Source organism: Medicago sativa, chromosome 2 (assembly GCF_051527215.1).
Source record: "Medicago sativa cultivar Bolivia chromosome 2, Bolivia_mono, whole genome shotgun sequence".
Taxonomy (NCBI): domain Eukaryota; kingdom Viridiplantae; phylum Streptophyta; class Magnoliopsida; order Fabales; family Fabaceae; genus Medicago; species Medicago sativa.
Window position 1 is genome coordinate 36,559,582 of NC_140750.1, and position 72,089 is coordinate 36,631,670.

The window sequence follows — 72,089 nt, forward strand, 5'->3', positions numbered from 1 at the left end:
ACCAAAATAAACAACTTCAAGAACTTAAAAACAAAATCGGATTTCTGAACGATTCTCTTTCCAAGCTCAATACCAAAGTTGATTCTATCTCTACTCATTCTAAAATGCTTGAAACAAAAATCTCCCAAATAGCCCAACAAGTGTCCACTCTTTCTCAAGCACCGGGAGTCTTTCCTGGTCAACCCGAAGCCAACCCTAAAGCTCATGTTAATGCCATATCTTTTGGGGGTAGTAAGTTAGGAGATACTATTGCTAAGGTTCAAAACATTGAGAAAGAAAGTGTCAAGCTTTTAGGTGAGAAAACAGTGGCAGAAAGTGAGAAACCACTTGATGAGAACAAAACTCCATCCCCTTTAAAATTGGAGGGTAGGTTTGAAAAATTTGTTAACATACTTAGGAAGATTTGCATTAAACTTCCTTTTGCTGAAGCTTTGTCTAGGATGCCTCTATATGCCAAGTTTTTAAAGGAAATTTTTTCAAAGAAAAGGGCTATAGAGCATAGTGAGACAATAGCTTTGGCTAAGGATGCTAGTGCAATCATTCAGAAGACACCCCCTAAGCTTAGAGATCCAGGTAGCTTTGCCATACCTTGTGAAATTGGGAATGAAACCATAAACAAAGCCTTATGTGACTTAGGAGCTAGTGTTAGTTTGCTGCCTTTGTCTCTCTTTAAAAGGATAGGGATAGGAGAATTGAAACCTACCGAGTTAGAGTAGAAACTAGCAGATCGTTCTACCATGAAACTAGTAGGATTTGTTGAAGACATACCTGTTAAAATAGAAGGGATATACATCCCAACTGATTTTGTTGTCATTGACATTGAAGAGGATGATGACGTCCCTATAATCCTAGGTAGACCTTTCCTCGCAACTGCGGGAGCTCTTATTGATGTTAAACTTGGTAGGATAGTCCTTCAAGTGAGTGACAAAATGTTAGGATTTGAGTTGGAAGGTGTTATGAAAGGTCCCGCTCTTTACTGTTGTTGCATGCTCAAAGATCATGATGTGGAAGAACGTTTTATAGCGTCATCTACACAACATGATCTCTTTGATCCATTTTAAGGACTTTTTCTAACCGTCAAGCTAATGACTCTAAAATAGCGCTTCGTGGGAGGCAACCCACGCATTTAATTGCTTTCGTTTTGTTTGTTTTTCTTTGTTTTAGGTTGTTTTGTAGGTAATTGTCCGAGTACGATTCAAGAAAATGAAAATTTTTGAAGCCCCCAGGACCAGAGAGGTGGCACGGCCCGTGCTAAGGCTGGCACGGCTGTGCCAGGTATTTCAAGCAAAAAAGGGCCAAAGTTCCAGAATGTTGGCACGGCCCGTGCCAAAGGTGGCACGGCCGTGCCCGATCTCTATAACCCTATATCATCAAATTTTCTCTTCTTCTCCATTCATTCTCAAACACATACCTCTCTCTACCTTCAAACTTCTCTCTAAAACCTCCATAACCATCCATCTTCAAACCTTCATATCTTCATCAAATATCCACCCAATCAATTCTAAACTTCATCCTAATCAAAACCCTCCCATCAAAAACATCTTTCATCCACTCAAACCCATAATTCACCAAACCCCTCTCTCATAAACCCTAACCCAAAAATCACAACATCTTCACCAATCTTCACATCTAAACTCATAAACCTTACTAAAACATCAACCCCAACCCTAAACCACCCTTTTTCCACAAAATTCTTCCCAAACCCTAAACCTTCACCCAAACCTCACAAAGTCAAACCTAAGGTCTAAATGGCTTCAAGAAGAAGTGGCAAGGAACCAGCAACCTCTTTCGTAGGACCTCCACAAAAGAAAAGAGCACCGGCAAAGTATTATGGCATAGTCTTCAAAGATGACTCCCAAAAGGCTAGGTATAAAGCACTTATCTCTAAACCTTTGCATCCTTGCAGGTATCCCGACTCTCATTCTATGCATGTATTAAGGATTAGGGACAATGTTTTTGATTTGCTGAGTAGGTTAGGATGGGGTGAGATACTTAAACTTATGAGGGGGTACGAGAACTTCACTTACGAGTTTTTAAGTTCTATCCATTTTAAGAAAGATAAGTTGAATTTCGATGACCACGATCATAGAGTTTCCTTCCGGCTTTTGAATATTGATTACGAGATGTCACTTGAAAATTTTTGCAATGAAATGGGCTTCGCAAATGCGGGGTTCATCCATGACTCTTGGAATCAAGCTCTAAAGCCGGAAGATTATAACCCTGCTAGCTTTTGGAAACACATCACTAGTTTAAATCAATTTGTTTCATGTTCCAACAAGGCTAGTAACATTCACAACCCAGTGCTTAGGTACCTTCAAAGAGTAATGGCTTGTACCATTTGGGGTAGGAAGGAAGTAGGAACATGTAGGACGGATGAACTCTTTATGCTTTGGGCTATGCTTAATAATAATCCCGTGAATACTTGTTTTTACATGCTTGACTACCTTGCCTCAATAGGAACTAAGCCTAATCTTGTAGCTGATATAGTGGTAGGTGGTGTTATTACATTCATTGCTGGGAAATTTGGAGTAAGTGAGGAGGAGGGGATAAATCGAATTGAGGGCAACAATAGGCTTAACATAGAGACACTAATCTCCATGAAATTCATTAAGCATCATCCACCTTTGCAATATGCCCTTGCACTCAATGTACCCATTGAATTTTTGCTTCCTAACCCATCTCGGACTAACACCGAGGTGGAAGAAAATTTGCTATATGTTGATAATGAACAGGTACATGAGCATCATGATGAAGGAGAAGGTGCAAACTTGCACTATGAGGGAGAGCACCATGACCATGAAGTCGGAGAGCTAAATGACGATCAAAGATGGGCATGGATGAGAACCAAAGTCGAGAGGAAAAGCACCGAGCAACAAAGGCAAGGTGTAGAACTTTTGGGGCTACGAAGTGAAGTCCAAAGGGGCAACCGCTTGTCGGAAAAAAACAATGAAATGCTCCGAAGGATGATGCACCAATTCAATCTCCAAGGTCCTCCCTATGGACCTCAATAAATTGTGAGCTTTCCTCTTCCTCTCTTCTCTTCTCTCCTTTCTCTTTCTCCTACTCTTCTTCTACTCATTCTTCTTGTCCTACTTCTTCTTATTTTATCTTTTAATTTCTTTTCTTTTGAATCATTGAGGACAATGCTTCCCCTAAGTGTGGGGGGGCTAATAAAGTGTCTAGAGTCGTAGTGTTCCCAAACTCCCTTGAACTTTATTCTTTTGTTTTGTTTCTATAGCGAAAGGCATGATTAGTAGCTTGTTTTTAATGTAAAATATGGCATGAAAATTTTTGTTTTGTCTCTTCTTTAAAGGTTGTTTCTTGTACATGAAAGTGGTTTCTTGTGTTTTTTGTGTTCTTGCTATACCCACATCTTGTTTTATTGTGAAAAATCTCCAATAAGAAAAGCACCCCGTTGCAATCTTTGAGTAAGTGTATGAGTAGGTATTTTAAGGAGCACGTTCTATCTTTAGTGTTAACTTAGACCCTTTAAAGTCTTTAGAGTAAAAGTAGTATAAGTTTGTGTGGGAAATTAATCAATTGTGCTTTATCGTTATATTCTCTTAATTGTTAAAGTTAAATGGGGCGGGAGAATGGCACCAACATGTGGGGGGAAGGACAATCCCTAACTTCCTAATTGTGGTGGTGACTCCCTAATTTGAACTTAAGTTCCAAATCCCTCAAATGAGGAAAATAAATTCATCAATGCTAGGGGGAAAGGACAATTACATCCAAAAAGACTTCCTACACGGAGATGAAATAAAAATTTTGCAGCACTTCTTAGGGTGATTTTGAATCTAGGGGGGAAAGGACAACTCATCCATAAAGACTTCCTACGAGGATAGATAGCCCCTAAGCATCTGCAGCCCCTTGTGCTTAATTTGTTTATCTAATTTAATTTTTAAAATTCCCATCACTCTTATATGAAATGAAGAAAGGACTTTTCTCGGTTACTTTAGCATTAGGGATAGAACCTGTTCCTCATAATATCTGTCTTATACAGGAGCAAGAAAAGGGTTGGACTGTGTTTTATCTTGGTTTTCGGGTGTCAAACATTGATTACGTCTGAACCTTTTTAACCTTTGATATCTCATTTTTTCTTGGGAAGGGAAAAAATAAGCAAAACCCTTGAGAATCGAGGTCCGGGAGTTGTTTTCGCTACGGGAAGGTGTTAGGCACCCATAACGACTATAGTATCCTATAGGAACCGTCTTTACTTTCTACGCGCGCGCTTTATTTTTAAATGCTATTTGAAAAATGATATTTACACCTAAGAGTTTTACTAAGTGAAGAATTGGAGGGAGAAGAAGATGTTTGAATTTTGTTTTATTTGAATTGAAGGAATATTGTTTCCTTGCCTACGTACCCTTTTAAGGGATCAAATCCACCGTAGTTCTCTTCCAAAAAAGGTTTTTGTTTTTGTTGATTGACTTTAAGTTTGAAAATGGGATTTTGAAGAATGAGAGAGAGAGGCCTCAAGGGCATAAGATTGTGAAATTGTGAGGTTGAATTAGTTATTTTGCAAAAGAAAGTCAAAGTATGATTAAAATTCATTAAAGTTTTTGTTTAAGGAAATAAAAGGAAAATCAATGGGATTTTGATCCCAAAGTTTATTTAGAAAATGATTTGAGTGATATTGTTCATATTTTTTGGAAAAAAAGAATTTTTCTAAGTATCGCGACTCCTAAGCATACATCTAAACATGCATTCCCTAAGCATACATCTAAAGTATCTATGTGATGTGTGTGCATGTGTCGGTGCTTGTGTCGGTGTACATCATTAGAGTCCATTGTCCTTTACATCATTGGCCTAGATACATGCTATGGTCTTGCAAGAATTTAAAAGCATAAAGAAAATTACAAAATACCTAAATTTTTACATACTAAGTATTGCATGAATTTAAATGGCAAGAAGTGGGATGGAGATGGGATGCTTATTGTTTTATCTTGGTTTTCGGGTGTCAAACATTGATTACGTTTGAACCTTTTTAACCGTTGATATCTCATTTTTTCTTGGGAAGGGAAAAAATAAGCAAAACCCTTGAACATCGAGGTCCGGGAGTTGTTTTCGCTACGGGAAGGTGTTAGGCACCCATAACGACTATAGTATCCTATAGGAACCGTCTTTACTTTCTACGCGCGCGCTTTATTTTTAAATGCTATTTGAAAAATGATATTTACACCTAAGAGTTTTACTAAGTGAAGAATTGGAGGGAGAAGAAGATGTTTGAATTTTGTTTTATTTGAATTGAAGGAATATTGTTTCCTTGCCTACGTACCCTTTTAAGGGATCAAATCCACCGTAGTTCTCTTCCAAAAAAGGTTTTTGTTTTTGTTGATTGACTTTAAGTTTGAAAATGGGATTTTGAAGAATGAGAGAGACAGGCCTCAAGGGCATAAGATTGTGAAATTGTGAGGTTGAATTAGTTATTTTGCAAAAGAAAGTCAAAGTATGATTAAAATTCATTAAAGTTTTTGTTTAAGGAAATAAAAGGAAAATCAATGGGATTTTGATCCCAAAGTTTATTTAGAAAATGATTTGAGTGATATTGTTCATATTTTTTGGAAAAAAAGAATTTTTCTAAGTATCGCGACTCCTAAGCATACATCTAAACATGCATTCCCTAAGCATACATCTAAAGTATCTATGTGATGTGTGTGCATGTGTCGGTGCTTGTGTCGGTGTACATCATTAGAGTCCATTGTCCTTTACATCATTGGCCTAGATACATGCTATGGTCTTGCAAGAATTTAAAAGCATAAAGAAAATTACAAAATACCTAAATTTTTACATACTAAGTATTGCATGAATTTAAATGGCAAGAAGTGGGATGGAGATGGGATGCTTATTGTTTTATCTTGGTTTTCGGGTGTCAAACATTGATTACGTTTGAACCTTTTTAACCGTTGATATCTCATTTTTTCTTGGGAAGGGAAAAAATAAGCAAAACCCTTGAACATCGAGGTCCGGGAGTTGTTTTCGCTACGGGAAGGTGTTAGGCACCCATAACGACTATAGTATCCTATAGGAACCGTCTTTACTTTCTACGCACGCGCTTTATTTTTAAATGCTATTTGAAAAGTGATATTTACACCTAAGGTTTGCTAAGTGATGAATAGGAGGGAGAAGAAAGTGTTTGAATTTTTATTTTATTTGAATTGAAGGAATATTGTTTCCTTGCCTACGTACCCTTTTAAGGGATCAAATCAACCGTAGTTCTCTTCCAAAAAATGTTTTTTATTTTTGTTGGTTGATATTAAGTTTGAAAATTGGAATTTGAAGAATGAGAGAGAGAGGTCTCAAGGGCATAAGATTGTGAAATTGTGGGGTTGAATTAGTTATTTTGCAAAAGAAAGTCAAAGTATGATTAAAAATTCATTAAAATTTTGTTTAAGAAAATAAAGGGAAAATCAATGGGATTTGATCCCAAGGTTTATTTAGAAAATGATTTGAGTGATGTTGTTCATGTTTTTTGGAAAATTGATTTTTCTAAGTGTAAAACCTAAGCATTCATCTAAACATTCAATCATAAACATACATCTAAACATGCATATCCTAGCCGTACATCTAAAGTAACCAAGTGAGGTGTGTATGCAAGTGTCGGTGCTTGTGTCGGTGTACATCATTAGAGTCCATTGTCCTTTACATCATGCCCTAGTTTACATTCTATGGTCTTGCAAGAAATTAAAACATAAAGGAAATTACAAAATCCCTAGATTTTACATACTAAGTCTTTAAAGCTATAGAAATGAAGTGAGATGACGAATGCTTATGAATGAATGAAACATGAAATGGAATGGTTAGTAGAATAAGGTATAATAGCATGAAGATTATAAGCAAAAGGACCATTAAACAAAGTAGCAAAAACTTGACAAAAAGGGGCTAAACTCCTAGCAAAATATACCTAAAATTTATCATGATAACAAGCCAAGTGCATGACCTATAACTCCCATATCATGACAATGTTCAAAGATTTTTATCACAATCAATAATATGAGAATTATAAGAACACATCCAAATCAAAAATCATGATACATTTTAGGCATATTTGGCATTTAATTTCACAAACAAATATTTACATGACTTGTAAAACAAGAAACTAATCACACATATTCACATGCAGCAAGAAACACATACAAACAGTGACAAATCCATCACAAATTCACCCATCACAAGTCTCAAACATATCTCAACACATTGGGAACAAAATTATGCACATTTTCACCAATTTTTCAACATAAAATTCAAGCATTAAACAAAAAAATGTATCAATATTTTTGTCAGGTTTTTAACATGTAATAATGTCACAAAAGTATCAAGAAAATCATCAAGAACACATGGAAATATTTTTAGGAATTTTTAAAAGGGTTTTTTAATGAGACAGGGGTGCAATTATCAAAACATAATGTGGAAATAGCAAGAAAATCAAAGAAAGGACGCAGGAAACATAACCCAAAGCCCAGGCCCAAGGGAATATGGATTCTGGATCATCCAAACGTATCAGGGACGTTGGATTGATCCAGATCCTAAAAACCTAGATCAGACGGTGGAGACTCAGGGTTCAAGGACGGACCAGACTGGTTCAGGTGAACCGGTCTGGTTCACTCCCCTATATAAACAAAAGAGACCGGTTCGGCCTCATTTGTTCCCCTTCTTTCTCTCTCTAACTCTCTCCTTCTCTCTCTAGTTCTCTCGTTCTCTCTAGAACTTCCGATCATCTTCCCCGGCGGAATTGACCACCGCCGGTGATGATGGAACCCTAACTTCATCAAAACTCTACGATCTAAAGCTTATGTTGCTCATTCCTTAACCCTAAACACAGATTGACAAACAAAATCCACAAGAACTTAACAAAACGACGTAGATCTAGCTTCGATCTTCTCGGTATTTTGTGTATTTTGTGATGAATTTGTGAACTTGTGTTTGTTTTGGATGAATCTGGAAACGGTTAGGGTTTGTTAGATGATGAAGTTCTTCATGAACTTCATCATGTTCTTGATGAAAATGTGACTTTGATCCACTTTTTGAGAGAGAGAAAGAAAAGGTCGTGTTTGCGTGATTTGGATGTGATATGTCACTGGATTATTGGGGTCTGAATTCTGACTTTGACCTTGACCATGAGTTGGCTTTTATAGCTGATGACTGTGATAATTGGACCAATGAGAGACTGCCATGTGGACCTGGACCACTAAGAACTTGACACTTGTACTTGGACTTGTAACTGACTCGGCTTTGGCTTAAAATTGACTTTGGGGACCTTTCTGCAAAAATAAAAACTACAAGGACCAATCTGCAATATTTAAGAAAAGGACTAAAAACAAAATTAAAGATTGTGAAGGACTAATATGCAAAAGGACTAAAAAGTCAAATTAATACTAAAAATGAATTAAAATTGGTAATTGGAAAAAATTTAAAGTGAAACAAAAATAAAAAACACCAAAAAAGGACTAAAATGAACCAACTACTTAAATGAGGTACTTCAAAGTAACCTCTCTCTGCCAAAATTTCATGTGAAATGACCAAAATGCCCCTAGGGACTAAAACAACTCAAAATGACTCTGATGCAACTTTAAAATGGCTTTTTAACAGGGAATTAAAGCAAGAGTTTATACAAGCAAATTGAAAGACTCAGAGACAATTTTTCAGAGATTAAACAGAGTTTTGACACTGGAAATGACTAAAATGCCCTTAGGGGCTAAACTGACTCAAAATGACTTCAAATGTGATTTTTTTGAAATGGATTTTAACATGAGATTGAAACAAGGACTTATTCAAACCAATTGAAAAGACTCAAACAATTTTTAAGGACTAAAATGAGTTTGAATGCAGGAAATGACTAAAATGCCCTTCTTCATGAATTTTGCAAATATCATTGAAATAAGATGCAGAGAAAGATGCAATTGATCAGAGACACATCAAATGACTTGAAATGCAAGAAAAGAAGAATTGAGCTAGTATTTTTAGGTCCAAAATTAGGGTATAACAGCTGCCCCTATTTAAGTTTCTTTGTCCGGAGAGTCAAGAGACGAAGTCTTTGATTTGACGGGATGAAGATACTTAAATATTAACATTTGCACTGTTTTTGGACATAAAAATACGCTTCTAACATTTTCAAGAAACATGAATGCCATGCAACATTTTGATTATGAATGCAAGACAAACAACTGGAGTCTACAGGCATGTCATATCACTGGGGATTTGGGTAGACACTGACAGGGTAGACAAACCAGGGGACAAAAGGGAGGTACAAGCTGTTCTTTGGATCGAACCTGCCACTTGACTAAGAAATACAACCAAGAGATTGGTACAAGCTGTTCTTTGAATCGAACTTGCTACTTGACCAGGGATAGAAATGCGAGACATGTACAAGCTGTTCTTTGGATCGAACTTCCCCGCTTGACTGGGAATAGAAATACAAGACAGGCACAAGCTGTTCTTTGGATCAAACTTGCTACTTGACCGGAAATATAGACATATAGGTAGACACAAGCTGTTCTTTGGATCGAACTTGTCGCTTGATTGAAAACACAAACAGATAGGCAGGTACAAACTGTTCTTTGGATCGAACTTGCCGTTTGACCTAGAGACATAGACAAAAGGTTGATACAAGCTGTTCTTTGGATCGAACTTGCGGCTTGATCAATATCACAACATGTAAGTTGGTGCAAACTGTTCTTTGGATCGAACCTGTCGTTTGACCGATAACAAAACATAAGCAGGGTACAAACTGTTCTTTGGATCGAACTTGCCATTTGACCGGAAACATAGGCATATGAGCAGGTGCAAGCTGTTCTTTGGATCGAACTAGCCACTTGACCGATAACGAGACATATAACAAGATGCAGATTGGAAGTTTGATTTGAAAAGATACAAATTGAGAGTAAGTTGACATTGATTTGATTTGAAGATAGACATGACCATTATTGTTGGCCCAAAAGCAAATTGAGAGTGGATTAACATTGACAAAGACATTGAATTGAAAGTTTGAGATTGAAAGAGGGATTGAAAGTTGAGATTAATCAGAGACATAGACATAGACATTGAATTGAGAGTTGAAATTGAATTGAATTGGAGATTGAGATTGAGTTGAATTGGAAATTGAAATTGGATTGAATTGGAATTGAGATTGAGTTGAGTTGGAAATTGAAATTGAGTTGAGTTGGAAATTGAAATTGAGTTGAGTTGGAAATTGAAATTGAACCGGATTTGAAAGTGAAGATTGAGTTGAATTGAAAGTTGAGATTGGGAATGCAACATGTATGTATGGTATAATAAGATTATTAAATGTATGAGCACATAAAATGCATGATTATGCATGTATGAATGCTTGAAATGCATGATTGGTTTGTAGTTTGACAGAGAAATTTCACAGAGACAGACGAAACATTGGAAGATTGGGCACGTAGTGGCTCGTGCTGTAACATGTTCATATGGAAATCCTCTTTGGGAGAGACCGTCGTTGGAAGACGTATCAAAACCATGGCTGAGGGCAATAAAAACTTGTAGAGGAGGGACCCTTGGAAGATTCTTTGATACAGGTCGCCGTTGTTAGGCGTGTCAGTGCTGGGTAAACATTGGATGTTCGCATCTGTGGTCAATGCCTTTCATTCTTTCATTCTTTCATTTTTCAATCCCATTTTTGCCTGAACCGCCCTTTCGGGTTTTTGATTCACCGGATATAAATTCTTTTCGTTGCCTCATTTTTGCCTGAATTGCCTTCATAGGTTGTCAATCAGCGGGGTGCTCATTTTTGCCTAAGTCGCCCTTTCGGGTTTTCAACTTAGCGAGCTTTTCATTTGCATTTTTTTTATTTCATTCTGTTTTTTCATTCTTGCCATTGACCACAGATCATCCTGGGGAGTAACCTGCTTGTAACAGGTATTGATATGGACATTGACACTCATTTATTCATGCATGTTTCACTGGAATGTACCTTATTGCTCAGGTTTGCTTTCAAAATAGACAGGAAGATTTTTCAATTTTCAAAAATGTTTGTTTCAGACATTGACATTATCAAATAGAAAGAAAATATTTTGTATATAGCATTGAAAATAGAAAGAAAAATAGAGTTTCAAACAATAGCACAGGCTCAAATTGATGTAGGAGAGTGAGAGTCAGCCAAAGGCATGACTTCACGGATTTACAAAGCTTGGAAAATGGTAATCTTATTGGTTCGTGGTACATTGAACACGATGACCGCTACATTTCATAGAAATTTCGAATTCACAAGTACAGAAGCTTCTGATGAAGATGATCATTGACAGTTGCAGATGCCCACAGGGGTGATGGTGATTTGCCAGATATAGTTACTTGTCTTTTATTGTCAACCTCATTTTTGCATGAACCGCCCTTTCGGGTTTTCGGCTCATCGAGGCGCTCATTCTTGCCTGAGTTGCATACAATCTCAGCGAGCTTTTTCATATTCATTTTTTTGTCCCTAACTTTTGCCTGGATCGCCCTTTCGGGTTTTCGATCCACCGGGAAGCGCATTTTTGCCTAGGCCGCCCTTTCGGGTTTTCGACCTACCGTGTTGTTCTTTTCTTTTTAGACAAAGTATTTCTTGACTATATCGGCATTAACAGGATTTGGGAGTTCAACACCTAAGGACCTTCATAGTTAGGTGTCAACTTGCCCCTTGGGTCGGGTTGCTGGCTTATTCTTCTTTTCAATACAAGTTCGCCTTCCTTGAATTCACGAGGTCGGACTTTCTTGTCAAAAGCATTCTTCATTCGCACTTGATACAACTGTTTGTGAGCCATAGCATCCATACGTTTCTCTTCAATCAAATTCAACTGATCATACCGACTTTGACACCATTCAGCCTCAGTTAATTTTGCTTCCATGATCACTCGAAGAGATGGAATCTCTACTTCCAGAGGGAGAACTGCTTCCATACCATACACCAAAGAGAAAGGAGTTGCCCCGGTTGAACTGCGCACCGTAGTACGGTAACCATGCAAGGCAAACGGTAGCATCTCATGCCAGTCTTTGTAAGTAGTGACCATCTTCTGAACAATCTTCTTGATATTCTTGTTAGCGGCCTCAACTGCACCATTCATCTGAGGTCTATAAGGAGAAGAGTTGTGATGTTCGATCTTGAATTCTTCACATAAAGCTTGCATCATGCTATTGTTCAGATTGGAACCATTGTCAGTGATGATCTTGTTGGGAACACCATATCGACAGATGATGTTATTCTTGATAAACTTCACTACCACTTGCTTGGTCACATTTGCATAGGAAGCAGCTTCAACCCACTTGGTGAAATAGTCAATTGCCACTAGAATGAAACGATGTCCGTTGGAAGCCTTTGGTTCAATTCTTCCGATCATGTCAATGCCCCACATAGAGAAAGGACATGGGGAAGAGATAACATTGAGGGCATGTGGAGGCACATGAATCTTATTAGCATAAATTTGACATTTGTGGCATCTCTTGGCATGTCTGTAGCAGTCACGCTCCATAGTTATCCAGTAATAGCCGGCTCTTAACAGTTTTCTTGACATAGTGTGACCGGTAGCATGGGTCCCAAAGGTACCGTCATGTACATCATGCATCAATTTCTCAGCTTCTTGTTTGTCAACACATCTCAACAAGATTATGTCATAGTTCCTCTTGTATAGGATTTCTCCGTCCAGAAGGAATTTACTAGCCCATCTTCTCAAGGTCTTTTTATCCCTGTTGGAAGCACCAGGTGGATATTTATGATTCTGCAAGAACTGTTTGATGTTATAATACCAAGGTTTTCCATCATTCACATCTTCATCAGCTTGATCTGGCATATTTTCAATAGTAAACACATGAGCGGGTCTATCAAGACGCTGCACTTTGATTACGGGCACGTCATTCCAATGGTTCACATGAAACATGGAAGACAAAGTAGCAAGAGCATCAGCCATCTGGTTTTCATCCCGAGGGATATGGTGCAGCTCAACCTTGGTAAAGTATGTCAACAGACGTCTTGCATAGTCACGGTAGGGGATCAGCTTCTCATGATGAGTTTCCCATTCACCCTTTATCTGATTAATAACAAGTGCAGAATCTCCATAGACATCAAGGTGCTTACTTCTCAGGTCAATGGCTTCTTCAATGCCCAAGATGCATGCTTCATATTCAGCTATGTTGTTTGTGCATTCAAAAGTTATTCGAGCAGTGAAGGGAATGTGGTGCCCCTGCGGAGTTACAATGATGGCCCCAATTCCTTTACCATAAGCATTGACAGCACCATCAAACACCAATCCCCATTTGCTATTGGGATCTGGCCCCTCATTGATCAATGGCTCTTCACAGTCTTTTGCTTTCAGATACATAATCTCTTCATCAGGGAAATCAAACTTAATCGGCTGGTAATCATCAAGAGGTTGACAAGCAAGATGCTCATCAAGGATACTTCCTTTGATTGCTTTCTGAGCTTTGTACACAATATCATATTCAGACAACAACATTTGCCAACGTGCAATCTTTCCAGTAACAGCAGGTTTTTCAAAGATGTACTTGATTGGATCCATTCGGGATATCAACCAAGTTGTATGATTTACCATATAATGACGTAGGCGTTTGGCAGCCCAAGCTAAAGCACAACAAGTCTTTTCAAGAGTTGTATACCGAGTCTCACAGTCGGTGAACTTCTTGCTCAGATAGTAGATAGCATGTTCTTTCTTTCCAGTCTCGTCTTGTTGACCGAGAACACAACCTACGGAATCATCTAACACTGACAGGTACATAATCAAAGGCCTTCCTTCCACTGGCGGGACAAGGATAGGTGGTTCCAACAAGTATTCTTTAATGTTATCAAAAGCTTCCTGGCATTCATCATTCCATACAACAGGCTGATTCTTTCTGAGTAATTTGAAAATTGGTCCGCAGGTAGTGGTCATGTGAGATATAAATCTTGAAATATAATTCAGGCGTCCGAGGAAACCTCTGACTTGCTTTTCAGTTTGAGGGGCCGGCATCTCTCTGATGGCTCAGACTTTGTCAGGATCAACTTCAATGCCTCTTTGGCTGACAATGAAGCCTAGCAACTTTCCAGATCTTACACCAAATGTGCACTTGTTAGGATTCAACCGCAGCTTGTACTTTCTCAATCTTTCAAACATCTTTTTCAAATACACAACATGTTGCTCTTCATCACTTGATTTCACAATCATGTCATCAACATATACTTCAATCTCTTTGTGAATCATATCATGAAACAGAGTTGTCATACCTCTTTGATAGGTAGCACCAGCATTTATCAAGCCAAACGGCATCACTTTATAACAGAACGTTCCCCACGGAGTGATGAAGGACGTCTTTTCTCTATCTTCAGGTGACATCCGTATCTGGTTATAGCCCGAGAAACCATCCATAAAAGAGAACACTTTAAACTGAGCAGTACTGTCAACAAGCACATCAATATGAGGCAATGGGAAGTTATCTTTCGGACTGGCTTTATTCAGATCTCTGTAATCAACACACATTTGAACTTTCCCATCTTTCTTCAGTACTGGTACAATGTTGGCAATCCATTCAGGATATTCAGCTGTCATAAGGAAACCCGCATCAATTTGCTTCTGCACCTCAGCCTTGATCTTAAGAGCCATGTCTGGACGAGACCTTCTCAATTTCTGTTTGACAGGAGGACATTAAGGTCTTGTCGGTATCCGATGTTCCACAATCTTGGGATTTAGGCCCGGCATATCTTCATGGGACCATGCAAAGACATCTGGATAATCATGGAGAAGCTGAGTGATCTTCTTTTTCACTTCTGGCTCAAGTGCAGCACCAATCTTGATCTCTCGCTTGTTCTTTTCAGTACCCAGATTGATAAGCTCAATTTCTTCCTGGTGAGGCTGAATGGCTCTTCTTTCTTGCTCAAGCAGTCGAGTGATCTCATATGGTATCTCTTCATCATCTTCCTCATCTTCGGCTTCGTATACAGGGAATTCAAAATTTGGAGGAACCATAGGGTCACTGTGTTCAACGGGTTTATTATGGTTCAATCTGCATAATATGATTGGGATGATTTTTAGAAAAAATATTTTTCATGCAGATTTTTGAAATTAATAAGAAGATACAGATGTTTTGGTTTTTTCTGGCATTACCATTATTTCCAAGAAAAAGCATTAAAAAGTAAAAAACAAAGAGTCGCGAAAAAAACGACAACTTTTATTAATAACGGCAATGCCGAAACAAACATGCCCTTACAAGGATATCACTTTCGCCTTGGGCAGAGCGAAGGGATTGTTATTTTGAAAACAAAGAAAAGCATGAGCAACAAGACACATTACATGGAAGCATGCATGACTAAAGGAATATCAATGGCCTCCCAATTTCTCACGGTGCCTCCTGGTACAACAAATGTAGGCACATAACTACTTTCAGCAGCATCTTCAGCAATAACATTAATGAACCCATCACTATAGAAAGTTCCTGTTGAAACGCCTGAGGTCGGGGAGAACCCAAGGCCCTCTTTACGCTTGTTTTCCAAAATCTGTATCACCTTGCCCCAGCCAGCAGCTTGCCCTTCTTGAACAGCTTTCTGGGCGTCTTTCAATGAAGTCATACTAGTACTAGCTCTCCGGGGCTCTGCACGTTCAACAGTTAAGCCTTGAAATGACGTCCCTTCAGCGGACCCTGCTTCAACACAAGAGAAGGATGACACTTGGCTAACCAGATATGCTTCTTCGCCATGTACAGTGACAAGCTTACCATTCCTCACAAACTTGAGCTTCTGGGGTAGAGTAGAAGTTACTGCCCCAGCATCGTGAATCCATGGTCTTCCGAGGAGACAACTGTAAGAAGCATTGATGTCCATGACCTGGAAAGTGATCTGGAATGTCTCAGGACCAATGGTAATCGGTAGATCTACCTCCCCAAGAACATCTTTGAGAGACCCGTCGAAAGCCTTAACCAAATACCTACTTCCCCTTAGAGAGAGTCCATGATGACTCAATTGTCTCAGTGTAGACTCAGGCATTACACTTAAGGATGATCCCGTGTCCACCAGCACATTGGATATCATGTCAGACTTACAGTGTACTGAGATATGCAAAGCTAAGTTGTGGTATTTCCCTGCTTCGGGGAGCTCATCATCACCAAACCCCAAGTTATTGCAAGCAGTAATGTTACCCACTATTCCATCGAACTGATCCACGGAGACGTCATGATCAACATAAGCCTGTTCCAATACCTTCATTAACACTTTCCTGTGCGCTTCTGACTTCATGGATATTTTTGACGGAGTTTGCAGCAGCTGGTCAACAATCTTATAATCGCTCTTTTTAATAAGCCTCAGGATTTCGTCCAGATTAGACTCTTCAATAGACTGGCCTGATGGGCTGGCATTCTTGTCAACAGGAGGAGCAACTGGTGGAGTTATTGTGGCAACAGGTGTAACCACCTTCTTTTGGAACAGGGGTGGACGGACCTTTCCGCTTCTCAGAGCTGTAATTTCTCCAGCAACGTTATCAACCGTAGCTGGGGATACTAGAGGCACTTCCACTCCATTCTCAATCATAGTTGCATCATACTTGTAAGGGATTGCCTTAGTAGAGGCATAAGATACCGGGCCGGGTAGCCTGATCACCAAAGGTTCAACATTCCTTGTCTGAGATGCACTTCCAGCAGGAGAATCATGAAACACTAGCACAATCACACAAACATCACTGGCAATCAAGTGTTTGCTATCCATTAGGCTCTGTATATCACCTTGCACCACACAACAACCCATATGATTTTAAAGACATTCTGAACAAGAAGCATGATTGTGATTAAACAAAGAAGCTTGGCAAAGTTTGACATGTAGCAGCACCAAAGGAGTAACAACATTACGGACATCTAAAGTAAGAGCCTCTCGAGGGACATGAACTCTTTCGAAAGCGTCGATCATGTTAACAGCAGCATGATTTGGAAGTGGATTGTCGAGAACATGAGGAACACTATTTTCAAAAGTCAACCGTCCTCTGTCTATCAGGTCCCTTACAACATACTTCAGAGCATAGCAACCTTCAACATCGTGGCCTTGAGCGCCCTGATGGAATTCACATGTGAGATCCTGTCGGAACCTGGGAGGCAATGGTGTAGGCGGAGGCTTGCATGGTCTGGTGACGCAGTGGCCCTTAGCAAGTAGAGTTGGGAGCAGATCAGCATACCGCATTGGTATTGGTGGAAAATAAGTCTTGGGTCGAGGACCCTGTTGTTGCTGCTGCTGTTGAGCAGGAGGCTGTTGTTGTACTTGTTGAGCAATGGCATTAACGGGCACTGGTGATTGACCCGGTGGCAGAGGATATTGCTGGTAGAATGGTGGGAAGAAAGGATGTTGAGAGTACTGCATATATAGGGCAGAGGTAATTGAGTAGTAGTTGTAGACTGGTTACCAGATACCATCCCTACTTCGGATTCTTTCTTCTTATGGTGGCCATTACCATACTTCTTAGGTGCACTAGCTGAAGATTCACCCTTTTCAAGAACAATGATACCTTCTCTGACAGCCTCCTCTAGACGAGTTCCCATAGTAACCATGTCAGAGAAATTATTCGGAGCAGAGACTATCATCCTTTCAACATATTCCTTCTTCAAAGTTTTCAGGAATGTCTGTGTCAGTTCTTCCTCAACAAGTCGAGGAGAAACAAGGGCAGCTGCCCCTCTCCACCTCTGAGCATATTCATGGAAGGTTTCATCTGACTTCTGAGACAAAGACTTAAGAGAATCCCTATTCGGCTTCAAGCGGGTCTTAAACTCATAGTGATTTTCAAAAGCAGCAGCGAGTTCCTCAAAAGTATGGATATTGTCTTTGCTTAAACCAGTGTACCAGTCTGCCGCATCTTCCATCAAGCTATCCTGGAAGCAGTGGATCATCAGCGCATCATTATCTGCGTATTTAGCCATCTTTCGGACGTACCGAATGACATGGCTATGTGGACATGAAGTTCCATTGTATTTGTCAAAATCTGGCACTTTGAACTTCTTAGGAATCTCAAACCGGGATACTAGGCATAGATCACGAGCCTTAGCAGAAACACCGTTCCCACGGCTAGCTTTGACCTCACGGAGTTCTCCAGCTAGCTCTCTTAACTGTTTTCTCATAGCCTCCATTATAGGGTCTTGTCCATGCGGAGTATCAACATCGATTACCTGTTGCACAGTGTGTACAACAGGATCGGTAACAACAGTAGTCATTTGAGGCATAGAGATAGGTGTAGAGGCAAAAGTTGTCACGGGAATCTGTCCTTGATTGCCAATACCAGAAGTACCAGCCGCAGTATTAGGAGCGTAGAAAGCTGAGAGTCCATAAGGGCGTCCATTGGGCATAACAAACCGAGCATCAGACATCACAGTAGACAGTGGGATAGATGGAATCACTTCAGTAGAAGCTGGAACAGATGTGGCTGGTTGTTCTTGTGTAGCCATCATGGTAGACATAGCGTCATGAGCTTTAGCCAAGTCTTCTTTCATAGCAGCCAATTCGGCACGGAGCTGAGCATTTTCTTCTTCAAAGTTAGCCATGTTTCTTCTCTTGTACAATCTTGTTTGATGAACTCTATCTGGTTGGTAAACTTTACGAGCACGAGCCACTTTTCAGATTGCGGCAGAAGAACCAGGAGGCAATGAGCACGAGAGAATTCTTTTGTGACCAATGAATGCATATGATGCATGAGATGTGTTAATGTATATGCAAAAGGACTCTTTTTTGTGTTATCGAAGGGTTTTAGATAAATTAGAAATTTGTAAACATTACTAAACAATTGAAACATCAGAACCAGACAAAACAATCAAACATCACAGAGTCTTACAAGATGATTCCCTTTGAAATACTAAGCCAAGGGATAGACTTTGAAATGTAAAACATCAATAACAACTGGAAATAACAGTAGGAAATGGAAATCCTCAAGCATAGGAAGTGGAAGCATCATCCTCAGACTCAGACTCAGACTCATAACTGCAGTATCGGGCATAGAAGTTACGGGCCCCCCTAGCCCTCTTGGAGTCTCTCATAAGCAACTTATCCTTTTCTTTGATTTCCTTCCAAGCTTTAGCCAACTCTTTCTTTAGTGTCAAGACCTCATGAGTCTTCTTCTCATCCTTTCCATCCAAAGTCATGATCAAGTTCTCAGCCTCATAGTATCTAGTCCTCCGCTGATGCTTCTCCCGACTCTCCATAGCTAGATGCTCCTGATACATCTCCTGGGTAGGTGGAAGTAGAGGCAAAGGCATGGTTGGAATAGATGCAGACACATATCTGATGGCGGGGTAAGGCATACCAATCTTCTCAGCTTGGTTTATCACCCACTGTGTATAGGCCTCATGAGCAACATCGGACCTTACACCCATATGCTTCACCTCTTTCTTCCGAAGCTTAGACCAAGCTTCTATGAAATCTTCTCTTATTCCTGTGAGTGCATTGGAGTAGTGGAAGAAGTAAGGAGATGTAGCAAGATTGATGGGCTTTTCTTTCATCGGGAAACCAAATTGTCGCAAGGCGAGCTCCGGGTTGTAGTTGATTCCACCCCGGGTACCGAGAAGAGGTACATTAAGAAACTTCCCACCACCAAAGATAATTTCTTTGACTCTAGAAGCTGTAGTGAGCCAAACCACTTCATTAGGAGTGAGAGCCATGATCCTCTGTGAAATAGTCCAATTCTCTGGATTATCATGGAAAGACTTCGGAAGGTGCGAAATAAACCACCTATAGAGGAGCGGTACACAACAAAGAATGTATCCACAACCCTTGCCGGATCGATCGTGAGTAGCATGGTATGTGTCAGCTAGCAAAGTAGGAACCGGATTCTTGGAGTGGAAGATCATAATAGCATTCATATCCACGAAGTCATCAAGATTTGGAAAAATAATAAGCCCATAGATGTGGAGTGCAAGAATAGCCTCAAGTGTGTCTTGACAAGTAGTTTTGAGGTTGGCTTTCTCAAGTAGATACTTCGAAGTGAACCCTCGGATGTGAGCCTTAGTGACAAGATTCTTGGAGACATCGGTGGTCTTGAGATAGAGATCTTTAGCAATAACCAATGGAGTAGGAGGATTCTCAAGTCCCGTGAAGGGTACCCCCTTAGCAATAGATAGATCCATCAAGCAAGAATAAGCCTCGAGTGTGGGCACCAACTGAAAGTCGGGAAAAGTGAAGCACCGATAGTCCCGATCATAGAATTGCACTAGAGTGTGGACAAGCTTCTCATCCACATTAGTCCGGAGAATAGTAAGTAAATCCCCATAACGATGCCGAAAACCGGTCGGATCCTCGATCTTGAGTGCCAAATCTCTCAAACTAGCCAAATCCACTTCCTTGAACTTGTAGGACTTAGTCTTCCCCATTCCTACAATGTTTACAAATTCAATTTGTCTAAGCCCTTCGTTAAAATGCATGGAAAAAGAGTTTATGCATGTATGCATGTATGCATGATTATGTTTCAAGTACGGAAAAAACATGGTGGGTTGAAATTCAAAGTCGAGGAGTCATGGGTGGACACGGTGTCCGGTGAAACTAGGGCTTTGGATAATAGTAACCGGGTTCTAAAAAGGTTCCCAAGTTGCAACCTCTCCGACGTATGTCATGGTGTCACGAGACAAACACTCGCTCCATGATTATCCGTAAGAAGGTCTAACTTGAGTGTAGTATCGCGTGATGACTAAAATTCGAGACAACACTCGGTTTAGCCTCCGCACTACATCCTAGAAAATGGCCATGGATGGGTTTGGTTATCTACGGTTCATAGCGTCATAGAACAATTAGAAGTAAAGTGCCTAAACGCGACAACACGCGCCGACAACATCACCCCCAAAATGCCTCAGCTATGTGGGATTGATCGCATAATCCAATGCACGAGGCAACCCCCGGATTGAATTGTCGATTATATCCCTCCTAAATCCTAAGTTCACTCAGCCCGGGTGTAGGACTTTTGATATTCTCACCCCACACGTTTTCAAGAAATTAAACATTTATTCACATAGGAAAACAAGTAAAAGAAACGAGTAAAAAGAGCGCAAGCGTGGAAATAAAGACTAGGCGTAACTCTCGAATTTCCCCAGTGAAGTCGCCAGCTGTTTTATCTTGGTTTTCGGGTGTCAAACATTGATTACGTTTGAACCTTTTTAACCGTTGATATCTCATTTTATCTTGGGAAGGGAAAAAATAAGCAAAACCCTTGAGAATCGAGGTCCGGGAGTTGTTTTTGCTACGGGAAGGTGTTAGGCACCCATAACGACTATAGTATCCTATAGGAACCGTCTTTACTTTCTACGCGCGCGCTTTATTTTTAAATGCTATTTGAAAAGGGATATTTACACCTAAGGTTTGCTAAGTGAAGAATAGGAGGGAGAAGAAAGTGTTTGAATTTTTATTTTATTTGAGAAGAAAGTGTTTGAATTTTTATTTTATTTGAATTGAAGGAATATTGTTTCCTTGCCTACGTACCCTTTTAAGGGATCAAATCCGCCGTAGTTCTCTTCCAAAAAATGTTTTTTATTTTTGTTGGTTGATTTTAAGTTTGAAAATTGGAATTTGAAGAATGAGAGAGAGGGGTCTCAAGGGCATAAGATTGTGAAATTGTGGGGTTGAATTAGTTATTTTGCAAAAGAAAGTCAAAGTATGATTAAAAATCATTAAAATTTTGTTTAAGAAAATAAAGGGAAAATCAATGGGATTTGATCCCAAGGTTTATTTAGAAAATGATTTGAGTGATGTTGTTCATGTTTTTTGGAAAATTGATTTTTCTAAGTGTAAAACCTAAGCATTCATCTAAACATTCAATCCTAAACATACATCTAAACATGCATATCCTAGCCATACATCTAAAGTAACCAAGTGAGGTGTGTGTGCAAGTGTCGGTGCTTGTGTCGATGTACATCATTAGACTCCATTGTCCTTTACATCATGCCCTAGTTTACATTCTATGGTCTTGCAAGAAATTAAAACATAAAGGAAATTACAAAATCCCTAGATTTTACATACTAAGTCTTTAAAGCTATAGAAATGAAGTGAGATGAGGAATGCTTATGAATGAATGAAACATGAAATGGAATGGTTAGTAGAATAAGGTATAATAGCATGAAGATTATAAGCAAAAACAAAGTAGCAAAAACTTGACAAAAAGGGGCTAAACTCCTAGCAAAATATACCTAAAATTTATCATGATAACAAGCCAAGTGCATGACCTATAACTCCCATATCATGACAATGTTCAAAGATTTTTATCACAATCAATAATATGAGAATTATAAGAACACATCCAAATCAAGAATCATGATACATTTTAGGCATATTTGGCATTTAATTTCACAAACAAATATTTACATGACTTGTAAAACAAGAAACTAATCACACATATTCACATGCAGCAAGAAACACATACAAACAGTGACAAATCCATCACAAATTCACCCATCACAAGTCTCAAACATATCTCAACACATTGGGAACAAAATTATGCACATTTTCACCAATTTTTCAACATAAAATTCAAGCATTAAACAAAAAAATGTATCAATATTTTTGTCAGGTTTTTAACATGTAATAATGTCACAAAAGTATCAAGAAAATCATCAAGAACACATGGAAATATTTTTAGGAATTTTTAAAAGGGTTTTTTAATGAGACAGGGGTGCAATTATCAAAACATAATGTGGAAATAGCAAGAAAATCAAAGAAAGGACGTAGGAAACATAACCCAAAGCCCAGGCCCAAGGGAATATGGATTCTGGATCATCCAAACGTATCAGGGACGTTGGATTGATCCAGATCCTAAAAACCTAGATCAGACGGTGGAGACTCAGGGTTCAAGGACGGACCAGACTGGTTCAGGTGAACCGGTCTGGTTCACTCCCCTATATAAACAAAAGAGACCGGTTCGGCCTCATTTGTTCCCCTCCTTTCTCTCTCTAACTCTCTCCTTCTCTCTCCAGTTCTCTCGTTCTCTCTAGAACTTCCGATCATCTTCCCCGGCGGAATTGACCATCGCCGGTGATGACGGAACCCTAACTTCATCAAAACTCTACGATCTAAAGCTTATGTTGCTCATTCCTTAACCCTAAACACAGATTCACAAACAAAATCCACAAGAACTTAACAAAACGACGTAGATCTAGCTTCGATCTTCTCGGTTTTCACTCTTTCAAAACTTTTTCGAACAAAAACCTAAACTGAAACCTTTTAATAGCCTGGATCTACGTCGTTTTGCAGAGACAAACACACATGCAGGAAAAAAAGATCGAAAAAGAGGAAGAGATTGAAGTGTTACCTCTTCGTGACCTTGCAGTTTCGGACAGAGGAGCTTGGAATAGATGTTCGTTCCTTGCTTCTGGTGAGTTCTAGCTTCAAAGATCGAAAATAAATCGATCTTTTCACTCTTCTTCTTCTTCGCGATTTCCGTGAAATTCTGTGAATTTGTTGTTGTTTATGATGAGAATTGATGAGGATTGAGCGATTCAGTGATGATTTGATGTGAATTTGAGAATCTGGAAAAGTTAGGGTTTCGGTTTGGGATGAGTATTCATCGAGTTCTTGATGAACTTTGCTGTTTGATCTATCTTCTTCTCTTTTTTCAAAATTCCTTGTGATCGCGTCGAATTCGTCGTAGTTGTTGACGGATTCACGCTTGAATTGCAAGGAACGAGTTCAATGATGATGATTACACATGTAATCACTGAGAACTTTGCTGAATCCGAAAATATTTTTGTTGAATTGAAAGTATTTTGGCTTCGATTTTTGGAAACTTGTGTTGATTTTGTGTATTTTGTGATGAATTTGTGAACTTGTGTTTGTTTTGGATGAATCTGGAAACGGTTAGGGTTTGTTAGATGATGAAGTTCTTCATGAACTTCATCATGTTCTTGATGAAAATGTGACTTTGATCCACTTTTTGAGAGAGAGAAAGAAAAGGTTGTGTTTGCGTGATTTGGCTGTGATGTGTCACTGGATTATTGAGGTCTGAATTCTGACTTTGACCTTGACCATGAGTTGGCTTTTATAGCTGATGACTGTGATAATTGGACCAATGAGAGACTGCCATGTGGACCTGGACCACTAAGAACTTGACACCTGTACTTGGACTTGTAACTGACTCGGCTTTGGCTTAAAATTGACTTTGGGGACCTTTCTGCAAAAATAAAAACTACAAGGACCAATCTGCAATATTTAAGAAAAGGACTAAAAACAAAATTAAAGATTGTGAAGGACTAATATGCAAAAGGACTAAAAAGTCAAATTAATACTAAAAATGAATTAAAATTGGTAATTGGAAAAAATTTAAAGTGAAACAAAAATAAAAAACACCAAAAAAGGACTAAAATGAACCAACTACTTAAATGAGGTACTTCAAAGTAACCTCTCTCTGCCAAAATTTCATGTGAAATGACCAAAATGCCCCTAGGGACTAAAACGACTCAAAATGACTCTGATGCAACTTTAAAATGGCTTTTTAACAGGGAATTAAAGCAAGAGTTTATACAAGCAAATTGAAAGACTCAGAGACAATTTTTCAGAGATTAAACAGAGTTTTGACACTGGAAATGACTAAAATGCCCTTAGGGGCTAAAGTGACTCAAAATGACTTCAAATGTGATTTTTTTTTGAAATGGATTTTAACATGAGATTGAAACGAAGACTTATTCAAACCAATTGAAAAGACTCAAACAATTTTTAAGGACTAAAATGAGTTTGAATGCAGGAAATGACTAAAATGCCCTTCTTCATGAATTTTGCAAATATCATTGAAATAAGATGCAGAGAAAGATGCAATTGATCAGAGACACATCAAATGACTTGAAATGCAAGAAAAGAAGAATTGAGCTAGTATTTTTAGGTCCAAAATTAGGGTATAACACTTATGTATGAAACCAATGGGTGAAATTGTTAGTAATGTAAGGCATAAAAGAATAGAGATATAGGCAAGTAAAGCTATCATAACAAAAGATAAGAAAATTGGTATAAAAACAAGCAAGAACAATATGTAATAGACCTAAAATTCACCCCCAAGGCAAGGCTTAAATATGACTTATAACTCTCATGATTCAACATATTTTCAAGACATGAAACCCAGGGTTTAAAATGAGAATCTAAGAGTTATTGTAAGCCTTACATTTGAATGTGAATTTAGACCTATTTGCACTATTTATTCACAAACATAGCTTGCAAAGCAAGCAACTAACCAACACATGCACATATTCAATACAAACACACACTCAAACAGTAACAAAATTCCACAAGATCATATACCATGAATCACAAACATCTATCAAGAAAAGGAATCAAATCATGCAATTTTCAAAGACTTTTTAATATGAAATTCAAGTAATAAAGCAAGAAATTGTCACAATAATTTTCATCAAGTTTTTTAGTAAACAAGTAACACAAAAACATCACAAAATTATCAAGAAAATATATGTATATTTCATGGAATTTTCTAAAACAAATTAGTCATGACAGGGGTGCAATTATCAAAGAAATAATGTGGAAATAGCAAAAAACAAGTGAAAAAACGAAAATCTGCAAAGGAACAGGTCCAGGCCCAAAGGAAGGTGGATCCTGGATCATCCAAACTCACCAGGGACGTTGGATTGATCCAGTTCTTGAAACCCTAGATCAGACGGTGCAAACACATGGTCCAGGAGTGAACCAAACTGGTTCAGGTGAACCGGCCTGGTTCACACTCCTTTAAATACATAAGAGGCCGGTCCAAGGCCATTCCCACTTCTCTTTCTCTCTATTCTCTCCAACCTAGTGAGAGAAGCTCTCACTTCTCTCTAAGATTCCGTCGTCTTCTCCGACGAACACTACGGCGGAGGTGTGGTGGCTTGCCGGTGGCGCCGCCGCACCTAAATATTTTTCTGGCAATTTTTAACACCATCGTGTTCATCTGAGACTCCTCTCTATGATTATGGCACTAATTTCTTGAAACAAAGCCTAGATATGGACAGATCTACACTTGATTCATACGGTTTCTAGGTTTTCAAATCTTTTTGTAACTTCTTGAAATGAAACCCTAATCTACATTATTTTCTTCACTGATTATGATTATAAGCTTAGATTTACAAAACAAACGGTGAATCTTTGAGGATTTACATTTTTAGGGTTTCGCTTCAAACTTTTTTGAACCTTTTCAAAGTTTCCGCTTCGATTCACCGTTTATTTTCAATTACGAACCTTCGATGATGATTTAGAGTGAAAACGAGAAGGATTTCTATGTTTACCTGGATTTGAATGGGAGATTTCAGATGAGATTCTTCGGAAAACTTGAGTCCTGGATGTGTTCTTGATGCTTCTGGTAAGTTTTGAAAAACTGAAAATAAATCAGTTCTTGATCCTCTTCTTCTTTGCCGATTGAATTCAACTTCAATTTCTTCGTCTTCTCTCTCTCAGCTTTCTTCTTGTGATCGCCCTAGGGTTTGAATTGCAAGAAGAAAGGGAAGCAGTTCAATGATGATGATTACGCAAGTAATCACTGAGAACTTCGCTAAATTCGAAAAGATTTTTGTTGAATTGAAAGCGTTTTGGCTTCGATCTTTGGAAATTTGTGTTGATTTTGTGTATTTGGTGGTGAATCTGTGAATTTGTTGTTGTTTTCGTTGTCTTGCGATGAATTGAGATGGAGATAGTTGTGAATTGGTAGTTTTGGTGTTGAATTGGTGAAGATTCGATGTGAATTTGGGATTCTGAAACAGTTAGGGTTTGAAGGTTCTTCAAACCTTTCATCATGTTCTTGGGATCTTTCTGGATTTTGATTCTTTGATCTGGGAGAGAGAAATGTGAATGTGTTTATGAGTTGGCACTGCGTGATTGATGATTCTGGACACTTGTGCAGTGAATGCGCCTTTTATAGGCTGCCATGTGGCCTTTGACCCAATGAGATGCTGACATGTGGACTTGGCTGATGACTTGGACAAAAGGGCTGAAATTCGACTTGGGGACTTCCCTGCAATTACCAAAAAATAATGGACTGGACCGTAAAATTAAAAAAGGACTGAAACGTAATTTAACAACTTGGGGGACTAAAATGAAAATACTAGAAAATAGGGACTTTAATGAAAATAACAATAAAATTTTGACTAAAATTTGGGAATTTGGAATAAACGTAAAGTGAAACCAATAAAAAACACAAAACGGACTAAAATGAACCAACTACTAAATGAGGTACTTTAAAGTAACCTCTCTCTGTCAAAATTTTGTGTGAAATGACTAAAATGCCCCTAGGGACTAAAATGACTCAGAATGACTCAAATGCAATTTTAAAATGGTTTTTAACAGGGAATTAAAGCCAGAGTTTATACAAACTAAATGAAAAGACTCAGAGACAAGTTTTAGGGATTTAAACAGAGTTTTAACACAGGGAATGACTAAAATGCCCTTTGGGGCTGAACTGACTCAAAATGACTTCAACTGTGATTTTTGAAATGGATTTTAGCATGGGATTGAAACAAGGACTTATTCAGATCAATTGGAAAGACTCAAACAATTTTCAAGGACTAAAATGAATTTGAATCCAGGAAAAGACTAAAATACCCTTCTTCATGAATTTTGCAGACAAGACTGAAATAAAATGCAGAGAAATATGCAATTGATCAGAGACAAATTCAAATGACTTGTAATGCAAGAAAAGTATTTTGGATGACTTGAAATGCAAGAAAACATGAACAAAGACACAGTTGAAAAGATTTTTGAAGCTGAATTGAGAGATAAAGCAGAGTAAAATGTCAGTGTAAACAATAGCAAATTGGCAATTCTTCAAGGGTGATAAACATATATTCAAGATGGAAGAAATGTTTTGAATAAGTATTTTTAGGTCCAAAATTAGGGTATAACAGCTGCCCCTATTTAAGTTTCTTTGTCCGGAAAGTCAAGAGACGAAGTCTTTGATTTAACGGGACGACGATACTTAAATATTAACATTTGCACTGTTTTTGGACATAAAAATATGTTTCTCACATTTTCAAAAACATGAATGCCATGCAACATTTTGATTATGAATGAAAGACAAACAACTGGAGTCTACGAAGCATGTCATATCACTGGGGATCTAGGTAGATATTGACAGGGTAGACAAACCAGGGGATAAAGATAGGTACAAGTTGTTCTTTGGATCGAACTTGCCACTTGACCATGAAATACAAACAAGAGATGGGTACAAGCTGTTCTTTGGGTCGAACTTGCCGCTTGACTGGGGATAGAAATACAAGGCAGGTACAAGCTGTTCTTTGGATCGAACTTGGCACTAGACCGGAAACATAGACATATAGAAAGATACAAGCTGTTCTTTGGATCGAACTTGTCGCTTGACTGAAAACATAAACAGATAGGCAGGTACAAAATGTTCTTTGGATCGAACTTGCCATTTGACCTGGAGGCATAGACAAAAAGTTGATACAAGCTGTTCTTTGGATCGAATTTGCGGCTTGATCAATTATCACAACATGTAGGTTGGTGCAAACTGTTCTTTGGATCGAACTTGTCGTTTGACCGATAACAAAATATAAGCCGGGTACAAACTGTTCTTTGGATCAAACTTGCCGTTTGACCGGAAGCATAGGCATATAAGCAGGTACAAGCTGTTCTTTGGATCGAACTAGCCACTTGACCAATAACGAGACATATAGCAAGGTACATTGAAGGTTTGATTTAACAAGATATAAATTGAGGGTAGACTGAGATTGACTTGATTTGAAGATAGACATGACCATTATTGTTGGCCCAAAACCAAATTGAGAGTGAATTAGCATTGATTGAGACACTGAATTGAATTGAAAGTTAATATTGAAAGAGATATTGAAAGTTGAAAACAATCAGAGACATAGACAAAGACACTGAATTGAGAGTTGAAATTGAATTGAATTAGAAATTGAGATTGAATTGAAATTGAGATTGTGTTGAGTTGGAAATTGAAATTGAGTTGAATTGAAAGTTGAGATCGGGAATGCAAAATGTATGTATGGTATAGCAAGGTTACTAAATGTATGAGCACATAAAATGCATGATTATGCATGTATGAATGCTTGAAATGCATGATTGGTTCGCAGTTTGACAGAGAAATTTCACAGAGACAGACGAAACATTGGAAGATTGGGCACGTAGTGGCTCGTGCTATAACATATTCATTTGGAAATCCTCTTTGGAGAGACCGTCGTTGAAGACGTATCAAAACCATGGCTGAGGGCAATAAAAACTTGTAGAGGGGGGACCCTGGAAGATTCCTGGATACAGGTCGCCGTTGTTAGGCGTGTCAGTGCTGGGTAAACATTGGATGTTTGCATCTGTGGCCAATGCTTTTCATATTATCATTCTTTCTTTTTCATTTTTCATTTTTCAATCCCATTTTGCCTGAACCGCCCTTTCGGGTTTTCGATTCACCGGGAATAAATTCTTTTTATTGCCCCATTTTTGCCTGAATTGCCTTCATAAGTTGTCAATCAGCGGGGTGCTCATTTTTGCCTAAGCCGCCCTTTCGGGTTTTCGACTTAGCGAGCTTTTTATTTTCATTTTTCATTTTTCATTCTATTTTTTCATTCTTGCCATTGACCACATATCATCCTGGGGAACAACCTGCTTGTAACGTGTATTGAAATGGACATTGATATACATTTATTTATGCATGTTTCACTGGAATGTACCCTATTGCTCAGGTTTGCTTTCAAAATAGACAGAAAAAGGTTTTTTTTAATTTCCAAAGATGTTTGTTCCAAACATTGACATTATCAAATAGAAAGGAAATATTTTGTATATAGTATTGAAAATAGAAAGAAAAATAGAGCTTCAAACAATAGCACAGGCTCAAATTGATGTAGAAGAGTGAGAGTCAGCCAAAGGCATGACTTCACGGATTTACAAAGCTTGGAAAATGGTAATTTTATTGGTTGGTGATACATTGAACACAATGACTGCTACATTTCATAGAAATTTTGAATTCACAAGTACAGAAGCTTCTGATGAAGACGATCATTGACAGTTGCAGATGCCCCAAGGGGTGATGGTGGTTTGCCAGATATAGTTACTTGTCTTTTATTATCAATCTCATTTTTGCATGAACCGCCCTTTCGGGTTTTCGGCTCATCGAGACGCTCATTCGTGCCTGAGTTGCGTACAATCTCAGCGAGCTTTTTCATATTCATTTATTTTGTCCCCAACTTTTGCCTGGATCGCCCTTTTGGGTTTTCAATCCACCGGGAAGCGCATTTTTGCCTAGGCCGCCCTTTCGGGTTTTCGACCTACCACGCTGTTCTTTTCTTTTTAGACAAAGTATTTCTTGACTATATCGGCATTGACAGGATTCAGAAGTTCAACACCATCCATGTGTGTAAGGATCAAAGCACCACCAGAGAAAGCCTTCTTGACAACATAAGGACCTTCATAGTTAGGTGTCCACTTGCCCCTTGGGTCGGGTTGCTTGCTTATTCTCCTTTTCAATACAAGTTCGCCCTCCTTGAATTCACGAGGTCGTACTTTCTTGTCAAACGCATTCTTCATCCGCATTTGATACAACTGTCCATGAGCCATAGAATCCATACGTTTTTCTTCAATCAAATTCAAATGATCATACCGACTCTGACACCATTCAGCCTCAGTTAGTTTTGCTTCCATGATCACTCGAAGAGATGGAATCTCCACTTCCAGAGGGAGAATTGCTTCCATGCCATATACCAGAGAGAAAGGAGTTGCCCCGGTTGAACTGCGCACCGTAGTACGGTAACCATGCAAGGCAAAAGGTAGCATCTCATGCCAGTCTTTGTAAGTAGTGACCATCTTCTGAACAATCTTCTTGATGTTTTTGTTAGCGGCCTCAACTGCACCATTCATCTGAGGCCTGTAAGGAGAAGAGTTGTGATGTTCGATCTTGAATTCTTCACATAAAGCCTGCATCATGCTATTGTTCAGATTGGAACCATTGTCAGTGATGATCTTGTTGGGAACACCATATCGACAGATGATGTTATTCTTGATAAACTTTACTACCACTTGCTTGGTCACGTTTGCATAGGAAGCAACTTCAACCCATTTGGTGAAATAGTCAATTGCCACTAGAATGAAACGATGTCCGTTGGAAGCTTTTGGTTCAATTCTTCCGATCATGTCAATGCCCCACATAGAGAAAGGCCATGGGGAAGAGATAACATTGAGGGCATGTGGAGGCACATGGATCTTGTCAGCATAAATTTGACATTTGTGGCATCTCTTGGCATGTCTGTGGCAGTCACGCTCCATAGTTATCCAGTAATAGCCGGCTCTTAACAGTTTTCTTGACATAGTGTGACCGGTAGCATGGGTCCCAAAGGTACCGTCATGTACAACATGCATCAATTTCTCAGCTTCTTGTTTATCAACACATCTCAACAAGACCATGTCATAGTTCCTCTTGTATAGGATTTCTCCGTCCAGAAGGAATTTACTAGCCCATCTTCTCAGGGTCTTTTTATCCCTGTTGGAAGCACCAGGTGGATATTCATGACTCTACAAGAACTGTTTGATATTATGATACCAAGGTTTTCCATTATTCACATCTTTATCAGCTTGATCTGGCATATTTTCAATAGTAAACACATGAGCGGGTCTATCAAGACGTTGTACTTTGATTTCGGGTACGTCATTCCAATGGTTCACACGAAACATGGAAGACAAAGTAGCAAGAGCGTCAGCCATCTGGTTTTCATCCCGAGGGATATGGTGTAGCTCAACCTTGGTAAAGTATGTCAACAGACGCCTTGCATAGTCACGGTAAGGGATCAGCTTCTCATGATGAGTCTCCCATTCACCCTTTATCTGATTAATAACAAGTGCGGAATCTCCATAGATGTCAAGGTTCTTAATTCTCATATCAATGGCTTCTTCAATGCCCAAGATGCATGCTTCATATTCAGCTATGTTGTTCGTGCATTCAAAGGTTATTCGAGCAGTGAAAGGAATGTGGTGCCCCTGCGGAGTTACAATAATGGCCCCGATCCCTTTACCATAAGCATTGACAGCACCATCAAATACTATTCCCCACTTGCTATTAGGATCTGGCCCCTCATTGATCAATGGCTCTTCACAGTCTTTTGCTTTCAGATACATAATCTCTTCATTAGGGAAATCAAACTTAATCGGCTGGTAATCATCAAGAGGTTGACAAGCAAGATGCTCAGCAAGGATGCTTCCTTTGATTGCTTTCTGAGCTTTGTACACAATATCATATTCAGACAACAACATTTGCCAACGTGCAATCTTTCCAGTAACAACAGGTTTTTGAAAGATGTACTTGATTGGATCCATTCGGGATATCAACCAAGTTGTATGATTCACCATATAATGACGCAGGCGTTTGGCAGCCCAAGCTAAAGCACAACAAGTCTTTTCAAGCATTGTATACCGAGTCTCACAGTCGGTGAACTTCTTGCTCAGATAGTAGATAGCATGTTCTTTCTTTCCAGTCTCGTCTTGTTGGCCGAGAACACAACCCACAGAATCATTCAGTACTAACAGGTACATAATCAAAGGCCTTCCTTCCACTGGCGGGACAAGGATAGATGGTTCTAACAGGTATTCTTTAATGCTATCAAAAGCTTCCTGACATTCATCATTCCACACAACAGGCTGATTCTTTCTGAGCAATTTGAAAATTGGACCACAGGTAGTAGTCATGTGAGATATGAATCTTGAAATATAATTCAGGCGTCCGAGGAAACCTCTGACTTGCTTTTCAGTTTGAGGGGTCGGCATCTCTTTGATGGCTCGGACCTTGTCAGGATCCACTTCAATGCCTCTTTGACTGACAATGAAGCCTAGCAACTTTCCTGATCTTACACCAAATGTGCACTTGTTAGGATTCAACCGCAGCTTGTACTTTCTTAATCTTTCGAACATCTTTTTCAAATACACCACATGCTGCTCTTCATCACTTGATTTCACAATCATGTCATCAACATATACTTCAATCTCCTTGTGAATCATATCATGAAACAAAGTTGTCATGCCCCTCTGATAGGTTGCACCAGCATTTATCAAGCCGAACGGCATCACTTTATAACAGAACGTTCCCCACGGAGTGATGAAAGACGTCTTTTCTCTATCTTCAGGAGACATTCGTATCTGGTTATAGCCAGAGAAACCATCCAGAAAAGAGAACACTTTAGACTGAGCAGTACTGTCAACAAGCACGTCAATATGAGGCAATGGGAAGTTATCTTTTGGACTGGCTTTGTTCAGATCTCTGTAATCAACACACATTCGAACTTTCCCATCTTTCTTCGGTACTGGTACAATGTTGGCAATCCACTCAGGATATTCAGCTGTCATGAGGAAACCCGCATCAATTTGCTTCTGCACCTCAGCCTTGATCTTAAGAGCCATGTCTGGACGAGACCTTCTCAATTTCTGTTTGACAGGAGGACATTCAGGTCTTGTCGGTATCCGATGTTCCACAATCTTGGGATCTAGACCCGGCATATCTTCATAGGACCATGCAAAGACATCTGGATAGTCATGGAGAAGCTGAGTAATCTTTTTTTTTCACTTCTGGCTCGAGTGCAGCACCGATCTTGATCTCTCGCTTGTTCTCTTCAGTACCCAGGTTGACAAGCTTAACCTCTTCCTGGTGAGGCTGAATGGCTCTCCTTTCCTGCTCAAGCAGTCGAGTGATCTCATATGGTATCTTTTCATCATCTTCCTCATCTTTAGCTTCATACACAGGGAATTCAAAATTTGGAGGAACCATAGGGTCACTGTGTTCAACGGGTTTATTGTGGTTCAATCTGCATAATATGATTGGGATGATTTTAGAAAAAAATGTTTTTTATGCAGATTTTTGAAATTAATAAGAAAATACAGATGTTTTGGTTTTTTCTGGCATTACCATTATTTCCAAGAAAAAGGCACTAAAAAGTAAAAAAACAAAGAGTCGTGAAAAAGACGACAACTTTTATTGATAACGGCAATGCCGAAACAAACATGCCCTTACAAGGATATCACTTTCGCCTTGGGCAGAGCGAAAGGATTGTTATTTTGAAAACAAAGAAAAGCATGAGCAACAAGACACATTACATGGAAGCATGCATGACTAAAGGAACATCAATGGCCTCCCAATTTCTCACGGTGCCTCCTGGTACAACAAATGTAGGCACATAACTACTTTCAGCAGCATCTTCAGCAATAGCATTAATGAACCCAGCACTATAGAAAGTTCCTTTTGAAACACTTGAGGTCGGGGAGAACCCAAGGCCCTCTTTACGCTTATTCTCCAAAATCTGTATCACTTTGCCCCAGCCAGCATCTTGCCCTTCTTGAACAGCTTTCTGGGCGTCTTTCAATGAAGCCATACTAGCACTAGCTTTTCGGGGTTCTGCACCTTCAACAGTCAAGCCTTGAAATGACGTCCCTTCAGCGGACCCTGCTTCAACACAAGAGAAAGATGACACTTGGCTAACTAGATATGCTTCTTCACCATGTACAGTGACAAGCTTACCATTCCTCATAAACTTGAGCTTATGGTGCAGGTAGAAGTTACTGCCCCAGCGTCATGAATCCACGGTCTTCCGAGGAGACAACTGTAAGAAGCATTGATGTTCATGACCTGGAAAGTGATCTGAAATGTCTCAGGACCAATGGTAATTGGTAGATCTACCTCCCCAAGAACATCCTTGCGAGATCCGTCGAAAGCCTTAACCAGATAGCTACTTCCTCTTAGAGAGAGTCCATGATGACTCAACTGTCTCAGTGTGGACTCAGGAATTACATTTAAGGATGATCCAGTGTCCACCAGCACATTGGATATCATGTCAGACTTACAGTGTACTGAGATATGCAAAGCCAAGTTGTGGTGTTTCCCTGCTTCGGGGAGCTCATCGTCACCAAACCCAAAGTTATTGCAAGCAGTAATGTTACCCACTATTCCATTGAACTGATCCACGGAGACTTCATGGTCAACATAGGCCTGTTCTAGGACCATCATTAACACTTTCCTGTGGGCTTCTGAGCTTAGGAGCAGAGACAAGATGGATATTTTTAACGGAGTTTGCAACAGCTGGTCTACAATCTTATAATCACTCTTTTTAATAAGCCTCAGAATTTCATCCAGATTAGACTCCTCAATAGATTGGCATGTTGGGCCGGCGTTCTTGTCAAAAGGAGGAGCAACTGGCGGAGTTATTGTAGCAACAGGTGTAACCACCTTCTTTTGGAACAAGGGTGGACGGACTTTTCCGCTTCTCAGAGCTGTGATTTCTCCAGCAACGTTATCAACCGTAGCTGGTGATACCAAAGGCACTTCCACCCCATTCTCAATCATAGTTGCATCATACTTGTAAGGGATTGCCTTAGTAGAGGCATAAGATACCGGGCCAGGTAGCCTGATCACCAAAGGTTCAACATTCCTTGTCTGAGATGCACTTCCAGCAGGAGAATCATGAAACACTGGCACAATCACACAAACATCACTGGCAATCAAGTGCTTGTCATCCATTAGGCTTTGTATATCACCTTGCACCACACAACAACCCATAGGATTTTGAAGACATTCTGAACAAGAAGCATGATCGTGATTGAACAAAGAAGCTTGGCAAAGTTTGACATGTAGCGGTACCAAAGGAGTAGCAACATTACGGACATCCAACATGGGAGCCTCTCTAGGAACAGGAACTCCTTCGAAAGCCTCGATCATGTTAACAGTAGCATGATTTGGAAGTGGGTTGTCAAGAACATGAGGAACACTATTTTCAAAAGTCAACCGTCCTCTGTCTATCAGATCCTTTACCACATATTTCAGAGCGTAGCAACCCTCAACATCGTGGCCTTGAGCACCTTGATGGAATTCACATGTGAGATCCTGTCGGAACTTGGGAGGCAATGGTGTAGGCGGAGGTTTGCCTGGTCTGGTGACGCAGTGGCCTTTAGCAAGTAGGGTTGGGAGCAGATTAGCATACCACATTGGTATTGGTGGAAAATAAGTCTTGGGTCGGGGACCCTGTTGTGGCTGCTGTTGCTGTTGAGCAAGAGGCTGTTGTTGTACTTGTTGAGCAATGGCATTAACGGGCACTGGTGGTTGACCCGGTGGCAGAGGATATTGCTGGTAGAATGGCGGGAAGAAAGGATGTTGAGAGTACTGCATGTATTGGTAGGGCAGGGGTAACTGAGCAGCAGCTATAGACTGGTTACCAGATACCATCCCTACTTCGGACTCCTTCTTCTTATGGTGGTCATTACCATACTTCTTAGGTGCGCTAGCTGAAGATTCTCCCTTTTCAAGAACAATGATACCCTCTCTGACAGCCTCCTCTAGACAAGCTCCCATAGTAACCATGTCGGAGAAATTATTCGGAGCAGAGACTATCATTCTTTCAACATATTCCTTCTTTACAGTTTTCAGGAATGTCTGTGTCAGTTCTTCCTCATCAAGCCGAGGAGAAACACGGGCAGCTGCCCCTCTCCACCTCTGAGCATATTCACGGAAGGTTTCATCTGACATCTGAGACAAAGACTTAAGAGAATCCCTATTCGGCTTCAAGCGGGTGTTAAACTCATAATGATTTTCAAAAGCAGCAGCGAGTTCCTCAAAAGTATGGATATTGTCTTTACTCAAACCAGTGTACCAGTCTGCCGCATCTTCCATCAAGCTATCCTGGAAGCAGTGGATCATCAGCGCATCATTATCTTCGTAGTTGGCCATCTTTCGGACGTACCGAATGACATGGCTATGCAGACAAGAAGTTCCATTGTATTTGTCAAAATCTGGCACTTTGAACTTCTTAGGAATCTCAAATCGGGACACCAGGCATAGATCACGAGACTTAGCAGAAACACCGTTCCCACGGATAGCTTTGACCTCACGGAGTTCTCCAGCTAGCTCTCTTAACTGTTTTCTCATAGCTTCCATCATAGGGTCTTGTCCACGCGGAGTGTCAACATCGATTACCTGTTGCACAGTGTGTACATCAGGATCAGTAACAACAGTAGTCATTTGAGGCATAGAGATAGGTGTAGAGGCAAAAGTTGTCGCATGAATCTATCCTTGATTACCAATACCAGAAATACCAGCCGCAGTATTAGGCGCATAAAAAGCTGAGAGTCCATAAGGGCGTCCATTGGCCATAACAAACCGAGCATCAGAGACCACAGTAGACAGTGGGATAGATGGAATCACTTCAATAGAAGCTGGGACAGATGTGGCTGGTTGTTCTTGTGCAGCCATCATAGTAGACATGGCGTCATGAGCCTTAGCCAAGTCTTCTTTCATAGCAGCCAATTCGGCACGGAGCTGAGCATTTTCTTCTTCAAAGTTAGCCATGTTTCTTCTCCTGTAAAATCTTGTTTGATGAACTCTATCTGGTTGGTAAACCTTACGAGCACGAGCCACTTTTCAGACTGCGGCGGAAAAAACCAAGAGGCAATGAGCACGAGAGAAGTCTTTTGTGACCAATGAATGCATATGATGCATGAGATTTGTTAATGCATATGCAAAAAAGACTCTTTTTATGTTATCGAAGGGTTTTAGACAAATTAGAAATTTGTAAACATTACTAAACAATAGCAAATTGGCAATTCTTCAAGGGTGATAAACATATATTCAAGATGGAAGAAATGTTTTGAATAAGTATTTTTAGGTCCAAAATTAGGGTATAACAGACTGCACACACACACTCACTTGAGACTTGATGTTGGGTTGAATAGGTTCACGAGGAATGTTTGAAATTGTGATTAGTGTACTTGAAACAAAAACCTTAAGAGAGACATGTTGTTTTCAATTGCATTGTCATGATTAATCTTTTTGCTGCTGCTATGTCCATTGCCTTTTGCTTGAGGACAAGCAAAGATTCAAGTGTGGGGGAGTTTGATGAGTCATAATTTAGTCTGTTTTAATGCATTATTTAGTACCGTTTTATTTAGATTTAGTTTTATTTTATTTTAGTTTTATTTCCTTTTTGAATATTTTACTTCAAATTGCATTTTATTTTATTTTAGGAACGAATATATGGTGGAAGGTGTCTTGGAGCAAAAGAAAGAGGACTGGAGAAAATACAGTGCAAAAATACGAAGATACGGAGACAAAAATATATCTCCACCAAGTCAGAAGCTTGGCATGACCCGTGCCAACATGTGGCACGGTCGTGCCACCCTCCAGGCCATCTTTTGCTGCTTTTCTTCAAGCCCAAGTTACCATGTTGCAGCTTTACTGATTTGCCCTTATAGTTGCTTAGTTTTTAAGTCAATTGTAAAGCTATAAATAGAGTAGTTCTCCATCATAAACATTCACCTTTTCTTAGAATATTTCAGTACAATTATTTTAATAAAGTTCTTTTATTTCTTTCTTTCTCGCAATTTATTTTATTGTTTTCTCTCTTCTCCCCCCATGTCTACGATGAACATGAGTGAGTAGACTTCTTCTTTGTTTTATCTTGGTTTTCGGGTGTCAAACATTGATTACGTTTGAACCTTTTTAACCGGTGATATCTTATTTTTTCTTGGGAAGGGAAAAAGTAAGCAAAACCCTTGAGAATCGAGGTCCGGGAGTTGTTTTCGCTACGGGAAGGTGTTAGGCACCCATAACGACTATAGTATCCTATAGGAACCGTCTTTAATTTCTACGCGCGCGCTTTATTTTTAAATGCTATTTGAAAGTGTTTATTTAAACCTAAGAATTATTCTAAGTGAAGAATTGGAGGGAGAAGAATGTTTTTGGATTTTTATTTTAGTTGAATTGAAGGAATTTTGTTCCCTGCCTACGTACCCGTTTAAGGGATCAAATCCACCGTAGTTCTCTCTCAAAAAATGTTTTTTGTTTTTGTTGGTTGATTTTAAGTTTGAAAATTGGAATTTTGAAGAATGAGAGAAAGAGGCCTCAAGGGCATGAGATTTAAGAAAAAGTGGGGTTTGATTAGTCATTTGCAAAAGAAGTCAAGTATGATTATTTTTCATTGAAATTTGATTAAGAAAATGAAAAAGGAAAATTCAATGGGATTTTGATCCCAAGGTTTATTATGAAAAATGTTTGAGTGATGTTATTCATATTTTTTGGAAAAATTGATTTTTTCTAAGTATAAGTCCTAGGCATTCATCTAAACATACAATCCTAAACATACATCTAAACATGCATATTCTAGCTATTTATCTAAAGTGAAGTGTGTGCATGTGTCGGTGCTTGTGTCGGTGTACATCATTAGAGTCCATTGTCCTTATTACATCACACCCTAGATACATTCTATGGCCTCTTTGCCAAGAAATTAAAAGTGGCATAAAAGTAAAATATTACAAGAACTCCTAATTATTACATTCTAATTTTTGCATGAAATTGAAACTTAAAGTGCAAGAAATTAAAGTGGAGAAAGAGATGAGATATGGAATGCTTATGATGTATGAAACATGAAACAAAGAAGTTAGTAGCACAAGATATAAAGCAAGTCAAAGCTATCATAACCAAAAGTAAGAAAATTAACATAAGAAAAACAAGCAAAAACAAATGTGAAATAGGCCTAAAAAATCATCACCAATGCAAGGCTTGAATATGACCTATAATCCTCATACTTCAAAGGGTTTCCAAAGAATTTCAATTCAATTTTCACAAAGAGGATTAAAGGAATATACACTACCAAGCATTTAAGACAAAAATTAGGCAAATTTCACATTATTTATTCACAAACAAAACTTGGAACACAAGGCATTAATGACATATTCACAAACAGCACCAATTTCATGGATTCAAAGTCACAATTTTCATAAAATTCATATAACAAGGTTCCACATCAAATACTCAAGATTAAGGGCCAAGATCATGCAAAATTTTCACAAGAAATTATCAAAAAGTAACATAAAATCACAAGAAAACTCCACATATATTTTTACCAATTTTAACATGCAACAATTATCACAAAAATACCACAAAACTATCAAGAAATATGTATGAATTTTTTGGAATTTTTTTAGAGAATTTTAGACACAAACACATGCAAAATTTCACAATTTTTTGACAAAAAGCAAACAATTAATCAAGAAAATACCACACATTTTTTAACCAAGATTCAACATATGACAATATTACAAAAATATCAAAAAATGATCAAGAACACATAGGAATTTTTTAGGAATTTTTTTATGAAAAGATTAAGCAAACAGGGGTGTAATTATCAAACAGCAGTGTGGAAATAGCACAAAATTCAGCAAAACGAAAATGGCAGACAAAACAAAAGCCCAAGCCCAGACTTAAGAGGGAAAGAACGGGTCAAAGCAAATTGGACCGGTTCAGGAACGGGTCGGTTCAACCGAACCGGTCCAACAAGCACTAAACAACACAAGCCACTCCTTCTCTCTTTCCTCATCGTCCTCATTCTTTTCTTTTCTTCTTTCATTTCTTTCCCATTCCCACACACACAGTCACATAATCATCTTCTCCTTTCTTCATTCTTTCATCTATTCAAACAATAATTCCTACAATTCTCTTCTCTTCAAAACACTAACACACACAAACATGAACAATCTACACAAAAAGCAACATAAGCACATATCCATGGCCGAAATTCAACGCAAGGAAAGAACACATATCCATGGCCGAAATTCAACGCAAGGAAAGAAGAATTGACGGATTTACACAAGAGCCAGCAACAAAACGGATCGAATCAAAGGATTGAAGTGATGATACCTTAGAAAGAAAACGGCGAAACGAGGGACTTCGACGGAAAGCAGCAATGACAATTCCAAATCCGCAAGCTTCTTCGTTGGTCTGGACAATTCTTCTCTTCTTCTTGATCACGTCTTGTTCGAGTATTGAAGCTCAGATTCTGTCTTCTTGTTCCAATTTTCCTTGCTTCAGCTTCAAATCTGTTGTGTGAGGTTCGATTGGTTCGAAACCTTGTGGTGTTGATGTGTTGCGATAGGCTTGGAATTGGTGTTTGTGGATGAATTCAGATTGTAAGATTGTAGCGGTTGATGATGAATGAGATAAGATGAAGGTAACAATTGAATGGTGATAATGGCGGTTATGGAGGTATGAGGTGGTGGTTTGTGGTGGTTGAAGTGGTGGTTGAGTGGTGATGGTGAATTGGTTATGGTGGTGGAATGAAGAATGGAGGTGGTTAAAGGTGGTTAGGGAGTTGGTTAGGGTGGTGATGGAGTTTGTTAGGGTGGTTTTGGTGGTGGTGAAAGTTAGTTAGGAATTGGTTGTGGTGGTGATGTTCACGTGAATGAAGAAGAAGGAGGAAAAGAGAAAAGAGTTTTTTTGTGATTTTTTGTGTAAATTGTAAAGAATGATTGGTAATGAAAAATTGACCAAGACTTTGACTTATATAGGGGATGAAAGGAATGCTTGGACCGATGAGGAAATGCCACATGGACTTGGACTCTAACAAACTCTTAAGAACCAATAACATTTGGACACATGGCACTTGGACTCTAACAAACTTAAAAGGGATTGAAACGTAAATAACAAAAGTGTGCGGACTAAAATGAAAATTAAAACTAAAATTGAATTGAAAAAGTAAAAATGAAAATTAACGTAAAGCGAGACGATTAAAAACAACAAAGCAGATTAAAATGAATCAGCAATTTTATGTGAAATGACCAAAATGCCCCTGGAGGCTTAAAACGACTAAAAATGACTCAGATGAAATTTTAAAATGGATTTTTAACAGGAAATTAAAGCAAGAACTTATACAAGACTCAGAGACAATTTTTTTTAGAATTTAAACAGGGCTTTGACACATGAAAAGACTAAAATGCCCCTAGGGGCAAAATTGACTCAAAATGACTTCAAATGCAATTTAAAAAATGGATTTTGACATAGAATTGAAATGAAGACTTATTCAAACTATTTGAAAGGACTCAGCCAAATTTTTAAAAGACTGAAAGAAATTTTAACATAGGAAATGACTAAAATGCCCCTAGGGGCTAAAATGACTTAACTGATATTTTCTGAATGAATTTTGACATGAGATTGAAACAAGGAAAGACTCAAACAATTTTCAAAGATTAAAATGAGTTGAATGCAGGAAATGACTAAAATACCCTTTTATGTGAATTTTGCAAATAACATTGAAATAAAATGCAGAGAAAGATGCAATTGATCAGAGACATATCAAATGATTTATAATGCAAGAAAAGAAGAATTGAACAAGTATTTTTAGGTCCAAAATTAGGGTATAACAGCTGCCCCTATTTAAGTTTCTTTGTCCGGGGAGTCAAGAGACGAAGTCTTAGAATTGACGGGACGAAGATACTTAAATATTAACATTTGCACTGCTTTTGGACATAAAAATACGCTTTCAGATTTTCAAAAACATGAATGCCATGCAACATTTCATTTATGAATGCAAGACAATCGAACCGGAATCTACGGGCTGTGTCACACCACCAAGGGATTTATAGACATCAAGGTAGAAAGAACGGGCAACAAATAGACAGGTACAAGCTGTTCTTTGGATCGAACCTGCCACCTGACCGAGAGATACAAACAAGAGATGGGTACAAGCTGTTCTTTGGATCGAACTTGCCACTTGACCAAGAAATACAAACAAGAAATGGATACAAGCTGTTCTTTGGATCGAACTTGCCACTTGATTGAAAACATAGCCATATAGGCAGATACAAGCTGTTCTTTGGATCGAACTTGCCACTTGATCGGAGATATAGACAAAGGGTAGATACAAGCTGTTCTGATCGAACCTGCCACTTGATCAATACCACAACATGTAAGTAGGTGCAAACTGTTCTTTGGATCGAACTTGCCGTTTGACCGATAACAAAACATAAGCAAAGGGTACAAACTGTTCTTTGGATCGAACTTGCCGTTTGACCGGAAACATAGACATATAAGCAGGTACAAGTGGTTCTTTTTGGATTGAACCTTGCACTTGACCAGTAATCAAGATACAAATTGAAAGTCTGGTTTAACAAGATACCAATTGAGGGTAAATTGTCATTGACTTGATTTGAAAATAGACATGACCATTTTTGTTGGCCCAAGAGTAAATTGAGAGTGAATTGACATTGATTTGAATTGAATTGAAGTATGAAATTGACATTTGACATTGACATTGGCTTGGAAATTGAAATTGACATTGACATTGACATTGACATTGGCTTGGAAATTGAAATTGACATTGACATTGACATTGACATTGACATTGACATTGGAAATTGACATTGACATTGACATTGACATTGATATTGACATTGACATTGACATTGACATTGGAAATTGACATTGACATTGACATTGACATTGATATTGACATTGACATTGACATTGGATATTGACATTGACATTGACATTGGCATTGATATTGGCATTGACATTGACATTGACATTGACATTAACATTGACATCGGATATTGACATTAACATTGACATTGACATTGACATTGAGATTGCTTCGAATTTGACATTTGAAATTGAAATTGAAATTGGCATTGAATTTGACAGTTGACAGTTGGATATGCAACATGTATGTATGGTATAGCAAGATTATTGGATGTATGAGCACATAAAATGCATGATTATGCATGTATGAATGCTTGAAATGCATGATTGGTTTGTAACTTGACAAGAAAGTTTCGCATAGATAGACAAGACATTGGAAGTTTGGGCACGTAGTGGCTCGTGCTATAACATATTCACAGGGGAAAACCTCTTTTGGAGAGACCGTCGTTTGAGAGACGTATCAAAACCATGGCTGAGGGCAATAAAACTTGTAGAGGAGGGACCCTTGGAAGGTTCTTGGATACAGGTCGCCGTTGCTAGGCGTGTCAGTGCTGGGTAAACATTGGATGTTCGCATCTGTGGTCAATGCTTTTCAACATTCTTTCATTTTTCATTTTCAAACCCCACTTTTGCCTGAACCGCCCTTTCGGGTTTTCGATTCACCGGGGAATAAATTCTTTTCATTGCCCCATTTTTGCCTGATTTGCCTTCACAGGTTGTCAATCAGCGGGGTGCTCATTTTTGCCTAAGCCGCCCTTTCGGGTTTTCAACTTAGCGAGCTTTTCATTTTCATTTTTCGTTTTTTCATTTTCATTCGGTTTTTTCATTCTTGCCATTGACCACAGATCATCCTGGGGAGTAACCTGCTTGTAACATGTATTGAAATAGACATTGATATTCATTCATTCATGCATGTTTCATTGAAATGTACCCTGTTGCTCAGGTTTGCTTTCAAAATAGACAGAAAAAGATTTTCAATTTTCAAAAATGTTTGTTTCAGTCATTGACATTATCCAATAAAAAAGAAATATTTTGTATATAGCATTGAAAATAGAAAGAGAAATAGAATTTCAAACAAATAGCACAGGCTCAAATTGATGTAGAAGAGTGAAAATTAGCCAAAGGCATAACTTCACGGATTTACAAAGCTTGGAAAATGGTAATTTTATTGGTTGGTGATACATTGAACACGATGACCACTACATTTCATAGAAACTTTGAATTCACAAGTACAGAAGCCTCTGATGAAGACGATCATTGACAGTTGCAGATGCCCCAAGGGTGATGGTGATTTGCCAGATATAGTTACTTGTCTTTTATCAACCTTATTTTTGCATGAACCGCCCTTTCGGGTTTTCGCTCATTCTTGCCTGAGTTGCGTACAATCTCAGCGAGCTCTTTCATATTCATTTTTTGTCCCTAACTTTTGCCTGGATCGCCCTTTCGGATTTTCGATCCACCGGGAAGCGCATTTTTGCCTAGGCCGCCCTTTCGGGTTTTCGACCTACCACGCTGTTCTTTTCTTTTTAGACAAAGTATTTCTTGACTATATCGGCATTAACAGGATTTGGAAGCTCAACACCATCCATGTGTGTAAGAATCAAAGCACCACCAGAGAAAGCCTTCTTGACAACATAAGGACCTTCATAGTTAGGTGTCCACTTGCCCCTTGGGTCGGGTTGCTGACTTATCCTTCTTTTCAATACCAGTTCGCCTTCCTTGAATTCTCGAGGTCGGACTTTCTTGTCAAAAGCATTCTTCATTCGAACTTGATACAACTGTCCATGAGCCATAGCATCCATACGTTTCTCTTCAATCAGATTCAACTGGTCATACCGACTTTGACACCATTCAGCCTCAGTTAACTTCGCTTCCATGATTACTCGAAGAGATGGAATCTCCACTTCCAGAGGGAGAACTGCTTCCATACCATATACAAGAGAGAAAGGAGTTGCCCCGGTTGAGCTGCGCACTGTAGTACGGTAACCGTGCAAGGCAAAAGGTAGCATTTCATGCCAGTCTTTGTAAGTAGTGACCATCTTCTGAACAATCTTCTTGATGTTCTTGTTAGCGGCCTCAACTGCACCATTCATCTGAGGTCTGTAAGGAGAAGAGTTGTGATGTTCAATTTTGAATTCTTCACATAAAGCTTGCATCATATTATTGTTCAGATTGGAACCATTGTCAGTGATGATCTTGTTGGGAACACCATATCGACAGATGATGTTATTCTTGATAAACTTGACAACCACTTGCTTGGTCACATTTGCATAGGAGGCAGCTTCAACCCACTTGGTAAAGTAGTCAATTGCTACTAGAATGAAACGATGTCCATTGGAAGCCTTTGGCTCAATTCTTCCGATCATGTCAATGCCCCACATGGAGAAAGGCCATGGGGAAGATATAACATTGAGGGCATGTGGAGGCACATGAATCTTGTCAGCATAAATTTGGCACTTGTGGCATCTTTTAGCATGTTTGTGGCAGTCACGCTCCATAGTTATCCAGTAATAGCCGGCTCTTAACAGTTTTCTTGACATGGTGTGACCCGAAGCATGGGTCCCAAAAGTACCATCATGTACGTCATGCATCAATTTCTCAGCTTCTTGTTTATCAACACATCTCAACAAGACCATGTCATAGTTCCTTTTGTATAGGATTTCTCCGTCCAGAAGGAATTTACTAGCCCATCGTCTCAAGGTCTTTTTATCCCTGTTGGAAGCACCAGGTGGATATTCACGATTCTGCAACAATTGTTTGATGTTGTGATACCAAGGCTTTTTATCATTCAAATCTTTGTCGGCTTGATCTGGCATATTTTCAATAGTAAACACATGAGCGGGTCTATCAAGACGCTGCACTTTGATTACAGGCACATCATTCCAGTGATTGACACGAAACATGGAAGACAAGGTAGCAAGAGCGTCAGCCATCTGATTCTCATCCCGAGGGATATGGTGCAGCTCAACTTTTGTAAAGTATGTCAACAGGCGTCTTGCATAGTCACGGTAAGGGATCAACTTCTCATGATGAGTCTCCCATTCACCCTTTATCTGATTAATAACAAGTGCAGAATCTCCATAGATGTCGAGGTGCTTAATTCTCAGATCAAGGGCTTCTTCAATGCCCAAGATGCATGCTTCATATTCATCTATGTTGTTTGTGCATTCAAAAGTTATTCGAGCGGTGAAAGGAATGTGGTGCACCTGCGGAGTTACAATGATAGCTCCAATTCCTTTACCATAAGCGTTAACAGCACCATCAAACACCAATCCCCACTTGCTATTGGGATCCGGCCCTTCATTGATCAGTGGTTCTTCACAGTCTTTCGCTTTCAAATACATAATCTCTTCATCAGGGAATTCAAACTTGATTGGCTGGTAATCCTCAAGAGGTTGACAAGCAAGATGCTCAGCAAGGACACTTCCTTTGATTGCTTTCTGGGCTTTGTACACAATATCATATTCAGACAACAACATTTGCCAACGCGCAATCTTTCCAGTAACAGCAGGTTTTTCAAAGATGTACTTGATTGGATCCATTCAGGATATCAACCAAGTTGTATGATTCACCATATAATGACGCAGGCGCTTGGCAGCCCAGGCTAAAGCACAGCAAGTCTTTTCAAGCATTGTATACCGAGTCTCACAGTCGGTGAACTTCTTGCTCAGATAGTAAATAGCATGCTCTTTCTTACCAGTCTCATCTTGCTGACCGAGAACACAACCCACTGAATCGTCTAACACTGACAGATACATAATCAAAGGCCTTCCTTCCACTGGTGGGACAAGGATAGGTGGTTCCAACAGGTATTCTTTAATGCTATCAAAAGCTTCCTGACATTCATCATTCCATACAACAGGCTGATTCTTTCTGAGCAATTTGAAAATTGGTCCACAGGTAGTAGTCATGTGAGATATAAATCTTGAAATATAATTCAAACGTCCGAGGAAACCTCTGACTTGCTTTTCAGTTTGAGGGGCTGGCATTTCTCTGATGGCTCGGACTTTATCAGGGTCAACTTCAATGCCCCTTTGGCTGACAATGAAGCCTAGCAACTTTCCGGATCTTACACCGAATGTACACTTGTTAGGATTCAACCGCAGCTTGTACTTTCTCAGTCTTTCAAACATCTTTTTCAAATATACAACATGCTGCTCCTCATCACTTGACTTCACAATCATGTCATCAACATATACTTCAATCTCTTTGTGAATCATATCATGAAACAGAGTGGTCATACCCCTTTGATAGGTAGCACCAGCATTTATCAAGCCAAACGGCATCACTTTATAACAGAATGTTCCCCACGGAGTGATGAAGGACGTCTTTTCTCTATCTTCAGGAGACATTCGTATCTGATTATAACCAGAGAAACCATCCATGAAGGAGAATACTTTGGATTGAGCAGTACTGTCAACAAGCACATCAATGTGAGGCAATGGGATGTTATCTTTTGGACTGGCTTTGTTCAAATCTCTGTAATCAACGCACATTCGAACTTTCCCATCTTTCTTTGGTACCGGTACGATGTTGGCAATCCACTCAGGATATTCAGCTGTCATGAGGAAACCCGCATCAATTTGCTTTTGCACTTCAGCCTTGATCTTAAGAGCCATGTCTGGACGAGACCTTCTCAATTTCTGCTTGACAGGAGGACATTCAGGTCTTGTCGGTATCCGATGTTCCACAATCTTGGGATCTAGACCCGGCATATCTTCATAGGACCATGCAAAGACATCTGGATAATCATGAAGGAGCTGAATAATATTCTCTTTCACTTCTGGCTCAAGTGCGGCACCAATCTTGATCTCTCGCTTGTTTTCTTCAGTACCCAGGTTGATGAGTTCAATCTCTTCCTGGTGAGGCTGAATGGCTCTTCTTTCTTGTTCAAGCAGTCGAGTGATCTCATACGGTATCTCTTCATCATCATCCTCATCTTCAGCTTCATATACAGGGAATTCAAAATTTGGAGGAACCATAGGGTCACTGTGTTCAACGGGTTTATTATGGTTCAATCTGCATAATATGATTGGGATGATTTTAGAAAAAGTTTTTCATGCAGATTTTTGAAATTAATAAGAAAAATACAGATGTTTTGGTTTTTTCTGGCATTACCATTATTTCCAAGAAAAAGGCACTAAAAAAGAAGTAAAAAAACAAAGAGTCGTGAGAAAAACGACAACTTTTATTGAAAACGGCAATGCCGAAACAAACACGCCCTTACAATGGTATCACTTTCGCCTTGGGCAGAGCGAAAGGATTGTTATTTTGAAAACAAAGAAGACATGAGCAACAAGACACATTACATGGAAGCATGCATGACTAAAGGAACATCAATGGCCTCCCAATTTCTCACAGTGCCTCCTGGTATAACAAATGTAGGCACGTGACTACTCTCAGCAGCATCTTCAATAATAGCATTGATGAACCCAGCACTGTAGAAAGTTCCCTTTGAAACACCAGAGGTTGGGGAGAATCCAAGGCCTTCTTTACGCTTGTTTTCCAAGATCTGAATCACCCTGCCCCAGCCAGCAGCTTGCCCTGCTTGGACAGCCTTCTGAGCATCTTTCAATGAAGCCATGCTAGCACCAGCCCTCCGGGGTTCTGCACCCTCAACAGTCAAGCCTTGAAACGACGTCCCTTCGGCGGACCCTGCTTCAACACAAGAGAAAGATGACACTTGGCTAACTAGATATGCTTCCTCACCATGCACAGTGACAATCTTACCATTCCTCATGAACTTGAGTTTCTGATGCAAAGTAGAAGTTACCGCTCCAGCGTCGTGGATCCACGGTCTACCGAGAAGACAACTGTAAGAGGCATTGATGTCCATGACTTGGAAAGTAATCTGAAACGTCTCAGGACCAATGGTGATTGGCAAGTCTACTTCCCCGAGAACATCTTTGCGGGATCCATCAAAAGCTTTAACCAGATAACTACTACCCCTCAGGGAGATTCCATGATGACTTAATTGCCTTAGTGTGGATTCAGGCATTACATTCAATGATGATCCAGTGTCTACCAACACATTGGATATCATATCAGATTTACAGTGCACCGAGATATGCAGAGCCAAGTTGTGGTGTCTTCCCGCTTCGGGGAGTTCATCGTCACCGAATCCCAAGCTATTGCAAGCGGTAATATTACCCACTATTCCATTGAATTGCTCCACAGAGACCTCATGATCTACACAGGCTTGCTCAAGTATCTTCATCAACACCTTCCTGTGAGCTTCCGAGCTCATGAGCAGAGACAAGATGGATATCTTCGATGGGGTTTGCAGCAGCTGGTCGACAATCTTATAGTCACTTTTCTTGATAAGCCTCAGGATTTCGTCCAGATTGGACTCTTCAATAGATTGGCCTGCCGGGCCGGTGTTCTTATCAACAGGAGGAACAACTGGTGGAGCTATTGAAGCAATAGGTGTCACCACCTTCTTTTGAAACAAGGGTGGACGGACTTTTCCGCTTCTCAGAGTTGTAATTTCACCGGCAACATTGTCAACTGTAGCTGGTGATACCAGAGGCACCTCCACTCCGTTCTCTATCATGGTTGCATTGTACTTATAAGGAATTGCTTTTGTAGAGGCATAAGACACCGGACCAGGTAACCTGATCACCAAAGGCTCAACATTTCTCGTCTGAGATACACTTTCAACAGGAGAGTCATGGAACACTGGCACAATCACACATACGTCGCTGGCAATCAAGTACTTGTCATCCATCAGATTCTGGATATCATCCTGCACCACACAACAGCCCATGGGATTTTGCAGACATTCTGAACAAGAATCATGATCATGTTTGAACAAAGAAGCCTGGCAGAGCTTGACATGTAGCGGTACCAAGGGAGTAACAACATTGCGGACATCCAACACGGGATCCTCTTGAGGAACAGGGACCCTTTCAAAAGCCTCAATCATATTAACAGCAGCATGGTTTGGAAGCGGGTTGTCAAGAACATGAGGAACACTATTCTCAAAAGTCAACCGTCCCTTTTCTATTAGGTCTTTCACAATATATTTCAGAGCAAGGCAACCCTCAACGTCATGACCCTGAGCACCCTGATGGAATGCACATGTTAGATCCTGTCGGAACCTGGGAGGCAATGGATTAGGCGGAGGCTTGCCTGGTCTAGTGGCACAGTGTCCCTTGGCCTGTAGAGTTGGGAGCAGCTCACCATACCGCATTGGTATTGGTGGAAAAGAAGGTTTGGGTCGGGGACCCTGTTGTTGCTGTTGAGCAGGAGGCTGTTGTTGCACTTGCTGAGCGATGGCATTGACGGGCACTGGTGGTTGGCCCGGTGGCAGAGGATATTGCTGGTAGAATGGTGGGAAGAAAGGATGCTGAGAGTACTGCATGTAGTGGTAGGGCAGAGGTAATTGTGTAGCAGCTGCATATGGGTTACCAGACACCATCCCTACATCAGATTCTTTCTTCTTATGATGACCATTACCATATTTCTTTGGTGCACTGGTTGAAGATTCACCTTTCTCAAGGACAATAATACCATCTCGGACGGCCTCCTCTAGACGAGTTCCCATTGTAACCATATCAGAGAAGTTGTTTGGGGCAGAGACTATCATTCTCTCCTTATATTCCTTCTTCAGAGTCTTCAGGAATGTCTGCGTTAACTCTTCCTCATCAAGTCGAGGAGAAACACGGGCAGCCGACCCTCTCCATCTCTGAGCATATTCTCGGAAGGTTTCATCTGATTTCTGAGACAAGGCTTTAAGAGAGTTCTTATTTGGCCTCAGACGGGTGTTGAACTCATATTGACTTTCAAAAGCAGCAGCGAGTTCCTCAAAAGTGTGGATGTTGTCTTTGCTCAAACTAGTGTACCAATCTGCTGCGTCATCTGTCAAACTACTCTGGAAGCAGTGGATCATCAGTGCATCATTGTCTGCGTAGTTAGCCATTTTTCGGACGTACCGGATAACATGGTTGTGTGGGCAAGAGGTCCCGTTGTATTTGTCAAATTCTGGCTCTTTGAATTTCTTAGGAACCTCAAATCGGGATACCAAGCATAGATCACGAGCTTTAGCGGGAGCACCATTGTTTCCGCGGCTAGCCTTGACCTCACGGAGTTCTCCATCCAACTCCCTTAACTGTCTCTTCATAGCTTCCATTGCGGGATCTTGTCCACGCGGAGTGTCAACATCAATCACCTGTTGCCCAGTGTGTACAATAGGATCGGTAACAACGGTAGTCACTTGAGGCATAGAAGTACTTGCACCAGCAAAAGTTGTCATAGGAATCTGTCCTTGACCAGCAAAACCAGAGACACCAGCAGCAGTATTAGGAGAGTAGTAAGCTGAGAGACCAAAAGGACGGCCGTTGGGCATAACAAACCGAGCATCAGTAGCCACAGTAGACAGTGGGATAGAGGGAATCACCTCAGCAGTAACTGGAACAGAAGTGGCTGGTTGTTCCTGTGCAGCCATCATAGTGGACATAGCATCGTGAGCCTTAGCCAAGTCTTCTCTTATAGCAGCCAATTCGGCACGGAGCTGAGCATTTTCTTCTTCAAAGTTAGCCATGATTCTTCTCTTGTAAAATCTTGTTTGATGAATTCTATCTGGTTGATACACTTTGCGAGCACGAGCCACTTTTCAGACTGCGGCGGACAAAACCAGGAGGCAATAAGCACGAGAGAAGCTTTTTGTGACCAATGAATGCATATGATGCATGAAATGTGTAAATGCATATGCAAAAAGATTCTTTTTATGTGTTATCGAAGGGTTTTTAGACAAATTAACAAATAACCAACATATAGTTTTACGAGACGATTCCCTTTGAAATGCTAAGCCAAGGGATAGACTTTAAAATGTAAATCAACACAAACAAATGGAAATAACAACAGGAAATGGAGATCCTCAAGCATAGGAAGTGGAAGCATCATCCTCAGACTCAGACTCATAGCTGCAGTATCGTGCATAGAAGTCACGGGCACCCCTAGCCCTCTTGGAGTCCCTCATGAGCAACCTATCTTTCTCTTCAATCTCTCTCTTAGCCTTAGCTAATTCTTTCTTCAGTGTCAAGACCTCATGAGTCTGCTGCTCACCCTTTCCATCCAAAGTCATGATCAAGTTCTAAGCCTCATAGTATCTAGCCCTCCACTGATGCTTCTCCCGACTCTCCATAGCTAGATGCTCCTGATACATCTCCTGGGTAGGTGGGAGTAGAGGCAAAGGCATGGTAGGAACAGATGCAGACACATATCTCATAGAGGGGTAAGGCATACCAATCTCCTCAGCTTGGTTTATCACCCACTGTGTATAGGCCTCATGAGCAACACCGGACCTTACACCCATATGATTCACCTCTTTCTTCCGAAGCTTAGACCAAGCCTCCATGAAATCCTCTCTAATTCCCGTGGGCGCATTGGAGTAGTGAAAGAAGTAAGGAGCTGTAGCAAGATTAATGGGTTTATCTTTCATCGGGAAACCAAATTGTCGCAAAGCAAGCTCCGGGTTATAGTTGATTCCACCCCGGGTACCAAGGAGAAGTACATTAAGAAACTTTCCACCACCAAAGATGATTTCCTTGACTCTGGAAGCGGGAGTAAGCCAGACCACCTCATTAGGAGTGAGAGCCATAATCCTCTGTGAAATAGACCAATTCTCCGGATTGTCGTGAAAAGACTCCGGAAGGTGCGAAATAAACCACCTATAGAGGAGAGGCACACAACAATGAATGTATCCACGACCCTTGCCGGAACGATCGTGAATAGCATGGTATGTGTCAGCTAGCAAAGTAGGAACCGGATTCTTGGAGTGGAAGATCATAATAGCATTCATGTCCACGAAGTCATCAAGATTCGGAAAGAGAATGAGCCCATAGATGAGAAGTGCAAGAATAGCCTCGAGAGTGTCTTGACAAGTGGTATTGAGGTTGGCTTTCCCAAGAAGATACTCTGAAGTGAACCCTCGGATGCGAGCCTTAGTGACAAGATTCTTGGAGACATCGGTGGTCTTGAGATAGAGATCTTTAGCAATAACCAATGGAGTAGGAGGATTTTCAGGTCCCGAGAAAGGTACCCCCTTAGCAATAGATAGATCCATCAAGTGAGAATAAGCCTCTAGAGTAGGCATCAACTGAAAGTCTGGGAAAGTAAAGCACCGATTCTTCGGATCATAGAATTGCACTAGAGTGTGCACAAGCTTCTCATCCACATTAGTATGAAGAATAGGAAGTAAAGCCCCATAACGGTGCGGAAACCAGTCGGATCCTCAATCTTGAGTGCCAAATCTCTCAAACTAGCCAAATCCACTTCCTTGAACTTGTAGGACTTAGTCATCTTCATTCCTACAATGTTTACAAATTCAACTTGTCTAAGCCCTTCGATAACAATGCATGACAAAAGGTTTATGCATGAATGCATGTATGCATGAATGCATGATTATGTTCAAGTTCGGAGAAAACATGGTGGGTGAAGTTCAAAGTAGAGGAGTCACGGGTGGACACGGCGTCCGGTGAAACTAGGGCTTTAGGAAATAGTAACCGGGTTCTAAAACGGTTCCCAAGTTGCAACCTCTCCGACGTATATCATGGTGTCACGAGACAACACTCGCTCCATGATTATCCGTGGAAGGTCTAACTTGAGTGTAGTATCGCGTGACGACTAAAATTCGAGACAACACTCGGTTTAGCCTCCGCACTACATCCTAGAAAATGGCCATGGATGGGTTTGGTTATCTACGGTTCATAGCGTCATAGAACAATTAGAAGTAAAGTGCCTAAACGCGACAACACGCGCCGACAACATCACCCCCAAAATGCCTCAGCTATGTGGGATTGATCGTATAATCCAAAACACGAGGCAACCCCCGGAATGAATTGTCGATTATATCCTCCCTAAATCCTAAGTTCACTCTGCCCGGGTGCAGGACTTTTGATATTCTCACCCCACACGTCTGCAAGAAATTACACATTTATTCACATAAGGAAACAAAAAGAAGCAAGTAAAAACGAAAGCGCAAGCGTGGAAATAAAGACTAGGCGTAACTCTCGAATGTCCCCAGTGAAGTCGCCAGCTGTTTTATCTTGGTTTTCGGGTGTCAAACATTGATTACGTTTGAACCTTTTTAACCGGTGATATCTTATTTTTTCTTGGGAAGGGAAAAAGTAAGCAAAACCCTTGAGAATCGAGGTCCGAGAGTTGTTTTCGCTACGGGAAGGTGTTAGGCACCCATAACGACTATAGTATCCTATAGGAACCGTCTTTAATTTCTACGCGCGCGCTTTATTTTTAAATGCTATTTGAAAGTGTTTATTTAAACCTAAGAATTATTCTAAGTGAAGAATTGGAGGGAGAAGAATGTTTTTGGATTTTTATTTTAGTTGAATTGAAGGAATTTTGTTCCCTGCCTACGTACCCGTTTAAGGGATCAAATCCACCGTAGTTCTCTCTCAAAAAATGTTTTTTGTTTTTGTTGGTTGATTTTAAGTTTGAAAATTGGAATTTTGAAGAATGAGAGAAAGAGGCCTCAAGGGCATGAGATTTAAGAAAAAGTGGGGTTTGATTAGTCATTTGCAAAAGAAGTCAAGTATGATTATTTTTCATTGAAATTTGATTAAGAAAATGAAAAAGGAAAATTCAATGGGATTTTGATCCCAAGGTTTATTATGAAAAATGTTTGAGTGATGTTATTCATATTTTTTGGAAAAATTGATTTTTTCTAAGTATAAGTCCTTGGCATTCATCTAAACATACAATCCTAAACATACATCTAAACATGCATATTCTAGCTATTTATCTAAAGTGAAGTGTGTGCATGTGTCGGTGCTTGTGTCGGTGTACATCATTAGAGTCCATTGTCCTTATTACATCACACCCTAGATACATTCTATGGCCTCTTTGCCAAGAAATTAAAAGTGGCATAAAAGTAAAATATTACAAGAACTCCTAATTATTACATTCTAATTTTTGCATGAAATTGAAACTTAAAGTGCAAGAAATTAAAGTGGAGAAAGAGATGAGATATGGAATGCTTATGATGTATGAAACATGAAACAAAAAGTTAGTAGCACAAGATATAAAGCAAGTCAAAGCTATCATAACCAAAAGTAAGAAAATTAACATAAGAAAAACAAGCAAAAACAAATGTGAAATAGGCCTAAAAAATCATCACCAATGCAAGGCTTGAATATGACCTATAATCCTCATACTTCAAAGGGTTTCCAAAGAATTTCAATTCAATTTTCACAAAGAGGATTAAAGGAATATACACTACCAAGCATTTAAGACAAAAATTAGGCAAATTTCACATTATTTATTCACAAACAAAACTTGGAACACAAGGCATTAATGACATATTCACAAACAGCACCAATTTCATGGATTCAAAGTCACAATTTTCATAAAATTCATATAACAAGGTTCCACATCAAATACTCAAGATTAAGGGCCAAGATCATGCAAAATTTTCACAAGAAATTATCAAAAAGTAACATAAAATCACAAGAAAACTCCACATATATTTTTACCAATTTTAACATGCAACAATTATCACAAAAATACCACAAAACTATCAAGAAATATGTATGAATTTTTTGGAATTTTTTTAGAGAATTTTAGACACAAACACATGCAAAATTTCACAATTTTTTGACAAAAAGCAAACAATTAATCAAGAAAATACCACACATTTTTTAACCAAGATTCAACATATGACAATATTACAAAAATATCAAAAAATGATCAAGAACACATAGGAATTTTTTAGGAATTTTTTTATGAAAAGATTAAGCAAACAGGGGTGTAATTATCAAACAGCAGTGTGGAAATAGCACAAAATTCAGCAAAACGAAAATGGCAGACAAAACAAAAGCCCAAGCCCAGACTTAAGAGGGAAAGAACGGGTCAAAGCAAATTGGACCGGTTCAGGAACGGGTCGGTTCAACCGAACCGGTCCAACAAGCACTAAACAACACAAGCCACTCCTTCTCTCTTTCCTCATCGTCCTCATTCTTTTCTTTTCTTCTTTCATTTCTTTCCCATTCCCACACACACAGTCACATAATCATCTTCTCCTTTCTTCATTCTTTCATCTATTCAAACAATAATTCCTACAATTCTCTTCTCTTCAAAACACTAACACACACAAACATGAACAATCTACACAAAAAGCAACATAAGCACATATCCATGGCCGAAATTCAACGCAAGGAAAGAACACATATCCATGGCCGAAATTCAACGCAAGGAAAGAAGAATTGACGGATTTACACAAGAGCCAGCAACAAAACAGATCGAATCAAAGGATTGAAGTGATGATACCTTAGAAAGAAAACGGCGAAACGAGGGACTTCGACGGAAAGCAGCAATGACAATTCCAAATCCGCAAGCTTCTTCGTTGGTCTGGACAATTCTTCTCTTCTTCTTGATCACGTCTTGTTCGAGTATTGAAGCTCAGATTCTGTCTTCTTGCTCCAATTTTCCTTGCTTCAGCTTCAAATCTGTTGTGTGAGGTTCGATTGGTTCGAAACCTTGTGGTGTTGATGTGTTGCGATAGGCTTGGAATTGGTGTTTGTGGATGAATTCAGATTGTAAGATTGTAGTGGTTGATGATGAATGAGATAAGATGAAGGTAACAATTGAATGGTGATAATGGCGGTTATGGAGGTATGAGGTGGTGGTTTGTGGTGGTTGAAGTGGTGGTTGAGTGGTGATGGTGAATTGGTTATGGTGGTGGAATGAAGAATGGAGGTGGTTAAAGGTGGTTAGGGAGTTGGTTAGGGTGGTGATGGAGTTTGTTAGGGTGGTTTTGGTGGTGGTGAAAGTTAGTTAGGAATTGGTTGTGGTGGTGATGTTCACGTGAATGAAGAAGAAGGAGGAAAAGAGAAAAGAGTTTTTTTGTGATTTTTTGTGTAAATTGTAAAGAATGATTGGTAATGAAAAATTGACCAAGACTTTGACTTATATAGGGGATGAAAGGAATGCTTGGACCGATGAGGAAATGCCACATGGACTTGGACTCTAACAAACTCTTAAGAACCAATAACATTTGGACACATGGCACTTGGACTCTAACAAACTTAAAAGGGATTGAAACGTAAATAACAAAAGTGCGCGGACTAAAATGAAAATTAAAACTAAAATTGAATTGAAAAAGTAAAAATGAAAATTAACGTAAAGCGAGACGATTAAAAACAACAAAGCAGATTAAAATGAATTAGCAATTTTATGTGAAATGACCAAAATGCCCCTGGAGGCTTAAAACGACTAAAAATGACTCAGATGAAATTTTAAAATGGATTTTTAACAGGAAATTAAAGCAAGAACTTATACAAGACTCAGAGACAATTTTTTTTAGAATTTAAACAGGGCTTTGACACATGAAAAGACTAAAATGCCCCTAGGGGCAAAATTGACTCAAAATGACTTCAAATGCAATTTAAAAAATGGATTTTGACATAGAATTGAAATGAAGACTTATTCAAACTATTTGAAAGGACTCAACCAAATTTTTAAAAGACTGAAAGAAATTTTAACATAGGAAATGACTAAATTGCCCCAAGGGGCTAAAATCACTTAACTGATATTTTGTGAAATGAATTTTGACATGAGATTGAAACAAGGAAAGACTCAAACAATTTTCAAAGATTAAAATGAGTTGAATGCAGGAAATGACTAAAATACCCTTTTATGTGAATTTTGCAAATAACATTGAAATAAAATGCAGAGAAAGATGCAATTGATCAGAGACATATCAAATGATTTATAATGCAAGAAAAGAAGAATTGAACAAGTATTTTTAGGTCCAAAATTAGGGTATAACATTCTTGTCTTGGGATTGTTGGATAAGTCTAATGACATAATCCTAAATGAACCAAGCTTTAAGCCTAATTTCATGTAACCGTAATTTCTAATTTAGATTCACCGTTTTAACATGAATTAACCATTATCAAACTGTAGAAGCGAAAGTGGAGGGTTTGATAATTGTTAATCCATCATCCCAAACATCAATTCATAATGCGAAAGCGGAGCTTTGATGTTGGAACAAGTGAATCTAGACAATAATTGCAAAGGGAGCGAAATAGTCTTTGCAATTATTGAGACACAAGTAGTTTCAATCCTTATAAGCATCTTCTAGTAATCAAGTCAGCGAAATAGGCTTGGTTACTAGGGGTAAACTCTCACCGGACTTTCATCGGAAAGGTGAGGGGCTAAAGGGAAACCGGTCTTAAGAAATTAAGGTGTAAACCATGAAATTAGAAGTTAAAGTCTTGTCTAGTGAAGGGTTTGTTATTATGACGAACCAACGATCGCAAGGCTACTTTTTATTATTGTTATTTACTTTCAACAACTGAACTCTCAACCTTCTTATTTCTTTTCTCCTCTAATCATTCTTTGAAGGTTAATTAAATTGAACAACTCCCTAGCGGAACGATACTCTCTTACTACTATTACTTCGATAGACCGTGCACTTGCGGTTTGGCCTATCACAGCTTCGTAGATACAACATATAACATATGTAAAGACCATTCGTGCTGCACAACCTTACATTTATATAGAAAATCAATATTGTACTTTAGTTGTATCGGTGGTTGTAAAGTTGACCGCATGTAAAATATTTAAAGGTTAATATGTCTTTACCCCTTGTAATTTGAGCGAGTTATGGTTTACTCTTCTGTAAAACAAAAAAAGTTTAGATTCCAACCCTATAATATGAAGATTCTTTCACTTTAGACCCTGACCCATATGACTGTGCAAAATTGATAAGGTGGCGCGCTAAGTGGCACGTTGACTGTGCATATCTGATTATGTGGCGCGCTGAGTGTATAATTAATTTTGTTTTTCATTTTTTTAAGGGTACAAGTCGCATTTATGCATATTATTTTTAAAAAATAATATAGAATCACTTTAAAGAATTGAAAAATAATATCTGAAAATAACAAATTGTAAAAATTATAAGAAAAAAATTCAGGATTTTCTTTTCGTAAAATCTTCATAATTTTGTAAAAAAAATGATTTTTTCTCTAATATTTTAATTTCGAAAATGATTTTATAAATATTCTGGAAAACAATTTTTGAAAAAAAAAATCTGAATTTTTAAAAAAATTTGTATGCAGATTTTTAAAAATTAAAATATTTTCCAGATTTTTTTTGTTGAAAAAATTTTAAAACCATTTTTTTTCGAACAAAAAAATTTTGTTTTAAATTTTAAATTTGTTTTTTGGTAAATGAAGATAATGAAGATTTTGGCCCAAAACCACTTATATACTCCCTTCAGAACACATTCCTTGCATGAAAAACTCATTTCTCAAGTAATCCAATGCACATCAGTCATTCCCAACATCTAAAATATTCTATAACATGCACGACAAGCATCAATCTAATTAGATACAATTCTCAGCACGTCAGAAACTAATGCCATAATCTTGATAACATAAAACTTCCGCTACGAGTAGCTTACCTCATTACATTGCCGCTTAACACAACTTCACGAACACTAGAACCTTGCCTACTCTGAACATAGAAGTTCTTGACTTCAATCACATAACGCAATTCCTGAGAGTCTACTAATTCCGTCAACATTTGTCGACTTCTCACTATCTTGTAGCCTTGTACTGATGTTCCAGAATACAATTCCTTTCCTAACATTACCTTACATTCCCGGAGGATTCACACTTCTACTTGCTTTGTTCACCGGCCACCTTCGGGCACGATCAAACTTCTTACTTAATCTGAGTATTACTTCTGAGTTCACACTTTTCAGTGCATCTCCATCACTTACTTCGTTCCTCCTGGGTCGTATTCAGCTCTCAGGCATCTGTTCTAATCGTCGAATGTTAAATTGAGTTGATCAGGCTCAACTAACAACAACAACTAGAACATTTACCCGGAACCCAATGGTCCCACTACCTTAGTTGTAACTTAATGACCCAAGGCACGATCTGAAACGACCTGCTCTGATACCAAATGTAACACTTATACTAGACGTATCTAGAAAGTCTAGCATGTGCGTTAGTTTAGTATTGGATACATTAAAAAAATTACAACATTACAACTTCGAATGAAAGTCTTATACAACAAATGCGTTCGTACAATAAGATTACAACATAACTTTTCAAAAGTATAATCAATACGTCCTTGAAATCCATAACATCTTGCTGCGAGTACGAACGTTCACTTGTTGAAACATCCATTCGGCTACTAGCTTGCCATCCAACCTATTTATCTGAAACAAATAAGGATTGGGATGAGACATAATGTCTCAGTGAGTTCCACCTAATCCTAGGCTATAGGTAACCTCGGGGGAAACCTACGGTCACCACGTGTCTACAACACAACCTGACGGTTGATTATACGTGTGTGGTCATGTTTTCCTAGACGGTAGTGCATGAAAGACCCGTCATAGGTTCATCTTACTTGTCATAGGTCATGCTAATACCATATGTGTCATGGCGGTCGAGGGGAATCTAAAACCGCATTGCCAAGAATACGCTCTACGTATCGAGGCCTAAGCATAACATAATCATGACACGATCCTAAACCGGACGATTACGGGAAACCTAAGATCGTCATCGGTATTATATTCTTTCTTGTTCTATACATATCTTGTACTTGTCTAATAGCATCTCGTGCTCTTGATCATTAACCTAATCATGCATGGAATCATTCTTGCATAATCATAATCATATTCATAACATACATGGTCGTGCATAAATTCATTCATTTATTATGTTAGCGTTGAACAAACAATCTTTATCTTGATTCATTTTATGGAGAGCCCCGGGTGGAGTAACCCCGAGAACAATCCCTTACATGACCGATGAAACCTAGCAAGGGTACATCGGACTCCCTCGGTGTCGTGCGGGTCCCTTACGACTTGAATCGTTCCCCTTGGTTCGAGAACCTCTCGTATCCCCCTGATGTGGATAACAAGAGACACGAGGACCGACATGCGGTTATAATCTTAGTCTTATCATCGTGAAAGATTAAACCTATTCATGCTTACATGTTTACCCCAGAACCTTGATCGATCCGATTAGTGGTAAATTCATACTTGTTCATCATGTACATTCTTAATCTTAGTGGAGAGATTAGCTAATCAATCCACGGCTTAACATGCTTGCTATATCATTCTAGATCATATGCGAAGAGAATATACTTCGCGTCTTATCCTACATAGGATTCTTGCTAAACTTTCTAGTTCCTTAGCGAAGAGAATACTCTAAAAAACTTCATGTCTCATCAAGCATAATGCGCATGCATAGAATTCTATTCTTTAAAAGATATTCTAGTTCTTGACAAGCTATGTCAAGTCTCTAATTTCATTCACTTGCTTAGTTCTTCACTACCCGAACATATCGCATAACATAGCACTCTTGCGTATCATTTATCAACAAGCATTGTTAACGATTTACCATGCCTTTCCCTTGTTTAAAACCTTGTTTGGAATTGTACATTAAGCACTTGGAATTGAGGGGTTCATATTACAACAAAATTTTGCAAGAAACGGGCCCCGAACGGCATTTCTGGACCACTGGAACGTTTTCAAAAAGTGTTGTCTAGTGCTGTCTGGGAGCTGCACGCTTAAGCATGCTCCAAGCGTGCTCCAAGAGTGCAGGACGCTTACCAGAACGCTTAAGCGTGCTCTCAGCGTGCAAGTCCAGAAGTTACGACATTTTGCACGCTTGAGCGTGTTGTGCCGCTTAAGCGTACATACACCAGTCCAGAAATGCTGAAATCGTATTTTGGCTTAAAAACTCAAGTTTCAAGTGATCTAATGCAACCCAATCATCCAGTACTTCATAAAAACGAAGGGCATTTAAGTACTATCGCGCAAGGGAGTATATAAGTGGTTTTGGGCCAAAATCTTCATTATCTTCATGACTTTCTCTCTCTAGGTTTTTGGTAAAGAGTTTCTCCTCCTTCTCTCTACTTGGAACCACCCCCTTTCCCTCTTAATCTTTCCATCAAAGCTTCTCAACACTTGGAAGTAGTGATCAAGCATGGATCAAAGAAGCTTCCTGAGTAAGAAACATCAAGAAGGAGAAGTTTAGCATGATTGAGAAAACTTGAAGTTAGGGTTTTGGGTTGGAGGAAAGATGGAGGTGGAAGCTTAAGCTTGTGCTTGTTGCAAGAACATGTTATGGTGAGTTCTTTAGCTAGTTATCCTACCTTGAGTTGTGAAATTTCTTGTGAGGAAAGCATGAATTGTGTTAGTGTATGTTTTAGGGTTTTAGTACCCCTTTGTACCATTTATGATCCAATATTGTTAATTGTTGCCATGCGCATGTTATATAATGTTTTTATGAAGTACTGGATGATTGGGTTGCATTAGATCACTTGAAACTTGAGTTTTTAAGCCAAAATACGATTTCTGCATTTCTGGACTGGTGTATGTACGCTTCAGCGTGCACAGCACGCTCAAGCGTGCAAAACGTCGTAACTTCTAGCCTTGCACGCTTAGAGCACGCTTAAGTGTCCTGGTAAGCATCCTGCACGCTTGGAGCACGCTTGGAGCATGCTTAAGCGTGCAGCTCCCAGACAGCACTAGACAACACTTTTTGAAAACGTTCCAGTGGTCCAGAAATGCCGTTCGGGGCCCGCTTCTTGCAAAATTTTGTTGTAATATGAACCCCTCAATTCCAAGTGCTTAATGTACAATTCCAAACAAGGTTTTAAACAAGGGAAAGGCATGGTAAATCGTTAACAATGCTTGTTGATAAATGATACGCAAGAGTGCTATGTTATGCGATATGTTCGGGTAGTGAAGAACTAAGCAAGTGAATGAAATTAGAGCCTTGACATAGCTTGTCAAGAACTAGAATATCTTTTAAAGAATAGAATTCTATGCATGAGCATTATGCTTGATGAGACATGAAGTGTTTTAAAGTATTCTCTTCGCTAAGGAACTAGAAAGTTTAGCAAGAATCCTATGTAGGATAAGACGCGAAGTATATTCTCTTCGCATATGATCTAGAATGATATAGCAAGCATGTTAAGCCGTGGATTGATTAGCTAATCTCTCCACTAAGATTAAGAATGTACATGATGAACAAGTATGAATTTACCACTAATCGGATCGATCAAGGTTCTGGGGTAAACATGTAAGCATGAATAGGTTTAATCTTTCACGATGATAAGACTAAGATTATAACCGCATGTCGGTGCTCGTGTCTCTTGTTATCCACATCAGGGGGATACGAGAGGTTCTCGAACCAAGGGGAACGATTCAAGTCGTAAGGGACCCGCACGACACCGAGGGAGTCCGATGTACCCTTGCTAGGTTTCATCGGTCATGTAAGGGATTGTTCTCGGGGTTACTCCACCCGGGGCTCTCCATAAAATGAATCAAGATAAAGATTGTTTGTTCAACGCTAACATAATAAATGAATGAATTTATGCACGACCATGTATGTTATGAATATGATTATGATTATGCAAGAATGATTCCATGCACGATTAGGTTAATGATCAAGAGCACGAGATGCTATTAGACAAGTACAAGATATGTATAGAACAAGAAAGAATATAATACCGATGACGATCTTAGGTTTCCCGTAATCGTCCGGTTTAGGATCGTGTCATGATTATGTTATGCTTAGGCCTCGATACGTAGAGCGTATTCTTGGCAATGCGGTTTTAGATTCCCCTCGACCGCCATGACACATATGGTATTAGCATGACCTATGACAAGTAAGATGAACCTATGACGGGTCTTTCATGCACTACCGTCTAGGAAAACATGACCACACACGTATAATCAACCGTCAGGTTGTGTTGTAGACACGTGGTGACCGTAGGTTTCCCCCGAGGTTACCTATAGCCTAGGATTCGGTGGAACTCACTGAGACTTTATGTCTCATCCCAATCCTTATTTGTTTCAGATAAATAGGTTGGATGGCAAGCTAGTAGCCGAATGGATGTTTCAACAAGTGAACGTTCGTACTCGCAGCAAGATGTTATGGATTTCAAGGACGTATTGATTATACTTTTGAAAAGTTATGTTGTAATCTTATTGTACGAACGCATTTGTTGTATAAGACTTTCATTCGAAGTTGTAATGTTGTAATTTTTTTAATGTATCCAATACTAAACTAACGCACATGCTAGACTTTCTAGATACGTCTAGTATAAGTGTTACATTTGGTATCAGAGCAGGTCGTTTCAGATCGTGCCTTGGGTCATTAAGTTACAACTAAGGTAGTGGGACCATTGGGTTCCGGGTAAATGTTCTAGTTGTTGTTGTTAGTTGAGCCTGATCAACTCAATTTAACATTCGACGATTAGAACAGATGCCTGAGAGCTGAATACGACCCAGGAGGAACGAAGTAAGTGATGGAGATGCACTGAAAAGTGTGAACTCAGAAGTAATACTCAGATTAAGTAAGAAGTTTGATCGTGCCCGAAGGTGGCCGGTGAAAAAAGCAAGTAGAAGTGTGAATCCTCCGGGAACGTAAGGTAATGTTAGGAAAGGAATTGTATTCTGGAACATCAGTACAAGGCTACAAGATAGTGAGAAGTCGACAAATGTTGACGAAATTAGTAGACTCTCAGGAATTACGTTATGTGATTGAAGTCAAGAACTTCTATGTTCAGAGTAGGCAAGGTTCTAGTGTTCGTGAAGTTGTGTTAAGCGGCAATGTAATGAGGTAAGCTACTCGTAGCGGAAGTTTTATGTTATCAAGATTATGGCATTAGTTTCTGACGTGCTGAGAATTGTATCTAATTAGATTGATGCTTGTCGTGCATGTTATAGAATATTTTAGATGTTGGGAATGACTGATGTGCATTGGATTACTTGAGAAATGAGTTTTTCATGCAAGGAATGTGTTCTGAAAAATTGAGCTGAAGGAACTCGCCAATAGCGAACCTGGGGCGAAATTTTCTGTTTTTCCGAAAACTGTCAGGTCGTCCCTAGGGTCTGCAATGACTATTGGGGAGTTGTCTTCACAATTCTTTATGTGACGAAAACCTTTTACGACATCAAGTAACGAATGCATATCACTTCCTAAGGTTTCCGAAGGAATAGGCATGGGCAAGCATTAACGAAATCGATACGGTTTAAGGTAACTTTGGAAGTTAATGTGTCAAGAGTCAAGAAGGAGCTCAGACCTAGAGTTTAGAAGTTTTAGTATTTAAGTGGAAGTCATAGATGTGAAGGCATGAAGTAAAAAGTTAAGTGGTGCAAAGTTATGTGAAATCACCAGGTTCTTGGATTTTGTGGAATTATGAGTACCCCTCGAACCTATGTTTTGCTTAATTGACTTGCTAAGGCTCGTTATGATGTTGAATCATAAAGTTTACTCGAGTTTAGAAAGATATACGTGTATGGGTGATTGAAGTTGATATTTTTGAAATTCCAAAGAAATTTTGTAGGTACCGGTTGTTACGAATCGCATAAAGTGGACTAAACTCATTAGAACCCAGATTTGATGGCACATATGTGTTATCAACTCGTTCTATGATTTTAGACTAACGACTGGGGCTTAAATTCAGTATATATACATATATTTATAGTGAAAATCATCAACGTCAATGACCCGTGTGCAAATTTATGAAGTTTTTTTTGAAAGAAAAATCGACAAGCAAGCATAGGAATGATTAAGCAAAATATAGTAGGCGAGAATACTAAGGTGCAAGGTTAAATGTTTGAGAGATGTATATTCAAGTGCAAGATGAGTCTACTATGGGAATTTGAGATTGCTCAGAAACAAGTTTAAGCATGATATGTATACCTCAGCAGGTAAACCTAACCGACAAGAACGTAAGGTCTATCCCCAAGTAAGGTACTATGTGTATACGGTAAATTTATCGTGAGTTTGATCTTGCAAAGCAGTGTAAAAAAATAAGTGTAAGGTTGTGACGTTGGTTGCAACATGGAAATCTTAAGGATAGTAAAAAAGTGGTGAACATCAATGTGAAGTTTCACTCGCTCTAATGGATTAGAGTAACGGTTTAAGCCAACCAGTGGGAATCTGAGTAGCGCCATGGAAGTTAATCGGTAATCACGGAACATGGAATTTTAGTATGTATGAATCTTTGTGAAGAGTATTCGGTTGGTAACACAAGTTTAGCAAGAAGCATCATAAGACGAGGGAGGAGTCTTCGATGTGATAAATAAGTATTAATACTTATACAGTCAGTGTTGGCTAAGGTAAAAGTTTAAATGATGTATCTTTACCTAGGTATGATGAGAAAGGCTAGAGTCGCCATTTATGAATTCATCGGGATGCATGAATGATGATATTCGAAAACATGTAAGAATCAGAAGGTTTCCTCTTGTGACTCAAAGTAAAGATCAAAGCATCAAGAATGATAGCCGGTATTCAGAAAAGGTAGTAACACTCGAGCGATACCCGAGTAAGATAATTTGAAAATTCAAGTTTAGTGTTCCTGGAGAAGAGGAACAAGTTAACTTCAAGTGAGTCAAGGATCTTCTTTGGTTTATGCTATGCATTAATGTGTGTCTGAGGTATGTATATCAGATAAGAAGAGAAGAATCAACCTTTGAAGCTAAGCATGTTATCACGAAAGGAGATGTAACTCTTGATTTTGTGCAATGAGATTCATACCCTCTTCTACCATGCTTGTTATGTGATAACGATACTTGCTAGAAAATGTTAAGGCATGATTTATAACTTTTAAAGTTAAGATTGGTATTAAGGAACTTGGGAACGATGTTTATTCTAAAGCATGAAATTCTACATTGTTGGAATTGATAAGATACGTCGTAAGCGAGTAAGCTCACTTAAGACGTACAGACTACAAGACCAACTTGTTATAGACAAGTTTGGGGCAAGTTGTAAAACCCTTTTTCAAGATATGGAGACTCGTCTCGTGGTTCTGCAGTACCATTACAGTTTCGGTTGTTAAATGATTTTGTTTTAGTCATGTATCTACTCGTTCCAAGAACCCATGTACCAATGTTTAGAAATATCTTGAAGCAAAATGCTAGAACAAGTATCGTTGTTAAATAACAAGAAGCGGTACTTGAAAGTATGCGAATACTAAGAAAGATAAGTTAATAAGAGGAAACAACAATGTTCGTGTGATACCAATATCATACGAGATGCACGGATTTGTGTTAAGAGTGTTCATGCAAGTGCAATGGACTTAGTAGAAAGTTTTAAGAGCAAGTGAACCACAAAACTGGTTATTAGATTGCCGGTGAATCGACGTAATGGATTTCGCTTCTCCAAGATAAGTTATGTGAGTTACCCATGGATTCGAGTGCAATGAGATTTAGAAAAGATAGAAAGATTTCTTAAGATTCTGTGAAGAGAGAAGAGGAATGTAGAAGCATCAAGATAAGTAACATAACTAAGAGGCATAAGTCGCAAGGTACGATAAGATAGATTATGTATGCATACATGATAAGATGTTTAGATACAAGTAAGCATTGTTGGGCAAACCTAGATTCCGGTAGGACCCCAGTTAAAAGGCAAATCCTGAGTGTTTCAGTTAATGATAAGTTACTTATTTGATGGCTATGCTACGTAGATAAGATGTGGATCCCAAACCATTGGTTCATGTGTAGTAAGTGTAAGTTTCAACCATGATGGTTTAGTAGAACGTCCGATTCCGAAGAGGATGTTAAGATTGAAGAGACTATATTCGTTTATGCGGATAAAGATAGAGGATGAGTTACATATTTATTGAGGAAAGTATGTTAGAACTCCTAGGAATGGTTTATGATCAGATATTGTATAGCTGAAACCAAAGGAGGCAGATTTTAGTTACGATGATTGGTAGATGATTTCTAAATTTCAAGGACAAATTTTTTTTTAAGGGGGGTAAAATGTAATATCCCGCCGGTCAGTATCGGAATATTACCAGTCGATCGTACCAGAGGATTAATGTTATGGAAAGAAAGTTTGATGGAAATGTTAATGAATCGCATAAGTCAGGTACGAGTTAAGTATCAGTGTCAGGTTAAACGCGAATTAAACGAAGGGCATTTAAGTACTATCGCGCAATGGAGTATATAAGTGGTTTTGGGCCAAAATCTTCATTATCTTCATGACTTTCTCTCTCTAGGTTTTTGGTAAAGAGTTTCTCCTCCTTCTCTCTACTTGGAACCACCCCCTTTCCCTCTTAATCTTTCCATCAAAGCTTCTCAACACTTGGAAGTAGTGATCAAGCATGGATCAAAGAAGCTTCCTGAGTAAGAAACATCAAGAAGGAGAAGTTTAGCATGATTGAGAAAACTTGAAGTTAGGGTTTTGGGTTGGAGGAAAGATGGAGGTGGAAGCTTAAGCTTGTGCTTGTTGCAAGAACATGTTATGGTGAGTTCTTTAGCTAGTTATCCTACCTTGAGTTGTGAAATTTCTTGTGAGGAAAGCATGAATTGTGTTAGTGTATGTTTTAGGGTTTTAGTACCCCTAGTACCATTTATGATCCAATATTGTTAATTGTTGCCATGCGCATGTTATATAACGTATTTATGAAGTACTGGATGATTGGGTTGCATTAGATCACTTGAAACTTGAGTTTTTAAGCCAAAATACGATTTCTGCATTTCTGGACTGGTGTATGTACGCTTAAGCGTGCACAGCACGCTCAAGCGTGCAAAACGTCGTAACTTCTAGACTTGCACGCTTAGAGCATGCTTAAGTGTCCTGGTAAGCGTCCTGCACGCTTGGAGCACGCTTAAGCGTGCAGCTCCCAGACAGCACTAGACATCACTTTTTGAAAACGTTTCAGTGGTCCAGAAATGTCGTTCGGGGCCGTTTCTTGCAAAATTTTGTTGTAATATGAACCCCTCAATTCCAAGTGCTTAATGTACAATTCCAAACAAGGTTTTAAACAAGGGAAAGGCATGGTAAATCGTTAACAATGCTTGTTAATAAATGATACGCAAGAGTGTTATGTTATGCGATATGTTCGGGTAGTGAAGAACAAAGCAAGGGAATGAAATTAGAGCCTTGATATAGCTTGTCAAGAACTAGAATAGCTTTTAAAGAATAGAATTCTATGCATGAGCATTATGCTTGATGAGACGCGAAGTGTTTTAGAGTATTCTCTTCACTAAGGAACTAGAAAGTTTAGCAAGAATCCTATGTAGGATAAGACGCGAAGTATATTCTCTTCGCATATGATCTAGAATGATATAGCAAGCATGTTAAGCCGTGGATTGATTAGTTAATCTCTCCACTAAGATTAAGAATGTACATGATGAACAAGTATGAATTTACCACTAATCGGATCGATCAAGGTTCCGGGGTAAACATGTAAGCATGAATAGGTTTAATCTTTCACGATGATAAGACTAAAATTATACCTGCATGTCGGTGCTCGTGTCTCTTGTTATCCACGTCAGGGGGATACGAGAGGTTCTCGAACCAAGGGGAACGATTCAAGCCGTAAGGGACCCGCACGACACCGAGGGAGTCCGATGTACCCTTGTTAGGTTTCATCGGTCATGTAAGGGATTGTTCTCGGGGTTACTCCACCCAGGGCTCTCCATAAAATGAATCAAGATAAAGATTTTTTGTTCAACGCTAAAATAATGAATGAATGAACTTATGCACGACCAAGTATGTTACGATTATGATTAGGCTAAAATATGATTTTGGTCCCTGCAAATATAATGAATTTGGGTTTTGGTCCCTGGTAAAAAAAAATTTTGAAATCAATCCTTGCAAAATTTTGTTTTTTAAAATAGCCCTTGGGCCCACTTTCTTGCTGATTTGGCTTGTTTTTGCTTACTCGGCAGTTGGTGATTGTACCAACTTGAACACATGGCGCACATGTGGTTTTTTAACTAATTTAACATATTTTATAAATCATATTAATAAAAATAAAATTGGTTTTTAAAAAAAAAAACTTTAACTAAATTAAGGGGAATTAAGTAACGTTGTTGAAAGCCTGAAACACATTCATCTTTTTTATTTTGCAGAAAAATATACATCTTCATCTTTCACAACCCATTCACTCTACACCACCACTATCAACCTCTCATAAGTGATCTACATCCTCAATTTCCTCCAAAAACCCAAATACAAACCCATACAATTTTTTTCCAGAAAAATCAATAGAAAAAAACCCAAACACATATCCTTGAGATCCAATGGATTGCATCAATGAGTTGAAAGCAAAGATTGAAAATTTAGAATTAGTGCAACAAAAGGAATCAAAACCCACTGTTTTGATCTTTTCTCACACGGTTCCAATTTCTTCGTTCCAATCCCTCTAGTTTCTTCATCGTTCTTCTCCCACTGTTCCGATTTCTTCAGCCTCATTTTTCAGTTTCGATTTGTGCATATACAACACACAAGTTTCGATTTGTTCCATTTATTTCAGTTTTCAGTTTTTTTTTAAAATCAAAGAATAAGGGACAATTGCTGTTTTGGAGCTTGGAAATCATGAGAGTGTAGATGATGATGATATTACTTTTTTGGGTTGTTGTTATTGTTGTTAGATCTTGGACTGTTTTCGTTGGAGCTTGGACTGCTATTGTTGGTGTTGGAGTTTCGATGATGATGTTGTTGTTTATGTTGACAGATCTGAAAAATTTGTGGGTATGTGTTTGAAAAATAGGTTGTTTAAGAATGAAAATTATAGGGAGGGATATTTATCTTTATATAATATAAAAGCTTACTTCTATGAGTAATAGTACACATGGCATCTCATGTTTCTTCTATCATTTAATGCTCCTCACACAAAAATGTTGCAATGCATTTTAACTTTGATTAAGAAAGTTGCCTTAATTACATTTTGGTTATATTACATTCAATATCGAATTGTATTGCCTTATCAGTGTAAACTGAATTATTATAAAGATTAGAACAAAAATAAAAAACCACCTTTACATGTGATCATACCAAACTAAAGTTTTTTTTTTTAATCATTTTCTACTCTAATTGACCGATCAATTTTACATATTAGTTAGCCAGTGTTTTTTTTTTAAATACTCGGAAATAACTTAATTATTGTATTATCTTTTTGAATTTTTTTAATCTCCGAAAATAATATCGTACGTATATAGGAAAAATTGTTTTTTGACTAGATTTTTAATTAAGTAGGGATACCCTATTTTTAATAAAAAAAAATAGCAATTACTGGTACCATGTTTTTTTAGCAATCACACTTTTTCAACTCTAATGTTTAAAAATGTGGTAATTATTTATTATTTATACCGCATTTTTATTTTATTTCCGTTTTTTAAACAACATCATGTGATTGCCGCAACCAGAGCTGAGTTAACGTGGTCAAATGATCAATATAGTAACTTATTTTTTATTCTTTGTAATATGAATTATTATAGAGATTAGAATAAAAAAAACATAAAAACATATCATCAAACCAAATGGTTGCAGTACCGTGTACAAAGGAATCAATATTCTTGATTGAAAATGGTTTAGTTACGTTTTGGATATATTACATCTTTAGCTTCATATTCACCATTTCATTTAATGCTTTTTTTGTCAACCAATCAAAATAGTTATTGACTCATTCATTTTTTATTAGCCAATCAAAATGGATCATGACTCATTTATTTTTCATCAGTCAATCAAAATTGATCATGACATGATTTTTTTCCTATATATAGACAATTTGTTTTTCATTATTTTCATCTACCTCTTCCTCCCAAAAAAAATCAATGCTTTCAACCCCATTCTCTCTTCTTTTATTTATTTATTTTTGTTTTTTTATCGTTTTATTTTTTATTTAACATTTCTTATTCTTATGTTACTTTTTATTGTGATTTCTTATGTTATTGTTTTCTTATTCATATTCTCATTTCAATTTTCTTTTGGTGTTTATATGTTCTTTGTTTTTGATTGGATCTTTATATTGGACATGGAAGAAAATCAAGAAAAAATATATATGAAGAATTTCTATTACCACGTTCGAATATAACCACATTCATCCCCCTTTTGTTTTATTTTAATCTCTCAATGTTCGCAACTTTTTCTATTTATCTATTTATTCTTCTGTTAACGTTTTTTATGTTTCTTATGTTGTTATTTTACTTTTAACATTTTTCTTTTTCATATT

General features: G+C 38.8%; 2 protein-coding genes and 2 pseudogenes across 2 annotated transcripts; all 4 read right to left on the reverse strand.

The window, feature by feature from the left end:
* Positions 1-8,237: 8,237 nt before the first annotated feature.
* Positions 8,238-16,873, reverse strand: LOC146946611 (uncharacterized; annotated as a pseudogene).
* Positions 16,874-23,907: 7,034 nt separating this feature from the next.
* LOC146946612 (uncharacterized) lies at positions 23,908-35,231 on the reverse strand (annotated as a pseudogene).
* A 1,619-nt stretch (positions 35,232-36,850) lies between these two features.
* Positions 36,851-48,298, reverse strand: LOC146946613 (uncharacterized). Its single transcript, XM_085748267.1, has 2 exons — positions 47,622-48,298; positions 36,851-36,854 (listed from the first exon to the last, which is right to left on the reverse strand). Exons 1-2 carry the CDS (start codon positions 48,107-48,109, stop codon positions 36,851-36,853), a joined length of 492 nt encoding a protein of 163 aa, XP_085604393.1. The 5' UTR covers positions 48,110-48,298.
* Positions 48,298-51,860, reverse strand: LOC146946614 (uncharacterized). The gene has a single exon (XM_085744603.1). It carries the CDS (start codon positions 51,667-51,669, stop codon positions 48,433-48,435), a length of 3,237 nt encoding a protein of 1,078 aa, XP_085600729.1. The 5' UTR covers positions 51,670-51,860; the 3' UTR covers positions 48,298-48,432.
* Between the last annotated feature and the right edge of the window lie 20,229 nt (positions 51,861-72,089).

Bases quoted from the DNA above. Each gene is read 5' to 3' on its own strand.
- LOC146946613 (XM_085748267.1), bottom strand. From the start codon at position 48,109: ATGGTTCCTCCAAATTTTGAATTCCCTGTATATGAAGCTGAAGATGAG.
- LOC146946614 (XM_085744603.1), bottom strand. From the start codon at position 51,669: ATGGCTAACTTTGAAGAAGAAAATGCTCAGCTCCGTGCCGAATTGGCT.